Source organism: Platalea leucorodia, assembly GCF_965183815.1.
Source record: "Platalea leucorodia genome assembly, chromosome: 2".
Taxonomy (NCBI): Eukaryota; Metazoa; Chordata; class Aves; order Pelecaniformes; family Threskiornithidae; genus Platalea; species Platalea leucorodia.
Window position 1 is genome coordinate 120170387 of NC_138824.1, and position 60948 is coordinate 120231334.

The window sequence follows — 60948 nt, forward strand, 5'->3', positions numbered from 1 at the left end:
GGGGGCCCCCCGGGCCCCCCGCAGCCACGCCACCCCCCCCCACGGGGGCTGCACGCGGGGCCCTTGCAGTTTGTAACTGAAGAGTTTCTGCACTGCATTTTCTTTCTCTTTGTCCTTATTACGGCGACAGAGCATGTTTGGGGGTTTTTGCCTATATTTTAAGTGGTGTCCTATAAAAAGTTTTTTCTTCGCAGGTAAGAAATAAGGTCCTTGTGAACTCATATCCAAACATGTGTCTTCTCTACACCACAGAAGTGAGGCAGTGAGCTGCAAGTAGGACGGACTCAACAAAACAAAACAGCGAGCGCTTGCCATGCTTTTAGTACCAGCCTGTCAGGTTGCAGAGCTAAGAGCTGAGACACTGGGAAAACTGCATAGTAAGGTTTGTTTTGCTGCTTTTTAATGGATCGTATCTGTATACACAGATTATAACAGTCTTTATGTGATCACATATTCTTATCCTTCTCTGATCTACAGGAGTTAAGTGAGCTTTGTTGATAAACTCCCAGATTGCCAAAGAAAAATGGAAGTGTTCACGCCGCTAATTTTCATTGCTGCTTCCTTCTTCATGATTAATTTAACCAGTGCAGTGGAGTTATTTTCAGAGACACCAAGTCAGAGAATCATTTCACACAGCTTTCATGCTGTGAGATGGAGCATTTGGGTTTGAATATGAATTTGACAGTAGCAACAGTAGCAGCAGGAAGCTTTATCTGCCAAAGGGAGTCAAAATGAAACAGAACTAACTCCATCAGCAAGAGTTAGTGAGTTATAGCTGTGCTGCCATAGTTCAAGTCCTTTCCTTCTCCCCACTTAATCAAGTGACAGAAAAAGTGCTCCTGCCTGGCTCAGCCGTTCACATCCAAGCATGCTGTAAAAACCTAAAGCCCTTGAAAAATGTTGGCCTCTACTAATTTGTGTCAAAAAGAACAGAGGCTCACTAACTGGCCTGGGGATCTAGAAGAGCTAGTTTTGGCTGGAAAGCAAAACTATAATCTAGTTTCTTAATCTAATTCTTTGCAAAATAATGAAAACTAGTAGAAGACCAGTTAGGGGTTAGGGAGAATGTTTCTCACTGAGACACGGAGGTGCCTTCGCAGGTAGATAGTACGCTGCCAACATGACGCTCTTAGGCTCTGGAATCCACAGAACTGGTGGGAAATCTTCACATGGCCTCCACTCAGGTCACTTTTAGAAACGGTCCTTGAAAAAGAGAAAAGTTCCCCTGCTCAAATACAGCTCTGCTGAAGATCAAAACTAGCCACGTGAATTTGATCAGAGAAGCTGAAACAGTGCAGGAAAACCATATTGCGGTGCAGTTCACGGGTTATGTTTACATGAAAGTCATAGTTCTAATACTCGCTGCTCTAATGAATCGCTTTTTGTATGATCAATGTTTGCTCACGTCTTTAAACAAAATAAGGTTAAATGGTCTTTAGATATTTTCCCCTTTATATTATTCTCTTCAGCCTTTGATTGTTTTAAGGAAAATCAGATTTTGTCTCACTCACCCACCTTTTTTTTCCCCTAGTTCCCCTCCTTTCCTTCCTCTGGTGGCTTGCCTCCACCTTTCCCTTCACCTGTGGCTTACCTCATCCACTGACCTGTTGCGTGGTTGTAACTGCCTTTGAGGCGTCTGTCGCTCTTCCCGTGGTTTTGGTGTCCCACGCTTTAAGGACTCCTCCCAGGATCTCGCTTATGCTTCCTATTGCATCCTGCTCATTCTGTGCCCCTTTTGTCTCTCTCTGTCCCTTCTATCCTGTGATTTGCTCTCTTGTGATTTGCACTCTCCTCAAGGGATTCCCTTTGCCTCTTTCTGGCTTTGCTTTGAGGAATCCCAGCAGATTCTGACCGAGATCTTTCTCCTGCTTCTTTTTCTTGCAGTCACAAATGCATCCACAAGTTGTTAACAACTTGCTGACAGACCCTCACAGGTTAAACCCCGCCGTCTAAGTTAACTGATGCATTCTCTGGAATCTCTGGCTACCAACACCATCTCTGGTTCCTTACAACCGTTCCTCCCCTTATCTTCTCCGCCACAGAGCACAACAAAATGGACACAAAGCTGAATGTCACCTTCAGTGGGGCATCTCTAGGCTCCCATATTCAGTCTTCATCTGAACTTTGCAGATTCTGTCTACCAGCCCCAGAACATGTCCTTTCCTACTCACCTCCACAGATAAGGTTCTTATCCTAGCTGTCCTTCCACAGTTTTTATCCTCTCTTGCACAAAAACTGTATTCACTTTTGTACAAAAGAAGTGTATTTCTGACACTTTCTTTTTCTACATACCTGCTAGTGACCATTGTTGGAGGTGGGATATAAAAATGGCTTTTGGTTCAAGCCAGGTGGGCAGTTTTAATGCTTCCTTTGGTTTGGATATGCTCCACAAATTCTGCTTTAAACAGTTCTCCTAGCCTATTCTTTTGACCCCATTATTTCTATGTCTACGACTTAAACTCCCATTTGAGTTTTAGCCTGGTTGATTCTCTGAAGTATAAGCCTCTGTATGGGGATTCATGTCTGCCTGCCTTGCTTGAAGACATGGATTCAAGCCCAGGCTTTATGAGAACTTGTCTTGTAAACTCTTGAGAGTTTGGACCATCATTTTGTCCTGTGCATGCACTGCATCGTGTACTTGGAGAGCCTAGTTCTCTGATCACCTCTCTGCAGTGGTGCCCAGACAATCAGTGAAGGAATAGGAATATGTGAAGGAAGTTTGGTAGTTGAAGGATAATGATTAAATGCTGGCATCAGAGTGGTTCAGAAAATTATGCAAGAGCCCACTGAGGTTTGCATGTTGTCATCCTGTTTGTTTTTCTTCACAATACGCAGTGCCTAATTACTACAGGAAAAAGTGGTATTTTCAAGATTATGCAAAGATGAGAAACGAGCAGCACTATGACAAGCCACTCTTCCAAAGTGTAAGTGGGTTTTGTCATCTCCCACAGCTTTATTTGCACATTTCTTAACAGGAAGGCAGTACTTTGGGGACATTGTGATGTGAACTGACTTCTTACTGCATTTCACGAATTGTTTTATGTGATATTTGAGACCAATGATGTCTTAGGAGCTGAATTTTCAGGGTATATAACAGTTAACTTGAATCGAGACTGTCAAACTGGAGGAGGGAGCTGCTTTTCTGAAAACAAAGCTGAAGAACATGCTTTCTAGGTCTTGAAGACCGTGTTATCGTAGTAGTGTAGATTTGTTACAAGAAGGTCTAAGTGTACTTCTTACAAAGATCTGTGCCGTTTAGGATGGATTGAATGAACTTCAAATAAATAATTTTCTTGGTGGAACTGGTGTTTCACTACAGAGGAATTTTGGTAGCATCTAGCACCTGGAATGTGTTTCCAGTCAGGCCGAATTGTTCCTCTGCATTTGCGCAGCAGCTGAAGTACTTCAGTGCCAGTGGGGTTCCGCATCCCTCGAGCATCTGTTCCCCCCGGCTCGCCAAAGTCTTCCGGGAGGCACCAAGGTCTCTTTGAGGGGCCACTCTATGGCAACAGTTTCTTCAGTTTAAAGACACTGAAAACTCTTATGTCAATGGAAACCTTTTTATTTTGATCTCTCAGTTCTGATTTTTCTTTTCTTTTTTTTTTTTTTTTTTGCAAGAAGTGTATTAACTTAAATACAAAAATTGGAAATATTATTAGCTCAGGGAGTAATTGAATATGGATCACAACAGGGTTGCCAGTGAGAAGGAAAATGTTATTTTGTGATTCTATCTTGCGAGTAAATTTATAAGCAAAATTCTAGATAATTTCAAGACCAAAACCCACTACTTACACATACTCATGTATTTTATAGATATATAACCTTTTTAATTGTTTGGTTCTATGACTTTTTAATTCTAATTTTAGCACAGAGAAGTTTGCATTTTGAAGGATCATTTTCAATTTACTTTTATTTTAAAAAACAGACAATATGTTAAGAGGGTTATAAATCAGGCTTTCCCTCCTAAGATTACATTTGATTAGAAAGCTAATGGCAGAGTTCTGGAGCCTTGGGGAATTATTCTGGCACTGCACAGACAGCTCTAGCAGCAATTCGTAAGTAATAGACACACTAGTTAAATTTTCTTTTTGAATATACATCATAATGATTTTTCTTTCAGTCTAAAGTAAATCTTGCCATCAACAAATATCACAAAAAAACTTTGTACCCAGGCACACTACATTGCAAAAGTACAGACTGGTGTAGATATCATGCTACAGTTGTGAATTTTGCAAAATTAAATGTAATTTGTTACTATAACACTACTTCTTGCAAAAACCTTTATTGGTTCAGTTTGTACTGTAAGCCACAGTATTGTGACTGCCTAGCGACACAGCTCAACGAGAACTCAAATTTTCAGGAGACTTAGCTAGAACGCAGCTTTCTTTCTGTTTTCTTACCTTGTGTTTTTTGCTATCATCTGGTCAAACAACAACTGACTCTTCAGCTTCCTGCTTTATTCACACCAGTTGTCAAGCACACTGGCTTTGCTTTTAGCTGCTTTTGACCACAGCTTTCAGTCTAACCCTGATCTCCCACACCCGCCCCAATTATTCACTGAACACTTAACTCTCAATGTTGTCAAGCAATCTAGCTCTTCCTCAGACTTTCTACTCTTACAAGGGGCATTATCAAGAGCTTTGCTGTGTTGGAGCTGCAGCCAGGAGAGGTGGTAGAACCAGAGCTCCAAATGTGTTCGATAATATGAGATGTCACTATGAAAAGGCCCCCCTAAGTTTTACACTAACAGGAGGAAAAACTGAAAATGGGTAAAGGCAGCAATATGGCAGAAAACAAATTAGAGTTACGGTCACCCAGGACTTGGCACTGCTGCAAAAAACATTGCAGGTCTTGCTTCTGTAACAGCTGTACTGCCTAAGGAAGAGTACCTAACTATCCTGCTCTGCTAATCAAAAGATTTCTTCACTTAAAGGCATCAAATTTTATAGAAGTACTAGCCAAAGTGGTGTCAGAGAAAACCAAAGAGAACAATTGCAAGAAAATGTGACCTGTGGGGAAAGACTGAAGGAAATGGTTGCATTTAGATAAGAAAACACAAGACTGACTAAAGGATGTAAGTGTTCTGATGTATAGAAGATCTATTTTATTCCATGTAGGGGTAGAAGCAGACCAAGAGGCAGTCTCTCAGGAAAAAGAGCTTTGCTTTTTTCCCCCTTCTCTAACATCTGAAAGGCTAGTTAGTCACTGCGGGAGGCTATCCTAGGGACTGTGAAATCTCCTTCAGTGGACGAGGAGAAAAAAACAATCATCTAATCCTATTTTGGAGCAGAGTAAAATGATTTTAAGAGCAGATTCACAATGGCCACAGCTTGGTTTGGTGTAGCTAAGATCTGAGTGATAATACCCAGAGGCTCAGCCTGGCGTGACTGTCTCAACCACTCAAGCCCCACTGCTTTGGGGCATCGCTGTCATTTCACCTTCCCAGGCCCCTCATCACAAACTACACAGAACTTGGAGCAGTTCTCTGTCTTTTTTTTTCCTCTGAAAGGAAAAGCCTCTGTTGTCACAAACTGTCCACGGCATGAATTAGAGCGGTTTCAAACTCTGTGACCGCTACGAGCACAGCCAGCATGAGAACAAGCTGCAGGTGAGAAACGAGACCAGGCTCGCCTGCTATGGTTTTCACCAGGCAGGGTCACAGCAGCTTCCAGGAAAGCACTCCTCCGCACTGACCAGAAGCCCTGGCTCCACTCTGGATGCACAAAAATTATGATGCCATACAGGATCCTGAATTCACTGAGAAAGACTCTGCTCCTAACTGTCACATAGGCAACACCCCTTCCAGTTCTCTTCTATTCAAACGAGAGCCTCTCAGACATCGAGAAGCCTAGAAATTTCTACCAGTGAACAGTGGCGAAGAAACACACGTGTTGCTCTCTCTCTGCATCCCTCTAGCCCATAAACTGAAATACAGACAGATTTCATCACAGTTATTACCATCAGCTCGTATTCCTGACCACTCCTCAGACTCAGCTGGGACGGCGGCCTGGGTATGCAGGTTTGTGTACGCCAAAAACACTTGCTAAATTTGTTAAGCCAGAAATACGTGTTAGGAAATGCTTGCTCAGAGTTTACAGCTAAATTTGGCCCACGGAGATATATTGTTACGTGATCCCAACATACATGGTAAAGATTCAATGCTGTGTGGCACAAGTCGTGGTGAGGCTCATGGCGCAGCTCTGTGTTGGCTGACAAGGACATCTCCCCCTGCCTTCCAGGTATTTACACAGCGTCCATCACCACGTATCCCAGGCTGCAATCTGCAAGTCCTGTTTTGTCTTTGCCAGAGCCTTGCATTTTTGCCCTGGACTAGCCCACCAGTGCCAAAGCAAAGCATATCTATGTATCTGTATGCATACAAGACGTGGAGTTCCTGCGTCTGGCCACTGAATCGTGTTTGTGGTTTAGTGACAGACCAGACCGTATTCACAGCCTCTCTCTTCTTTCCTCCTCCCAGACCTCTTTCTCTGGTATATTTCTATGATTTCTGCTTTTAAACCAAGCTCCTATTCTCAGCTCCACTTGAATACTACGGATAGGTAAGGTAAGGTAAGGTAAGGTAAGAGGATCATAGTAATTCCTGGGTGTCCTCTTCTATTGAACACTGTCAGGGAGCTGTGGAAACTGTATTGCCTTGACGTATTCTTTAAATTCTCAGCTCTGCCAGAGCTGTGTTTACGTTATGCATGGTGCAGGGTGAGCCACAGGAAGGTTTCCTGCGTCTGAAGTTTCTGTTCTACAGTTAGAACTTCTGCCTGGGAATATCACTTCTTTGTTTGAATAAAGAACTGGAAACCTTAAAAGTAACAAAAAATCCACCCCTGCACAACTCCTCCCTCTTCATCTCATGATGTTTTCCAAGGGGAGAGATTTTTAAAAATAATGATCTTAGATTAACCAGAGCAAAGCTCTAATCTTGCCACATCAAACACGTCATTGTCCCTGTCTCTAGCTGACAGAAATACATTGGATACAGGACCATGCTTGTGAACAAATGGGAGTGCAATGCACAACGCAGACCACCTGACTGGTGACACGGGAAATTTCTTCCCTTCTGAACAGGAACTTACCATGACAGCTGGAAAATTTGAGTTGTTGCTGAAGGTTAACAAAGCTGGCTATGCAGTTGCATACCACTAAGAAAATCCGTGTTCCCAGGTTCTGACTCAGTGCTGTGGTTGATGGGACAGAAGCAGAAGCAGCCTGAGTTTCTTTTTCTCCTGGAAAGCACAGCAGAAGTGTTTCTGAAGAGGAATGGAGACAATACTTGTTTTTGTAGTAGGGAATTGCTGGATAGGTGCACAAATATGGTGAAGAAAGCAAACCTTCCTCAGAAGAGAAAGCTATTGAGCCTGTTGTGCTTTCTCTTGAAAAGAAGTTGGTGGCTTCACCTTCATTTTTCTGTGTCCAGAGCAGAAACTAATTCTTTAAGAAGCAGGTAAAGGAGCTGGCTTCCTTAGACACAACAGGAGCAATTCATCATCATCTAGCACTGCTAGAGATGCTGTAGTTATTCTGACTGATCCCCATCTGCCACTCCAGAAGGTCACGGGCCTGCCCACGCCAGTCCAATGTCGCATCTGCCAGCCCTGTGTGGCTATCTCAGATGTCCCAGCATGTTTACTACAGCACTCTTTTAGGCATCCAAATCCACACTCTCAGAAAATTTTAGAGATGATTCAGTTCCGTGGTTTTCAGACTTAGAAACTAAGACGACTGAGCAGAATATCATCGATAGTATCCAGAGCTGAGTACCAAGCTCAAAATTTGTCATTTTCACCAGTGCAAGCATCATTGCTCTGATACTTATGTGAGCTCAGTAACTGCCCAGACCTTGAAATAAGGAAGGTTACATGTACTAGTGATCATGGCTGATAGTTAGTATTTTTCACTACATTCAGTTATTTATTACCAAATCTACTAATCTTTGGTGTCTATTCCAGCCCTTTCACTTATGCTAAGGCCTTCTCCCAATTCTAACCCTTTTGCTGTTCTTATTTCATTTTTTTTAAAAGCTTTTTCTTTTTGGAGTACTGAATTATTTTATCACAGGCTAAATCCTTTCTCCCTTCAACCTGAGTTTTTCCTTCTCAAATCTTCTTTCTCAGTATTCTCAAGATCCTGTCCACTTGTCCCCTTCTTTTTTTTTAGTCCTACAAATAATGCACAAATGAATTTTTTTCATTAATTTTCTGATAATCCTTAGCTGTTATACCACTACAATATTAGCTCTTCCCTCAACTGTAACTTCCGATTGCTATTCCAGAATTTCCCATCCCATTAAGCCTCTTGAAATTGTTGCAAGGCCTCTGATAAATTCACTATCATTCAAGTCCCTTGATTTAAACTCTCCTTTATGTTCCAAATCCACTTAAGCATTTTTTTCACCCTTTTTTTTTTTTCGGTCCATTGCTTCTTCCCTTTCAATGTTTTTTCAGTATCTTCCTTGTCACTCTGTTGTCTTGCTCCTTGTTCCATTTCTCCCAGTCCCCCCAGTTGCTGCTGCTGCTGCTCCACGCAGAAACCCCTCTCCACGCTTTCTCTCCCTGCCACTGGCGCGTTTTCTCCCTCCAAACCCTGCTCTCTGGTTCCCCTTGCCTGACACCCTTTGCCTGGGCCTCAGCATCATCTCAGACCTCACCAGCTCTTCCCAGAGCTCGTTCAAGGCTCCTGAAGAGCATCGATGAAACAGAAATGTGCCAACTTGAGGACCGGTGCCAACACTGCATCTGCCATTGGCGGGAAAAGGAAAAGGCTGGGCAAGAATGAACCTGCTGGTCCTGGTGTTGCCTGAGGAGAAAGGTGGTCCAGGCTGTGGATGGTGACTGCTGCTGAAAGGAGTCCCCAGGCCCCATTTCTCCTAAAGCACTTTCTCCTTCTCACGGCTTTTCTTTGTTGTCAAACCACTCTACTAAGCGGTTGGTGGGTAATGTGTGGCTGCCATTTCTGTTAAAGTAACTTCTAGATTCAGATCTTCAAGATCAACTGAAATTACTGTCTTCTGTTTCCGCACCTAGCTAATAAGGTCTCTAGGGAAATCGTGAGGAACATGTAGTCGTTACGTTCCTGAAGGAGGAATTTGCAGTTGTTTCCTATCTGCTTTCCTTTCAATGCAGACGAGAAAGAACCTGCCTGAAGCAGGGCAGCGCTGAGCAGCTGCTGCTCTCCCTTTTCAGAGCTGGGGTTCTGAAAGAGCCATTCACCTCAAAATACCTCATGGAAATATTTTATTTATAAGATGTGTAGACAAAAGCCCCAAACAGTTTTAATCATCGGAAAATACAGGTGTATTTGACAGCAAGAAGAACCTTTGTGACATGCTCCTGAGGACACTTACAAGGTGAGGGGGGGGTATTTCCCCCCGGCTCTCACTGTCCCCTTGGGGATGGGGACTTGGTTTATTGGTAATCAGTGGTCACTGCAGTACAGACCTCAGCTTTAGCTTCACCTTGGACTTGCCATTTCTATGTTTCTCTCTTAGGGGAATCTTTTTTCCTAACTCCCTAAATTTCTTTGACACAAAGCTGTACCTTTTTGGTTTATTCCTGGACTAACTAAGATGCTATCTGGAAATGCTCTTAGTGTCATGCATGATTAACTCGCAGTTAAACACATTGATGTTAATATAAGATTTTTGTGTGTATAAAGTTGTCAGAGGAAGAAACATGAAAGTAACAGTTGCATGTGCAAAATAGCTGTCCTTGCTCACTACTGTTCAGTCAGTATTTACCTTGTTTTTTCTACAGGATGTTCTTCCCACTCTGTGGTCAAGACGGTAGTGGTCACTGTATCTCACGGTTTGTTTCTCTATTAAAATCCTTGTGTAGTTCTACAGCTTATTTTGATGAACTCTGTTTAAAACTCTGCATGAACAGAGAATTGCCAAGTCTTTTCTGGAGCTTTCCATGACTTCACGATTGAAGCTGATCAGGACATCATAAACACTCATTTTCTTTCCTCAAACTCAGCTATTAATTTTGAACAAAAAAGACAAGAGTTCCTATAGATAATTTCCTCCTCCCCTATACAGTCCTGACTTATTCCTGTAATATAGCCCAATCTACGTAACTCTGGCACATCCTAACTGTGGAGTACTTGCCATCACAAGTTTCTTGGAGTTTCGTGAAATGGGGGAGGATTTGTGGAAAAGAAGGGGGAAATATCCAAATGTCATCTTTCGCATTCCCTTGTCTTCTGTGTGGATCATCAGCAAGGTGGGTCCTGGAATTGAACCAGACAGGTCCAGTGTCACCGCTACTATGGGGTAAGCGGCAGTAGTGGTGCCAGATGTTACCGCCTTGAACTGAAATTGCAGGGGGTCATTGCCTTGGGGCGAGGGGGTCACTGGCATAGCTTGGCAAATGGGAAATCATGACACATCACAAGGACTTCATAGTTCAGAAAGAGTTGGCCCTGCGTGTCAGAGCTGGGAGTGCAAGGTGCAAAGGTGCAAAGGTGCAAAGAAGGTGCAAAGAGCACGTTTTGAAATCAGGAAGACCCTTGCCAGTGCCAACACTCGTGTATCTGGACTCCATTTTGACCCCGAGAGCGGGCTGTATTGCAGGGGTCCCAGATCCTTATCCCCTCCATTGAGGACTCTGTCTCTCCTGCCATTCTCACCATCTGAATCACTGCTTCCCCCACGTCTTTAGGTCCTCCCTCAATTTGCTCTCCCTCACAAACACTGCCCAGCCTGGTTCTTATCTTCTGCTTCTCCAGGACTCTTTGCTCCTCCCCAAGCCCTTGGCTTCCAGCCTGGAAAGTACGAAATGCCTGGGAGAGCATCTCCTGTGGAATTTCCTCCATCAGGGAGCAGCAGTTCTACATGTGGCTGTGTCCTGTCCTTGTTGAATTGACAGCAGCTTCCCAGAGGTAACAAAAGGCACTGTCTGACCCCCTTCTCTTTCCTGCCGTGTCTCCTAAATCATGGCACAGAGACAGCAGAACTTCTTGATAAAATAGCTATACTTTGAAAATCAGAAGAGGGCAGGGGGGAGAATGCTCTGTTTTGAAAAATCTCATTCTCAAATATTGCTGACCAACTTTCACCAAAACTTGAAAAATCAAGTAAATCCCCTCCAAAAAAAAGAAAAAGGAAAAAAACCCACCACAAAACCCAAGTAACTGTGTTAGAAGGCAAGTCCGGCAAGGAAAGGAATCAAACCAAGCAGCATTTTTCAAAACTATGAGCAAGAACCCTATTTGCAGGGCTTTGAGCAACTTTAAACATTGTCGTGGTTTAACCCCAGCCAGCAACTAAGCCCCACGCAGCCGCTCGCTCACTCCCCACCAGTGGGATGGGGGAGAGAATCGGAAGGGTAAAAGGGAGGAAACTCGTGGGTTGAGATAAGAACAGTTTAATAATTGAAGTAAAATAAATTAGAACAGTTAAATAGGCAAAGCAAAAACCGTGCACGCAAACAAAACAGAACAAGGAATTCATTCACTACTTCCCAGCGGCAGGCAGGTGTTCAGCCATCCCCGGGAAAGCAGGGCTCCATCACGCATAACGGTTACTTGGGAAGACAAACGCTATCGTGCCCAATGTCCCCCCCCCCCCTTCCTTCTTCTTCCCTCAGCTTATATATACTGAGCATGACATCATATGGTATGGAATAGCCCTTGGGCCAGTCTGGGCCAGCTGTCCTGGCTGTGCCCCCTCCCAGCTTCTTGTGCACCCGGCAGAGCAGGGGAAGCTGAAAAGTCCTTGACCAGTGTGAGCACCACTTAGCACCTATTTAGAGACAGCTTAGCACTACTTAGCAAGAACCAAAGCATCAGTGTATCATCGACATTGTTCTCATCCTAAACCCAAAACACAGCCCCATACCGGCTACCAAGAAGAAAATTAACTCTATCCCAGCTGAAACCAGGACAGTATAAAAGTCAACTTAAAAAATATAACTATACTTAGATGTCAACTTAGCTATTGTATAACTTAGAAGTGAGATACACAACTCAAATGTCTGCTGATATAATGTGACAAAAGACTCTTCCCTTCTGATGTAGACTGTGATGAGGGTAGACAAACCATTTCCTGCCTTCACTGCATTGATGAGCTGTAAGCACAAGCTGGTCGCCGACTTCACTACGGACAGGTCAGTGATAACAACACAGATGAACTCGTGTATGTACTTAGCACCTCCAACTTCAGTTATCTGCAGACAGCTGCATTTGGAATAAGTCTTCTTTTCATGCCAGGCTTCTGACGTTCTCTGGAATTGGATTGAAAGGCGAGAGACCTTCTTTTCTTTTGCCCATGGAGCTCCCATTTTTTCATGGAAAGATAACAAGAAGAACCTGTGAAGAACGGCTGAGCAAGAACAAAAAGAATGGTAGCTATTTAATACGAGAGAGTGAAAGCATGGAAGGAGCCTTGTGTCTCTGTGTTTTGTAAGTATTCTAATACTAAATTTTTATGAGTTTTCAAATAGAATCATAATCATAGAATCGTTTAGGTTGGAGAAGACCCTTAAGATCATCAAGTCCCACCGTTAACTTAGCACTGCCAAGTCCACCACTAAACCATGTCCTCAAGCACCACATCTACCCATCTTTTAAATACCTCCAGGGATGGGGACTCCACCACTTCCCTGGGCAGCCTGTGCCAGTGCCTGACTGCCCTTTTGGTTAAGAAATTTTTCCGAATATCCAACCTAAACCTCCCCTGGCTCAACCTGAGGCCATTTCCTCTTGTCCTATCACTTGTTACTTGGGAGAAGAGACTGACTCCTACCTCGCTACAGCCTCCTTTCAGGTAGTTGTAGAGAGCGATAAGGTCTCCCTCAGCCTCCTTTTCTGCAGACTAAACAACCCCAGCTCCCTCAGTCGCTCCTCATAAGACTTGTGCTCCAGACCCTTCACCAGACAAGCATTCATCTTTTCTAACATTAATAGTTCTTCCTTAATATTAACAGACTCCAAGGGGGTGCGTATATGTATTTAAGTAATGCTGGTTGCCTTAGGCTACCTTTATAGTGAGTGGTGAGAGGGTGGCATTTGCAAAAGACATTTTAAACAACAGAGGATAGAAGAACTGTAATCTGCTGATGCTGGCCTCTCTCTGCAGACAATAAGAGGAGCCCAGACAAAATAGTTTAGCCTGCCAAAACATGGTAAGAACCTTACTCAAAGTTACTGCCTCTGTAATGATGAGTAAATAGCATTTTAGCACTGTTGAGACACTGAAAAGTCTCACAGTAGGTTACAAAACAGTTCCTTCTTCATAGGCTTTCTGTCTGATGAAAGCTTAGCCTTGTGCTTCAAAGGAATTTTATCTGATTTAAGAACATAAGCTGAGACAGAAAACTATAATGTCCTGTTCAAATTCATATGACAGGTCCATGAAGATGCGCATAGAAAATTGCTACTTCTAGTCCTTAACTTTAATTACCACAATTAAAATTTTATTATTTTCTTTTCCTGTAGGGAATAGCACTTTTATTTCGCTTTCAAGAAGGTAACTGATCCATTCCTAATGCATTCAAAGTTTATAAATTCGTAACTCTGAGTCTTTCTTTGTTTGACCCTATGAGATTTTACACTCTCCTTGAGGATGTGTTTCAGTGCGACATGAAATTTTTTTAACACTAAGTCTAATTAATTAAAAAATATCAGATTTTTTTTTATCAATAATCAAAATTGTATTTCTTTTGAAACAAATCAAAGGAGAAGGAGAAAAAGGGAGAGGGAAATGGAGTACTATGGGGTTGGTGGGTAGAAGAAAGGAGGTCCGTGAAGTGACAGAGTAAGGAGAACAGAAATGGCAAGTGCGGGACAAACAGAGACCTCGGGGAGGGAGCTGCAGGAACCTGCCTTCAGTATGGTGTGGAAGGAGACAACGGAGGGGGTGCGGGAAGAGCAGGGAGCGTGGGAGAGAAAGGGCACGCATACCCTGTCAGAAGGGACAAATGGGGATCCTGGCGCAGAGGCAGAACAATACTGGTCCCTGACATGGGAAGATGGCTGTTGCGATCTCATGCAATAGAGGGAGATGAGAAAATGAAGCGCTGCTTAGGTGTGCGCAATGAGTTCGAACTGCTGATGCAACAGAGGGCACGTCGACAGGGCACACTGTGGGCAGATGCAAGCTGACATAAAGGTTAAGCTTGGTGCCACACTGACACGGTTGCTTTCTTTTTTTTTTTTTTTTAAGGGCCAGGCAGATGCAGCTTGTGATAGCTTACAGACATGCTTTTGTCTGTTGACAGTGTTCTGGGCAGGCATATGAAAAAGCATGTGACTTCCAGCTAGCCTCTGTGGCTTTTTAGTGTTAAAAACTGTTAAAAACTTTAGTGTTTAGTGTATTTGCCTTTAACTCGTGCATTAACAAATTTAATAGTTAAACTGCAGGGGTGGCAGCAATGGTACAACATACTGGCTTGCAGAGGTAAAAGCAAGGGTTGTCTTCAGATAGCAAATGGGATGGATGGTCATAGAATATTGGCTCCGAATGGCCCCAGAGACTGGGCTGTCTGTCAGTGGTTGACTAGGCAGAGGAAAGCTGTCCTAAAACTAGAGGCAATCAACACTGAAACTCTCAGTGCTGTTTCAAGACAACTTTTGGATTAGAATTGCATCTTAAAGCATTGCTTAGCACCTAACACGGTTGAGGCACAAACTGATGCACACCTCTCAAATTAGTTGATCCACAGGCAGAGATACTGATCCACTTGCTACAGAAAACAACTTTTTTTTATCCTCTACTGATTGGGGGGTAAGGAGAGGGCACTCCCATGGAGGATCTGGAAGTCAGAATGATGGGACCAGTTCAAAAGCATCTCTTCTCTAAGTGGGCATGGGGCACAGCTCTGTTGGTACATCTTCCTCGACAGCACACTGCTGCTTTCATCCAAAGCTGTGCCAGGTCTCTGCCTCAGTCCAGACCTACTGCTCTTGCTGCTCTTCTCCTTATGGGTCAACATGTCATTCTACCAAAAAAAGCTCCTCTCACCCTGCTTTTCTGCCACTGGATCTCCCCTGTGCCCAGACCAGGCACTTTATTAATTTGTACCATATGCAGCTGTTGGTAAGCATTTAGTAGTTAATGTGGAAACAGAAGTTTCCATTTTAATGGTAGTTTCATGTTTATTCAGTAAAAATTACCGCAGCCAAATAATAACCAGGCAGTAACCTTTCAAAATTTGGGTGATAGATAAAGAACAAGTTTCAAAAATGATCAGTTTCTGATAGTTCGGGGTTTTTTTTTTCTCACTTCTATGTCTATGTTTAAAGAATGTATATCCATATTTATAAACTACTCTTAAGCCAGGAACATGTGAATTTCCACAGGTATCTCAAGGAGGAAAAAAACAGAGGATGCATCCCTGTGATGCAACTCTTTGAATCAAAGTAAATCTATTCTGACTGGAAGTCTTATCCTGATCGCAGTCCATAGTAACTTTTTTTGCGGAACAAAGTAGCTTATTTCCAGAGTAACTATTCATTTATGCGCAAGCCCCCTGAGCTAGGTTTTCACCCTAAGATTCTTCCTCTCATGACAGCTCAATTCATGTAGCTACAGCTGAAATCCTTCTGATGAATATGTGTACCAGTTAAAAGACATTGTTTTCAAATACTACTCCACCTCCCACCTCACATTATTTGTCATTTACATATCTTTGCAACTTTACTGCCTTTTTTGACCATGGTCGTGATCTCCAGTTCATCTTCTGAATAGCTGCCATTGCGGTATTTGATAAAGCTTTTATTTCTGTTGACAAAGTATATCCAAAGCCATCAGTAGCCTGACTGTTCAAACACCTGCATATTATTAAAAATAATAATAATTAAAACCCTGGGAGATGCAAAGAAAGAATAATTTTCTTAGAAGTAGGACCTGTGCAGTCATTTTCTGGGTGCTGGTGACTGGAGGCCATTTTCTGCTAACATCTCTCCAAGAATTCAACAGCCTTCTTGTGATACAACTGCAAAATGAAGTTTAGGGAGGTATCACACGTGAGGAGGATAAGAAGATAGATGAGAGAATGGGATGTCTGTGGAATCAAATTTCTCTTATGTAAAAGGCCTGTGTTAGGTTTAGTTCATAAGTTCTTTGAAACTCCTCATTAGAGTAATCTTATATTTCAGGATATCAAATGTTCTCTCATTTTGCAAACTCTAGGCTTTTCTACCTCTATCTCATTCAATTTTACTGCACAGCCTCTCATGTCTTTAATACTACCTGCTGTTTGCAGACATTTCCAGGCTTGCACTTTGTTAAAAATGTGGTGTCTCTTCCTTCCACCACAGTGTCTGCTTTCAGCAGCAGGGGTCAGAGACTCAGCCCACTGTTAAGTCCCTAATATCATACATGCTCTTGAGTATATGTCCAATATCATATACATCTCTAGCTACGTCAAACACATTCTAGGTTGAAGCAGCCTGGTACATGATCACATCTGGAATACATGAAGGTACAGACAGCTCAAGGGGTCACTGTGTGGGGCAGCATGGGGGGAATAAGAGCATGAATTTGTGGTGCCGCAATTACTCGAGGGGTCTCACAAGGAAAGCAGCTTACATGAAAAACATTCTGCAACTTCACACTCCTGTGTATGCCACGGCAACCTCCTCACCTGTTCTCTTCTTCAGAGGAGTGCCAGTAGGTCTCATGTGAAAGGTGAATTGCAAGTTTTCCACAGAATCATTTTTACCATTACTTAGATGAATACGGTTTTCTTTCTCTCCCCTCACATCCTTCCCAACTTCTACCAATATGACAGAAGACATTCGCAAAGACAATCTTTCAGAGCATCACTCCATGCCAATGTGCTTGTTTCCATGCAGCATTGCAGTCTTCTGTCATATCCCAGGTGAATCTCCCGTCCTTGTTCTCAGCTGTAGCTCAGTCTTTTGAAAGGTGACTTCTTGTCTTAGGGATGTGGTAATTAGTTGGAAGCCAGCCCATTTTCCACTAGAGTATGACATCAGGGAAAGATGGGCACCTCACTTTTGTCTTTGTAGCTATTTAGGTCTTCCTTATAGCTCAATTTTTGAAGGAGGGGTACATGTTAGCTCTGTCTTTCCATTGTGAAAAGGTTGTCTGATGGTTAGTCCAACCCAGTGCAAAATCTGAGTCAGCCCAGCCACAGCTCCCCTTCTCCTCACTGCTGGTGGAGACACTGCAGTTCTCGATGACATGCATGCCAGCCCTTTGCTTGCAGTTTATTTCCATGTTGACATTTGCACAAAGTGGCTTCCAGTGCCATGAAGCAATTCTGCTGGTGGGGAGTAAGGACTTAAGCATCCTATGGAAGCAAGGACTCTTCTCTTACATGGCACCTGTAGTGGAGTTCCAGGCTCTATTTTGTGTTTTACTTCCTCAGAACAAGTAATGCAAATTCTCAGTGACATCCAGCCCTTTCTGGATGTATAAACTTGAAGCATTTTCATTGCTTTGACTTACCAGATCTATTTTATTGGGGATGTAGTAGTGCAAAACTCAGCAGAGGAAATGCACCTAGGAAGATGGAGGAAAGCTCGGGCAGTCAGTTGATGTGGAGGTGAGCCAGCTGGACATGCTTTATCAAGATTAAGCAAAGTGCAGTGACTGCAGATTGAACAGAGCACTCTTAGCTACATTTACTGTACCTGGCCTAACTCTGCAGGGCAAAAAAGAGCACCATAAATTTGGTCCAAAATCAAATGGATCTGCATAGCGATGCAGAGGGCTTTAGATATGAATTAGAAAGGTATGATAAAGTAATATCTGGGTTTCTGAGGCTTAAGGAAACAACATGCATGACTAATTTTGGCTAACAGAAGATTAAACATATGACTTAGAGAATCTCAAGTATTTTGAAGACTCCAATATACGAATCAAATGAAAAAATGAAGGCTCCAATATATGAATCAAATGGAAAAGTGAATGCATATATGTAAAATTGATGTTATTTAGCATCAGGCATTCCTTTAGATTTGTTTCTTTGTTTTTAGTCTTTCATTGTATTGTAGTTTACTTTAAGATACAAGCAGACAAACAAAAACAAAACCTGGCTGTCAAGATCAGCTGTAGCAGTCTAAGCAAGTTGCGGTGGTCTTGACATTTGATGAAAAGCATAATGTATACAACAATGTTTTTCACAGCTTCGAAGAATTAATCTACACTTACCGTATCTTCAGGGAACACCAAGGATATTTTAGAATACAGGTGAGTAACTCTCATTTCATCTGTAAAGATTGCACTAGATACCACTGTCCTGATTAAAAAAATTAATATACGTGAACACATTACCTTAGAAAATATTTCCAAGTTTGCTTTCTTCTCTACTCAATTCTTGGCTTTTTAGTGTTATACTTATTATTACATATGAGCTCAGAAGTAGCTATTATCTTTGTAGAAATCCCTTATAACCTAAGTGGATCTGTTACTTGTTGACCAGCTGCTTTCTGATCTGACCATTTCTTTTTCATAGCATTGAAGAAAAATTTATCACTTTCATAACACGTTCCTGTTCCTAATCAGCTTTTTTTTTTTTTTATTTGAAAGCTCTGCCATTGCACCCACCATCTTGTAGGGGTTTTGAATATTGGAATGATCTTTTTGATTTAAAGAGACCTATCTATAATTCTGTGCGATTCTGGGGCACTTGGAGTGATGACCCCAGATAATGCTGCTCATTGCTTGAATAAGCTAAGAGCAGACTGCATCAATCAAATCCCTAGGCAAGGTGAGAGGACACTTAAAAAGCTGGCTCACTCCTCTGCTTGTAGTAGAACAGTCAACAGGACTGCCAACGATTAAGTAGCCTTTAAGTGGAATGAGGAACTCAGTCCATAAAGGACACACCAAGCAATCATATGCTGGTAATTTCTTGCTTATTAGTGGTTTGGACTGAGTACAAAAGACACAATTTCCCATGAAGAACTGAATGGTTTGTTGACAAAAAATAATCTATTTTGGACTATAGCCACTCTTCTGGGTTTTGCTCTCATTGTCAATTTTCAATTTTTCAATTCTACTAGTAATAGAATTTCATTGTCATTTGCCAATTTTCCTTACAAGATTTTGCCAAGAATTTGAAAGAAGAGTTCTGTTCTTCAAATTTTTAAGTTAGGTTGTTTTGGCTTACTAAAATAATACACTGAAATAATATATTGATGGTGGAGGGGAGATTGTTTGGGTTTTTTTTAAGGGCCAGATTCATCCATGAACTTTCTAGAGGGTAGCAGGCTGACCCCGACCAGCAGCTAAGCAGCCACACAGCTGCTTGCTCCCTCCCCACCTTAGTGGGACAGGGTGGGGGGAAGAGAACAGCAAGAGCAAAAATGAGGAAACTCCTGGATCAAGATAAAAGACAGTTTAATAGATGAAGCAAAATTGTGCATGCAAGCAAAGCAAAGAAGGAGTTTAGTCACTACTTTCCATCGGGAGGCAGATGTTTAGCCACCTCCTGAAAGCAGGGCCTCAGCACAAGTAATGGTTACTTGGGAAGACAAATGCCATAACCATGAACATCCCCACTTTCCTCCGCTTTTATTGCTGAGCATAATGTCATATGGGATGCGATATCCCTTTGGTCAATTCGGGTCCGCTGTCCTGGCCACATCCCCTCCCAGTGTCTTGCACACCCCCAGCCTACTTGCTGGGGGAGCAGAGCAGGAAAAAGAGATAACCTCACGGCTGTGCGAGCATTGTTCAGCAACAGCCTAAGCACAGGGGTGTTATCAACACTGGTTCAGTCACAAATTCAAAACACAGCACTACACTGGCTGCTACCAAGAAAGTTAACTCCATCCCAGCCAGACCCAGTACATAGAGGCCGTGGCACCCAGTCCATACAGGACTAAAGTGAAGATAAAAAATGCAGAAAAACAAAGAAAATAAAGACATGTTTCTTTGTTAGACAGCAAATGAAGCGAAATCAAAGCCCCATTCACTTGTAATGAGTAAATGCAAAGTCTCTGTGCAGATCACTGAGGGGCTGAGCAGATCAGTCCAGCTGTATGAACCCACACATTAAAAAGCAGTTCGTGAGAACGCTGTTCCCCCACTTAGGAGAGCCATCCTCCGTGCTTGGCCTCAGGAGTCTTCAATGCAAGTCACAAATCTGAGACAAATAATAAACTCCTGCCGAAAAGTGAAAGCTGGTGCCAGGGACTTTCATACACGTCCTCAGACACATCCGCTGCCTCTGCAAATGTCCTTTGCTTGACTGATATTTTTGCTTGACTGATATTTGCTTTGCTGTTATTTTGTAAAACGGCTGGCTTCTGCTTGTCACATAGTTGTTTAAATCCAATATTTTAAGAGGGAACTAAATATGTTGCCCCTAAATTTGTGCTCTAACACCAGAGGGAAGTCTGTAATGCTGTCACGCTTTGACACTTTGCTGTAATGGATTGCTGCAGCGCACACCTGAGACAATATTTTAAACTGATGTTCTTTTTTCAAAAAAAGTGTGGTGAGGGAGGTTACACTTAGTGCTGTAACCATGTCACCAAACATGTAACCCTAGTGTTTTAAGGACAGTACAATATTCTGTCACCAAATCTGTTTACAAAACAGCTCCTTGGTAAACAAGAAACAACCTGTCATTTCTTTCATTTAGGAGCCTCTATGTGAAGGGCAATTGCAAATGAACTTTATTTTCCTTTCCTTGCAGACTTCTGAAGGTGTTCCAGAGAGGCTCTTCAGAACATTAAAGGACCTAGTATACACTTTTGAAAAGCCAAATCAAGGACTAGTAACAAACCTCCGCTACCCAGTAAAGAAACCAAAGGCCTCGCAAAGAAGCCAGAGGTTCAAGTCAGGAAAGGATGACATTTATGATGGTGAGAAATGGAGCTCTACCTTTCTGGTTTGTTTTTTTTTTAAGATGACTGCATTGACAGGTCTGTGGTGAACAGTTGCTACATGTCCTCTGAGGCCAGCTGGCATGGACAGAAGTTCAGCATCCTTCCCCCTCTCTTATGTTCACTGAAAAATGGTTATTCCCAGCTCACAGGTTACGTAGCCTCATCCACTACAAATTAACAAGTTAAGAGGCAAGAGATGATACAGAAGGCAAAGCACGATGTTGCCCACAGCTCACTCCTTCATAGGTGTTGATGCTGCTGGGCTAGGGAAGGCCGAGGGCCACTTTTACTCCACGTGGTTCTGCCAAGCTGCCAGGCCCCTGCACTTCACTGGGAGTTGAGGCTGTCCTTAACCTTAATTGTCCAGGTTGAAAGCTATTTTTATACCAAAATCTAATGCAGTTATTTTTGAGATGCTAGGGGAAAAAAAAAAAAAAGCCAACCAGCTTGTGGTTTGTTGCGATTTGTATTAAAACATGACTAATTTTTTAAGTTCCCGTGTTGAAAATAAGAAGCATATAGCCTTGTGCTCAGGATCACAGTTTGGAACCAGAGAGTTCCGTCTCTGGTTTATCTTCTGCTAAATTATGTTCACAAATCCCAGGTGTAAGATAAGGAGACACTGTTTCTACCTGACAGAAATATGCAAATGGATATGATAAAGGCAGAGGTTTTCACAAAGTGGTAGACCATGTTTTATAGTCCCCTGTCATCTTTATGTCCTTGGTTTGGGGAGGATGAATAGAGATACTATTGGTAACTTGCCAGCATCCCTCACACACTTTTGACAGCCACTTTTCATACTACTGTTGCACGATGCTCAGCTGCAGTATCCATCAGGTCACACGCTGCAAAATAACCTTGAAACTCTTCTAGGTCCTCTGACTAGAAGACTAAGTGTAACGAGCAAGGGAAATCCTTTCATTAAGTACAGTTATCGTAAAGGAAAAAACTCTTGGGAGTATCCAGTCTTCTGTGTGATTTATATCTCATGAGTTAACGATAGCTAAAATGCGGTCGTGCGGGCCAGCCTCTCTGTGCTGGTGTCATACCTCCTCCTGTCTGTATGACAGACGCTGTTTTTTTGCACACAACAACGGTGCAACGGCTCCCCGTGTCAAGCAGACAGGATAGGAAGGGGTGAGCTCTCCCCACCGCTTCATGCACTAAGCTGGATTTTGAGGGGCCAGTGCAGCGATAACCTTGCTGAGAGAAAGAGTAGCAAAGAGACATTTCCAGTGTCCCCAACATTACATCATCACTTGTATCACTAAGGCAGATATGCCATGTTTGCGCTAAAAAAGGTTTTTCTGGTATCTTGTCATTGCCAATCCAGGGAGATGGAAAATACTGCAGTAGCATGGATATAATTTTAGGAAAAATCAGGTGTAATACGTATTTTATTGTCTCATCCTGCAACATGGGCTTTTCTAGAAGATGCACAATGTCTTGGTCTGGACTCGCAGGGAGGAAAACAAAACCTCTATCAATTTGATAAAATTGATAACCTCTATCTATTTGATATTCACTATCAAAATGTCTGTGGTTGTCATAAAAATGGAGGCTTTTAGAAATAATCAAATCAGTTTGGAATTGTTGCTGTTCAATTTTAATTTATATTTCACTTACACAGCAGTCCAAACTTCCCCCTCAGACTGCTTTGTTACATGCTCACAGAGGGAGTTTAGGTTAACGCCATGATGGGTCTCTCTCCGAAATGCAGGCACCACCCAAAACACCCCAGTGCTTCCCAAAGCAAGCGCCACACTTTCCTGGCCCAGTCCCTCGTGCTGCACCGGCAGCTGGCGTTGCGGCACGTGCAGGACTCAGTGCTCCAGCGCGACCAGTGGGACAACTCACAGGACTGGAATCATGGCACTGGTTGTTGGACAGTTCTGAAGGTTGTTTTCCAGCCCAGGAACAGCTTGTCTGAGGGTGGCTGCTTGAAGAGACAGTAGGTTTCCACAGGGGAGATGGAGTCCTAAGCATTCAATTTCTGCCCTTCTGCTGTCCTCTCAAAAACCATAATAAATCTGACAAGGTCTAAGAGAGAAAGGTTTTTTTCAGGCTCTGCTCCCTTAGCTGGGAGGAGAGCTTTTCTGTTGGGTATTTACTTAGAGAAGAAAGGGTGTGTTACGCTATAGTCGTAGCTATCTCAGCTATTGATCTGATTTGCTAAGTATGGATGATTTCCAACATTTGCCTGTTCCTCAGGAAGACGGGGTCTCACGTGGATACAACTGTTCAATAACAGAGCTTGCTGGCTGAGAAAAGACAATGCGGGCTTTGCCTCCACACGGGCTCCTGGAGGACCCAGTCCACAGGACACGGGGCCTAAACGCTGGCCTATTGCAAATAGCAGGGAGAATACCGAGAAACCAAATTGAGTTATTGATACCTGCCCAGCAACGTGGCCACAGGCCATCCTGCTTACCGTGGGCTTTCAGAGGAGCCATTTGCAATGATAACATCTTTTTTTTTTAATCTATTTCTTTACAGAAATTGATGACAGCGAATACGTCACTGTCTTACCCTGAATGATCTGCAACCTGACGATTTGGGAAGCTGCCATTTCAGGCTGTGCCATAGCACAACGGATCAGCTGGGGATAGCTGCCAGCTGCGGGCATTCACCACTGTGGATCTGTACCTCTGGAATTAGTCTCCTCCTTTTGCAGACTGTCAGAGCAGCTGTATTTTCTCCCAGTAGATCCAGTGCAAGCTACTATATATTTTTGTTCAGCAATAGAAGAATTAATTTTTATAAGACACATGAATACATATACATATAAATGGGAGGGGGAAGGGTATCTGTGTGCACGTATGTGTATTTTGGTTTTTCAGTCAGCAAACTGTCCAAGATGTCTACTGCTAAAATGAATAATCTGTTAGAAAGCAGCAATATAAACACAATAAATGAATGTGCATAAAGCAGTAGTTTATGGTAGAACTGATATATGTTGATAAAAACGATACATGATAAAAATTCTATTGGTATCATATGATGCTTAAAAACCTCTAAACTCTGGCATTTTGTGCACAATTCATGTTACCTCCTTGTTGGGTAAGTGGATAGTATTTCAGCTATGTCAAGGAATACTAGTAGTATCCTGCAGTTTGGAAAAATTCAAATTAAAACAAAAAGGCTGTGTTACATCCATGCCACAAAGAATTATTCAGAAACATGAAAATGGTTTGAAATACTTTTAATATCAATGAATGGTTCTGGTACGTTACAAGAGGAGTGCACTTCTAAATGCATATTGGTATGAACACATTCTTTTTGTTAATAGATAGTGTACAAGTGAGAATGCTTACTGCATTTCATTTGCTACTGCCATTAGCTCTGTATTGTAATGTGTGTGGGTTTTGTTAATTTTTTAATGTAAGAATTTGCTTTAATCTTACCCCTCATTTTAAATATTTAATATATACTTTTGTTCTGAAGGTGGCCTGCAACTAGCAGCCCAAGCCAGAACTGGAACGTATGTCCTGATTCTCCCAGTCGCTAGTACCAACACCCTCTCCATTTGTGATCTCGAAGACGACATTTATATTGGTTCTGTGTTTGTTTAAGATCTTTCTCAAATTATTTATGTATTTTTATGGGTAATACTAGCTAGATTTCTTTCTTATTATGTTTCTTTCACACCAGTATTTGTTAAAGGACTTCTAGATCTTTCCGTGCTTTGGACTTCATTATGAATTTAACAGTGCTAACAGTTTTTGGTGCCAGGCTCAAATGGTACTTGTAGCATGAAGGAGACAAATAAGAATATTAATTATCTCTGGCGTTGCCAAAAATACTAACATATGTGTCCAAAAATCATGAGTTGAAAATAAAGTAGTTGTCCATGAAAAATGGTACTATCGGAGAGAAAAAAAGTGACCCTTGCTCTGTAGAAGCACATACACTGGTGGCCTCTTTATTTGCAGAATTCAGCAGCCTGCCTGAGAGTTGGTTCTCACATGCATCAGACTGAGCAGCTGCCGTGCTGAGACATCCCAACTCCAGCAGCCTGGTCTTTAACAGCATGAAACACATTCTGGAATGAGTCTCAGCAGTCCTCCACGTCCTAAGCCAGTCACACTGACACTCAACCTTGGGAAAAGGCTGAGAGACAAGGGATCCTAAGGCCGTGCTTCATGACCCCGACTGTGTGATTCCTGATGGCTGAACAGCCGATTACTCACAGCTGACCAGGACAAGGGGCTGAGTTGCTCTGGTTAACATGTTGCACTGCAGGCAGCCCTGCTCGGACTGGGATTTACAAGGCCACAGTGGCTGCAGCTCCAGATGCTGCATCCAGACCCGAGGGTGCATCCAAGCCCATGCTCCTGTGACTTTTCAGGCATTACCTCTGAGGCTGTCACCCGAAGTACAGAGTGTGAAAAGGATCAAGGATTTAACGGAGGAAGCTAGGACCCAGGATGAAAAGAAACTCATTTACAATATTCAGCTGTGCTTGACAGGAATATATTTGTTCTGTTAACAGTATAAGAAAATGAGGTTAATATACACATTCCACCACTTATTCACAGGCCTCATACATTAGAAAACAATCTGTGCATGAGTTTCCAAAAAGTATGTTCAAAAGTAGGTTCAAAACGCACCACTATCTACTTTCCGACATCCCCAACAGCAGTATGTGTGTGTGTGCGTGTCCGTGTGTAGGCTGAGCAGCGAGGGCTCAAATCACGTTGTACCTGACGGCTCAAGAGGGGCAAGAAGCGACTGGAAAGCCGCATTCAGGCTGCCCCAGCTGGAACGGGCCACCTCGTGCCCATGAAGAAAGAACGCCTCTTGTCATGCTCTCCTTTGCATCCCAGCCTCTCTCCTGGGTGGGCACAGGCCAGCTGCGAAATTTCAGTGACCCTCCGAGGCCCCGAGCAGGTAGCTGACAGCAGAGGCCAAGTTCGGTGGAGGGGAAGCAGGGAGGAAGGTGAGGGGCCGCGGTGGTCCTGCCTGGCTGCAGCTGGAGGCTGGGGGCAGGCGGGGTTGGTGCGGGGCTTTGGGTCCTGTGCAGAGCGGGAGAAGCGGAGGCGGGGGGCAAGAGGCTGGGGTGCGTGTGGCAGAGAAGCAGAGCGGGGTGCGAGGCAGGCAGCATCGGCGTGCCCTGGTCCGCAGGGCACCTGGTTCGATCCCCACCCTTCGTCCGTGGCCAGCCTGCCAAGGTGCAGCCTTTTTGCCCTCTCCCCTCCCCTTCCCATGGGAGAGGGCAGGGAGCCACAGGCAGGAGGGGCTCAGCCCCACACCAAAGGGATTGGAAAGGCTGACATGGAAAAGAAAGGCAGCAGGAAGGCAAAGCGGGGCTGTGGGGGCAGCTGGAAACCTGCAGCAGCTCCAGTCCTCAGGCTGCCTTCCAGAGGGGGGCGGCTGGAAGACTCAGCACGCCCCAAACACATACACCTCCTCTTAGCGAAAGTCTCCTTCCCTAAACATTGTGCCAATTACTCTTTAGCTGTTGTGCCAGTTAATCTTTAACCTAGGGACTGTTGCAGCCGACACCAAGCTGGGCGGGAGCGTTGGTCTGCTGGAGGGTAGGAAGGCCCTGCAGAGGGACCTGGACAGGCTGGATCGATGGGCTGGGGCCAACTGTATGAGGTTCAACAAGGCTCAGTGCCAGGTCCTGCACTTTGGTCACAACAACCCCATGCAACGCTGCAGGCTGGGGGAGGAGTGGCTGGAGAGCTAGCTGGAGGAAATGGACCTGGGGGTGTTGGTCAACAGCCGGCTGAACATGAGCCAGCAGTGTGCCCAGGTGGCCAAGAAGGCCAATAGCATCCTGGCTTGTATCAGGAATAGTGTGGCCAGCAGGACCAGGGAGGTGATAGTGCCCCTGTACTCAGCACTGGTGAGGCCGCACCTCGAATCCTGTGTTCAGTTTTGGGCCCCTCACTACAGGAAGGTCATCGAGGTGCTGGAGCGTGTCCAGAGAAGAGCATCACCAACGAAGCTGGTGAAGGGTCTAGAGCACAAGTCTTATGAGAAGACAGCTGAGGGAGCTGGGGTTGTTCAGTTTGGAGAAGAGGAGGCTGAGGGGAGACCTTATTGCTCTCTACAACTACCTGAAAGGAGGTTGTAGCGAGGTGGGGGTCGGTCTCTTCTCCCAAGTGACAAGTGATAGGACAAGAGGAAACGGCCTCAAGTTGTGCAGGGGAGGTTTAGGTTGGATATTAGGAAAAACTTCTTCACTGAAAGGGCAGTCAGGCACTGGCACAGGCTGCTCAGGGAAGTGGTGGAGTCCCCATCCCTGGAGGTATTTAAAGAACGGATAGATGTGGTGCCTAGGGACATGGTTTAGTGGTGGACTTGGCAGTGACAGGTTAACAGTGGGACTTAGTGATCTTAAAGGTCTTTTCCAACCTAAATGTTTCTATGATTTTATGATTCTATGATTGAGAGTTTACGTTTCTACTGCATCGTCATGGTTAAGTAAGCATGACTAAAGGACCCCAGCTCATTGCGAGGAAGAGGACAGCCCCCGCCCTGAGGAATCATGGACAGCCCTGGACTACTGAGAGAAGGCGAGCACCCCAGCCCCTCCAACACCTCTGCAAAACCCTCCTGCTATCTGGCATCACAGAGAAGTAACTGGAGCTAGACTGACGCCAGGGACATTTCCATCAAGAAAGAAGGAGATGAATGATGACGCCACCGATTTAAGAGTTGTTTTGCAAAACAACAGTATGGCCGTGTGTGTGAAGTTTCTGCATCGCCTCGGCGCTAAAGCCGGAGGTACCAAGGGGCTGCATGCCCTGGATTTCCCCCACTTTTCTCTCAGCGGGTGAAGCAGCAGCTCCCCCTGCTCCCCCAGCCCCGACACAAGGCCGCCGATGGCGGCGGCGCGCCCCGCCGGGGCTCCTCCCCGCTTCCGTCCCCCTTAAAGAAGATGGCGGAGGCGGTGCTTCCCGTCATGCCCCGCGGGGTAGGCGGCCGCTCCCTTTCAGTGGACGCTGCCATCAAAATGGCGGCGGCGGCGGGAAATACGAGTGGTGTCTGTCGCTCGCGCGTCTGAGCAGCTAGCTGAGGCGCCATGGATGCCTCGGGCTGCATGAAGTCCCTGCTCCTGGCGGCCACGCAGTACCGGGCCGCCAAGACACCGCCCAACGCCGCGCTCCTGCAGCGCAGCCTGGAGGTGAGAGCGGCGCCCGTCCTGCCCGCCCCCCACCCCGGCCGCGGTGGGAGCGGGGCGGCGCGGCCGGGAATGCGGGGGTGGCCGTGGTGTCCCCTCGGGCTTGGGGGCACGGGTGGCTCTCCTCGGGGCCCGGCCTCGGCCGGCTCCGCCCCGCCGCTGCCTGCAGGGGCCCGCTGGCGCTGGCCGGGCCGGGCCCGCGGCCTCCCCCGCGGCTCAGCGGCCGGAGATGGGGAAGCTCCCCCGGTGACCGATTGCCTGGGGAGCTGGTGGCCCAGGGAGGCCGTCGGACCGAAAAAACGTTTCAGTTTTTAGCAAGATCACCGGACTATTACTATGTCCTTTATTATAATGTTTTATGGTGTTCGTGTGTATTTACAGGTGTGCGGTATGTATATATGCACATAGGCTAAGCATATATGTGCCTTATGAGGGGCTTCTCTTTTTTTTTTTTTAATATTCCCTAAATTCTGAGCCACGAGGATCATTTATTTTCACAACTTAAAAACAGACGTTGAATGATGAACTGGTCTTGTATCTGGAGTTTGCCAAGTTCATGCAACAGGTAGTCATCAAAGGTGTTTGCTGCGAAGGGGTTGGTGGGCCTGTCCGTTCCCCTGACCTCCGGGTAGAGCCGCGTGTACAGCCCTGGCGGTGGGCACGCTTGGTATGGCCAGAGATTGACACATTGACTGAATTGCTTAATCTGCAAGGTACCTTTTTCAAATACAGATTTATTTTTTTAATTGCCAAAACATTAATATAAGAGTTAGTATTTAGCTTAGCGTTCTTCTCTGTATCCATTGTAAAGAGGTACACAGAGGATATGCAAAAATAGCATTATGTTGCTCTATTACGCAAGTATAACTTGTCTCTACCTGTATTGATGTGCAAGTGTAGCATTTTCAACATCTTCTTATATAGGCTTCCCTGAACTCAGGTTCTGTGTTTTCATCTCAAGCCCGCAGTGCTCCCAAAGCAGCACTACCTGTTACTACTTATCCTTCCTGCAGAGTGGCACCTTGGGGTTCCTGTCCGTGTCCTTAGAAAGGAGGCTGTTGGGTTGAGCTGAAGGCTGATTGCTAAATGTTTGTGTTGAGCAATCTGTTTGGTTGTTTTTTCAAAATAAATAAACATTGTCTTTTATCTATGCTAAAACATATGTAGGAAGAGCAACCTGGTATTAACTCTGTTCAATGTGTGAAGAAATACAAAGTGTTGCTCTGCTACGGCTATAAGATTAAAATGAATGCTGTTACTATGAATGCTGTCAGCAAGCAAAGAAAAGAAGCCCCAATATGTTCTAAATGCTCACAATGTAACCTTGGTACTTTTCAAGAGTAAAGGGAACACATCCACAGGAATGAAAATCAGATTTTTTCAAAACGGGTTTTTTTTTTTTTTTTTTGGCAGCAAATGTGAATACAAATGTCCTGTTAGAGTGGCACTTGCATTCTCCTTTTGTCAAATGGGGCAAAATCTATTTAATACAACTTCTGGGTTAAATACTTTGTTGCAGTTGAGTAATTAAAGTTGTTTTTCTCCCTTTATCTCCAGGTTATCTCTGGGCTGAAGCTTACACGATTATTTGCTTCAAACCAGATTCTACCAAGTGAATGTCTTAGTTGCCTAGTAGAACTCCTCGAGGACGCTAATATAAACCCATCTCTAACCTTGTCTGTGGTGACTTTGCTATCACAACTAGGTAAGGTTTGCATCTGAACTTTTTATCTTTGGTCTGGGAAAGGAAAGACAAGACAGGTGCTGATTCTGTGGCATGGGTGATGGACTTGTTGGAAAAAACATAAGGTGTGAAAGAATAAGTGTTTTTCATTGTAGGGGAGTGCTTGGCTGAGCCACCTGGCTGTACATACAAGGCCAGATAAGATGTTAAATCACTATGAGAAGCAGATTTGAAGTCATCACTGTGCAATGACAGTGATCATGTTTGTCAGAATTTGTTTCCTCAGTGGGTAGGGTGAGGAATTATTCTCTTGTCCATGATTTTTGGAGCTTGAAAAGACTACCTTTTTTTAAGGAAGTGAAGAAACCTGCCTAAGGGATGCAAAGATAGGAAGAAGCCATGTTACATCAACAACTGTCATCGCCTTAGTTTACCTTTCCCATTGCAGTGTGTGCTGGGTGGCAGTTTGGCCTCTCCAATGGCCTGGGCCTGTGTGCATCAAGTTTCCCAATTACAAATTGTCTCTTGTTTCTTGAGATGCTCCCCCCCCCCCCCCCCCCCCCCCCCGCCATTTCACAGGAGCTCTGTGCTCACCATAACCTACATATGTAGGTTACATACACAGGGAAAAATTATCCCTTCACTGCTTAGTTTCTCATCATGAATGAGTAGTTGTTCAAGATCTGAGTCTTTTATGATGACCCCTTGTTTCTCTTCTCTGGTTCTTGGAGTTTTTAGCCTCTTTGAGCTTCCTTTTATGTTTTTGAAACAGTTACTGTAAAATTATATTTGTTACTGGGGTTCTTAACTATCATTTCCAAACTGTTGAGTCTGGAAAATTTTAAGAATTAGTCCTCCTCCAACTCATCTGTTGCTTTACCTGTCTGTCATCCTTGTTTGCTACATCTTTTCCGGGACTGCCTGAGTGGAACTGCCTTTTTTTATTTAGCTATTGCTAGATAACCCTATCAAGGTATCAGTTTTAGTCTATTTGCCCACCATAGTGCGAAGCAAGAAACTGAGATCATTGATTTTAAGCTTCAAAGGCTTTTAAGTGCGGGTTTCAAGATCTCAAACAGAACTAAAACTTTGTAGGTAGGAAGTAGGCCATTCCTTCGGTGTCCAAGCATCTTAAGGAAAAGTATTAGTGTTTCAATTAACTGTAAGTTCAGAAGTAAAGTAGAGATGGAAGTGCATAGGAGCTGTCATTTATTTGTAGTTATTTGTGAAATACACATGGAAAAACTGGTCAAAGACTTTGGCTTCTGCTTAGATTGGTAGCTAATACAACAGTTGCTTTTGCTATTAGATAGGGTTTTTTGTTAATAATTCTTAAATTCTAGCTTTAGACAATGAGACTAGAGAAGCTCTTCAGGATACCTACAATCTGACCAGCGTGCTGGCAGGAGTGGTTCATCGAAGTTCTACTTGTCTTAGTGACCCAGTGTTATTACAGGTAACAGGAAATAATGCTTAATAATATTTGGCTACTGTTACATAGTATAAATTTTACTGTATGCATATAATAACTCTTTAAAAGCTCTATCTGAAATAACGTGTTGAGAGAAAGTTAATCTTAGCTGTGTATTTTATGTGCTTTATGAGGCTAGTATGACAGGATTTTAATACTGCATGGAGTTCTTTGTATTGTCTCTTTAATCTTGCTTGTGCTTTTCACCTGCTCTAATTTAAAAAAAACAAAAACAAACCACCAAACCACAACAACAAAAAAAAAAACACCAAACAAAAAACCTGTTTTTGAAATTATTTCAAAAAATCACTGCTGAGAGCTTGGAAGGTTATTTTCCAGTTGAGGTATTTAGTTATTTCTCCTAATGTTCATAACAAAAGCTTGGAGTTCATTTCATCTAATCAATAATTTGACAGGCAATTGTGAAGGAGTGAAAGAAAAGCTGTGGCTGCCAGGTCTCATGAAATGTTTGCAGGGCATGTATGCTTCCTTCCCTCTGGTCAGTACTATCTGCCAGTGAATGCAAGGCGGCTGTGCTAATAGAAGCTTGCTTTTTAGGAGCCAAGTGCAGACATTATTGATTTTTTTTCTTTTTGTGAACACATGATATCTCATAGTCTGACTTCACCAATTTTAACTTGTCCTTTTTGTGCATTGAACAGTAAAGTTGGACAAAGTTTTCTTTCTTTTTTTTTAATATGTACAGTTTTTCTCATATATGGCTCTGAGCTTTCAGCAAGTACTTGCTGGCTACCTGTGGTCACATCTCTTTTCTGGAGAGGGAAAACAGAAGATGAATTTGCTGGCAGTTCTGTTGCGCTTGATCTGTGGAAAATGAGTCAAGCACCCAGTAAAGAACACTTTGCTCTCAGTTTGTCTATTTCTTAAAGCACTAGGAGTATTGGAAGGCTTAGGGATCCAGGTGACTTGCCAGTTAATGCGAGAGATTTTGTAGTCACTAAGTAGGTCCAATTATAAGACCTTTTAAGTTCTTAGATATTTATATGGTAAGATTTTGTTTCAGCTGCTATCCTATGCTGTGATTTTTGTCATGTTTGAGTATATTAACTTCATATTAACTCAGTTATGTGCTGAAGATTGCTGTATGAAGCACTTCGCTACCATTAGATCTGCTGGCGGTCTTTACAGCAAACCCGTTTTCCTATAAACATACTTTCCATAAGAGGCTGCAAAGCGCTTTTTGGATTTTCATGAAACTTCTAGAGCTTTCAATAGGACAAAGCCCCTTTCTCGCTGAAAGAATGGAGAACTTGCTGACGAGGCAAAGGGGAGAATTGGATGGGCTAAAAAGGTAACTCGTCTGTCAGAATAGAACCTTTTTCGTCTGTTTGGGCTTTTAATAAGCGCATCAGTGTGGCAGGATGTTACTCAATGTGCTTGCAGCAGCTTGTGTAATTGTTATGTTAGCATTACAGACTCTGAAAATTAATTCAGTTGTGGTGTCTTGTTATTTGTCCTTTCAGTTTCAGCTTTTGTAACTTGTAACATTCTTCAGTGAGATGCTATAGGAAAGACATATGTGAATAGCTTTTTATTTCCTCAGAGTATTCAGTTGCTGCAGAGGCTAACCTACAATGTTCCAGTCTTTTGCGCTGGTGCCAACATCGAGGAATTAATTTCATTTCTAATGCATCATGTGTAAGTCTGTACTCAGTTGTCTTTTCTTATGGGAAATATCTAGCTAAGTTTTGAAACTTTCTGAAGGCTATTAGCATATTGCACTAACCTGGTCTTCAGGGTGAGCGGTGACATTTTTGCTCTGAAGCTAACAATGATTTTTCTTTGAAAACCATGTTGTTACAGATTGTCAAATGCAGTGATTGTGGGATTTTGGGTGATTGACCATTAATTGGCCTCTTAGCCCACACCCACACCCCCCCGGGAGCAGGGAGCTAACAAAGAGAAAAGCTAGGAGAAACTTCATGCTTGCCATTAGGAACAGACTTATATTAGATTAATATGAATTTTGTGCAAGTGTCCTTGTAAGAGATCTAATGACTATTAAAAACACCTGCAGTAAAGGACCTTTGATAGTACTGATCTCTGATACTGTGGTTTTTTTACAGATGTGCTCAGTTAAAAACTGCCCACACTATGGGGATTGCAATCTGAATTTTGCTTTGCTTGGCAGAATGGTGTCTAATTAAAAAACAAAACAAAACCAACCAACCAAACAAAAAAAACACCCAATAAAAACAAAAAGGCTCCCAACCCACAAATTCTCGTAAATAAATTCTGGATGCTTTAATAAAAACATCTTTGTTTAAATTTTTTGACTTTTCTTTTAAGTCAATCCACTGAGGATGAGTTAACGATACCGTGTTTAGGACTCCTGGCAAATCTCTGTCGTCACAACTTATCTATTCAAACTCAGATAAAATCTTTGGTAAGAGTTTTGGTTTTGTGGCATGATTCTCGGGCTTGAGGGCAAGAGAGTTACTTGACTCTGGGGAATCACCTTAGTATTTCTTATGCACTTGTTTGCAGCAATAACAACCCTAACCTGTTTGTTCTCCAGAGTTGGCGGTTGTTTCTCCCATATTGGAGAAAATAACCAGTAGAACAGGAAGTTGGGTATTCTCTTCCCTTCTTTACATTTCTATGTTGTCGCCCTAGCTTGTGTTATGCATTCAGTTTCTGCAACTGTTCCCTGTGAAAGAAAGATGAATTTAAAATTTGAGCATTCTTCCTTAGAAAAACTAAACACATAAAGATTGCAGTTGGGTTTTTGGTAAGCCGCATTAACTTCGGCCAAGAAAGAGCTCTGCCTTTTAGAAGATAAATCAGTAAAATAACCACTGGTCTTGATGTCAGGGCTCTTGAATGCTCAAAAACACATCCATGTCTGAGCTATTCGGTTCCCGTCTTTTCATAAATCAGTGCTAATATAGCTTATTTTTCAATTCAGAAATACAAATTCATCTACATGGTAGTGAATGTTGTACTGTTTACCTTGGAAGAAAGGTGGTGGGAGGGGAAGGAAGAACTATTGTCAGATCTGATCACTGAGCAGAGAAGGGTTGGGGGTCAATTTTCAGTGGCTATTTTTTATTAGAGACTTTAGCAAAATGACTTTCTCATCTTTCTTTAAAATACTGATTCCTTGGGTTTTCTGGTGTTGGGTTTTTTTCCCTTATACAAGTTCAACAGAGAATTTAGTCATTGACATCAACACCAGTATTGTGCAGTAGAACACTAGAATAGATTTCCTAGAGAACAGTTATCATTCTAATATTTTTTGTATTATTGTTCATGATTTGTATGGCTTATTTATAAATATGTATAATCTGTAAGTTTGGTGTTTTTACAGAACAGAATGAAAGGTATAATGCCTATGTTTCTCCTCTTTGCTTTAGAATAATGTGAAGAGTTTCTATCGTACCTTAATAAGTTTCCTGGCCCATAGTAGTTTGACTATGGTTGTGTTTGCACTTTCAGTATTATCAAGCCTTACTTTAAATGAAGAAGTAGGAGAAAAAGTAAGTGATTCTTTGAAGTCTGTTCTGTTCTTAAGTTGTAGATAAAACTAATAGTCACACTGGCAAAATAAAATTCCAATGCCAGCTAATTTCAATAAGCAAGAGACCCAGCAAAGGAAGTATGTGCCGATACCTAACTTTTGTTTTTCTTTTTAGCTCTTTCACGCTCGAAATATCCATCAGACATTTCAGTTAATATTCAATATTGTTGTAAATGGAGATGGTACTCTAACAAGAAAATACTCAGTTGATCTACTCATGGATCTTCTGAAGAACCCCAAAGTTGCAGATTATCTTACCAGGTATAGCTTCACTTCCTAAAAGTACAGGATATTTTTCCCAAGCTCTTGTTCAGTGTCTTTGCTGTATGCTATTTGCATTCTGAACCAAACATTGGAAAAAATTCCCTAGATGCTTTTTGAATGTTACTAGTTGATTATAACTGCTGTACTCAAAACTAAAGGATTCTTGTGTTACTAGTTTCACACAGAAGTGTGAATCCAAATCTGTTTTTTCATTGACACTTAAGTAATATTTAATAGTTGTGTTCAGTAATTATTTGTCTGGACAGTATCAGTGGTCAGACAACTTGATGAATAGCTATCTTGCCTTTTACAGGCCTGTATTATCTTGAAGTGGAACAGTATGGTTGAAGTTGTAATAATTTTACTGGAAGGCATTACAGAGTAGTTCTGTGGAGGGCTTGACTAGTCGTTCTGCAAATTCAGCTAGCAGAATTCGTTTGCTGAATTTGAATCTAAATCTAACAAAAATAGCTGGAAAATCTTGGCTTATTTTAAGGAATTTGCTTTCATTCTTAGAATATTTTTAAAGCTTAGTCTATGTTAAATAGAAATTACATTATCAAAACTATCATTGCACTTGAAGTGTTTGGAGGTAAGGGGGAGAATAGGGCACTTGCATTCATCACTTGGTATAAATGTCTGATTGTTGAAATTCCATTTTTTTAATTTTTCTTTTCTCATCTATGTATGCTGTAGATATGAGCACTTTACCTCATGCCTTGGTCAAGTATTAGACCTTCTTCATGGAAGGGATCCTGATTCATCATCTAAGGTATTTATACTTTTTCAGTTTAAGCCTAAGAGGGTACAATTCCTAATCTAGTTCTAGTTCTTCTGTAATCATAAGTAGGTTCCTCATGTACAAGGGTTGATAACGAAGTACGTTGACTTCAGGACTCTTAAGTGACCTATGGTATTCACCAAGTTTATATTTTCTAGTTGTTAGAAGGGCTGTCAGATTGAATTTGTAATGGTTGGGGTTTTTTGCCAGGTTATGTGTGTCTGCCTTCAGGCAGCAGACATAAAGGCAAAAAGCCAACATAAACACTTCTTGTGCTTTGGCTAATAAGAAATTTTGGGATCTACCGGAAATGCAGTGTGTACCCCACTTCATTGGCTAAAACTTGAATTAATACTACTCAGACTTTGAACTGGTGATCAGGGAACCATGATGCTACTTTCAAAGGCTTAGGAATAAGCTCTTTCATATTTGTTAATCAAATTGATGCTGTGTTTGGTTAAGCAGTTAACTGTTGCATTCAACTTTGTCTCACTGCCACCTTACATAAATGAAACATTAGCCAGCTGTTGCTAAAGGCTAAAATATGAAATGTTGTGAAAATATTTGGGCTAAATACATCTGTGAAATGAATCTTAAGCTTTTTTTTTAGGAATGTGTTTGGCATCATAGTAAATGATAAATGCTAATGTTTCTGTGTATGTGATGTTTGTTGTTGTTTATTGGTTTTATTTAGAAAGACATATTGACAAGGAGCTTTCCAGGTGCTTTCCTTTTCGTCTCTTGAGTATGCACATGCTCATCCATTCATATCTCTGAATGTTTTCCCTTCCATAGCTTTCTTCATTGTGAGCGTATACGTGTTTCTACTGCTTATTAGGTCGCTAGCCAGCAGTCGTGCTTTTTAAAAAAGGGAAGGCGATACAATGAATACTAACTGTCACAAGCTTTCATCAGTCTAATGAACTGTATTTCTGCTGCTGACTTGGCTTTAAGGAAAGAAAACTATTCTTCAGAGAACTTTAAAGTGCTAAAAGGAGTTGCATAGAACTTGCCTATCTCTTTAAACTTGTGCTATGGGAGTTACAATTTCTGTGTAAGTACTTGATTTAAAAGCATTTGAACTCTTATTCACTTCACACAGATCTTAGAACTGCTGCTTGCCTTCTGTTCTGTGGTAGAACTGCGTCATACCCTGCGGCAGGCAATACTGGAACCATCTGGCTTACCAGTCTCTGGAAATACCAGATTTGTGACTCGCTCAAAGACTTTGGAACCATCTGTTGCATTGGTGCACTTGTCAAACCAACCATTGGAAGGCTCTGAAGACTGTTCAGTTCTAGCATTGCAACTATTCAAAGAGATTTTTGAGGTACCAAGACTGATAGAGTTTAAAGAGCTTCTTAGCAGCTATGTTTTTAATTGATTTTTAAACAACTATTAGCATTTTCTTGAAAAATAGCATGTAAAAATATACCTGAAATAAATTTCCTCCTGTTCTAGAATTCCATACTTTGTAAACCAACTTTTCTTTTAAAGACATCCTATATTTTAGAAATATGTCTGCATTGAAAGTTAAGTGGAAGATACGGCAGCTCCTGAAGTCATGAGGTAGATAAAAAGCTATCAAACAATTGCTTTCTAGGACTTGCGAGGAAGTTTCTGCTGTTTCTGTGCTCTTTGTTAAAGTTTTTTCCAGTGTGATACTGATCAGCAGCCTTAAACCTGAAATAGGGAGAGGCTGGGAAAGCTAGAAGACGGGCTAGTGGAGGAAGGGGTATAGAGTAGGCTTGGCTTCCTTGTTCTGTAGTTTTAAATATTGACATAAAATGTGTTTATTACAGGATGTTATTAATAGTGGGAACAGCACCTCAGCTGAACACTTTGTGGATCTTTTGCTGCCTGTTCTTCTTGATCATCTTCAGATGCCAGAAGAGATTGTGGATGAGCCATTAGTGAAGAAAAAGTGTGAAAGAATGGTCAAGGCTATTAACGTCCTGACAAATATCCTTTTTATGTGCCTATTGGCAGTTCATTTATTATTCCTCCACCATGATCTGCTCTAAGATGTTAGAAGAAATGTCCATCTTGGGTCACTTTAATAGCTTTTAATGACAATGACTGCCCTAATTTTACTTAGGACTGTCATCTTGAAAGACCTTAAGTAGCTTTCTAATTGCTGTGAAATTGTGTAATACAGCGGTGCAGGATAAAATGCGGTGGCTATTCAACAGTATAGAAGCACTTTGCAGATCAAAAATGAAGATGACTGTTTTCTGTTGAAATCGCAAGGGGAGTTTGGGTCATCTTGATCAATGTAGTATTTTCACTTCTCTAAGTCAAGTGCAGCTCCCTGCCAAGTATGATATATATTTAGATCAGTGAAACAAGGAAAAATAACGAGGAATGATAGTTTTACACGCCTCCTGGAGTCCTTAGTGTTCACGGTGTCATGCAGTAAGGAGGACGTGACTGCAGGACATAGTCCTGCATCTGAGATGAGTTCTGTGAAAAAGTCTCTTTGCTAAGTTACTCCTAGAGAACTAGTTCTTGTATTAGGGACTGATTTTTCTCTGCCTTTTGTTCAACATCTTTCTTTATGCCACTTATTTTATTGTGGTTTCCCTTGGCTGTTTTTTTTCCAAGTAAGTGTGTGTTTTAATTGAGAACTGAAGCTTACTTGGCTTGTGAGTTAAGCATGACTTAAGTGGTTTATGTAGTTGGGTTTTAAAAGCATTTTTGGAGGCTCTTGTGCTTTGATACACTAACTTTTGTGTCCTTTAGTAGTAGAAAATGTTGCCTTTTGGTGCCAATACCTAAGCACAGGTGTACTAAGTTTATTCTTAACTCAGTCTACTGCTCTGTAGAGATGGCGTACTGAAAATGCATGCGTCGAAGGTACTGACTGCCAGCCAATGCATGTCTCTAATAGAACACCAGTTTACCTATAGTGGGATTGATACTGGTTTTGGGACAAAAGTAGTGGACTCTAAAATGTGGTGAGCACACAATTTTATGTAAAATGTAATTTAGCAAGACTTGTATGACAGTTGTGATATTGTTCCAATGGAAAGTATGTTGTAGTTGAAAGTACCATTTAAATGAATGTAAATCAATGCTATTTTTAAAATCAAACTTAATGTTTTTGTGGCAATAGAAAGTAATGTTTCTGGTTGGTTGAATAAGTAAACCCTAGCTTAAACATTCAGGTATTGTTTTCGGCATAAAGTGTTTCCACTTTAAGTGGAACAATGACCTTAAACCTCATGCAGTAGCTTGAGCTTATCCAAGTTGAAGCTTACTAGAACTGCTCATGGCACCTAATTTTTCATTTTGATTTTATGCAACCAGAATTCAAAAATATTCCCTCCCCCTCCCAATATGTTGTTATTGCACTGAAAATGGAATATACATTCCTTCAGCTCCGTGTCATTAACCTGAATGTCGATATGACTAAGAGTTACATGGCCAAAAAATAGTGAAATATAATTGGATCTATGATTAAACCCTCCTCACTTTCAACTTGAAAGTGTTTTTTTTGGTCTTCACTGTTGCCATCCTTGGCATGCTGGAGAAGCTCGGCAGCATGTCCGAGGAACTCTGTGATCTCTGGTGTTGGCATTGTTGCCTTGCTAGACAAATCTAATTTCTTTGTGAAGGTATTTATTAATTTTTTTTAAATTGACTGAACTTATCAGTGCTGATTTGACAAATCTTGTTCTGCCTTTTTTTCCCCACTTTGCTTTTCTATTTGTATGTTTAAAAGCAAACTTGCTGCTGATATTATTTTGAAAACACTTGATCTTATGAGCAGACTGAAGCAGGATGTACCTGGTATGGAGGTCAGCTTCTACAAAATTTTACAGGTATGATTTTAAAATGTCGTATGAAGCATATCTTAAGGAAAGTGTTATTGCACTACAGTAGTTTTAGTTATGAATGTTTTCCATGCTTATCTCTGAAGTGGTAAAACTTCCAGGAAAATACAGTCCCCCAGGCACAATTCTTAAAGGTTGTTTCATTGTTAGTTCTTCTAAAAGAAAAGCAGTTTGCTTTTACTCTAATCATTTATTTCAGTAATGCATGTGAAATCATACTTCAGCTGCCTGGTAAGAATTATCCTTTTAAGACTGCATTAAGCCTGCAGTTTAAAGGTAGCAAACTGGAAAAAAGTTATCACAACCATATAATTATTTGTGGGGTTGGTTACTATTAAATATATACAGCTAATTTGTGATTTTTGCGTAGTCAAAACAGCTTCTGGTAACTATTGGTCAGATGGTACCTTAACAATTTACTTTGTAGGTGGAAAAGTAATTCAGATAGTCAAACACTTGATGCTGTTTTGGAGGGTTTTCTTCCAAGAATGGGAATTGTGTAATTTAATGGGTAGCAATGAGAGTTTTACAGTCCTCAGGAAATCCTTATAAAACTTAAGCTTGTGACGCTTGATGATGGAAATCAAGCACTTGAAAACTTGAAGGAATTAAGTAGTCTCTATATGTGTTGCATTGGCTTTAATGAGAAAACACATTTCTAAATACTCCAAAGTGTAAACTATTTTTAAAATCACATCTCTTCCATTGACTTCAGGCTCAGAAACTTAGAAGGGCAAACTTGAAGAAGGTAGATGAAGTTTTTGAATAAAACATTTCTGTTCTCATAGGCCTTGATATTGTGCTGTCTGGGTGGGTTTTTTTGTCATTGACTGTTATATCTTGTTTGACCAAAGTAGTTTCTTTTTTAGGATCAACGCTTGATTACGCCTTTGACATTTGCTTTAACATCAGACCATAGAGAGCAAGTCCAAGTGGGACTTGGAATACTGTTTGAGGCTGCACCCTTACCAGATTTTCCTGCCGTACTGTAAGTTTATTTTTGTGGTAGTCTGGTAGGATTTGAGATTTTTATGGGCTTAGTGATATTCATGTTTCTTGGCATATTACCTTCAGTGCATCAGAGACAGAAACTTTAGAAAAAATGTCATGTGTGTTCTTTATCCGCAATTAAGAGACAGTGGTGATCTTGGAGGCCAGAGGAACTAGTTCAAATGCTGATGGTATTCAATTAATATCAGATGTGACTGACTTATGTCCCTCAGGGTTCATTTGTCTGAAGTCTGTTCTTGAAACTTTCTACTTGGAGTGCATCTTACTAGACTTCAGGGGAGAAATACGGGGCAGGGAGGTGTGGTGTTTAAGTAGAGGAATGTCTGTAAAACCATCAAAACTGGTACAAAATAAATTTTGAAAGTTGAAGCGCCAACCCAAATAGAGTTTCAGAAGAGGTATGCAACTCCAGAGGTCTTGGGCTGCCGGGAGTGTTTGGGACCCCTTACTAAGGCTGGGGCAGTAGGAGGTCATCTTCTAGCCTGCGGGAGGTGTGCAGTTGGTGAGGATCTGTGGTGCCAAATAAAGGAGCTGTGGGACGTCAGCAGCCTGTGAATATCGGAGATGATGACGAAGAGATTGACTGACCAGATCCTTCTTCAAGACCTTGCAGTTTCAAGTGCCCGAGACCCCAGATGTACCAAAGGAGGGGCAGACAGAGTCTATGCCTATCAGGTTGGGAAATGGAGGCTCCTATGATGGCAATGGCTGGAAGCCATGGGGGCACAGGTGATGTTTCCCTCGATTCTGCCAGGGAGAGGGGAAGGGCTTGAGGAGGAGTGGACAGGTTCTCTAGGCCAACAATTGGTTGTGCAGCCAGTGTTGGAAACAGTTTTGATTTAGTTTCCATGACCATGAGACTGAGGATTAAGGACTTTAAACTAAAAGTGACAAGGGAGGGGAAAAGAAAACCTTTTCCTGTAAAGGGAATCAAACACTGGAAAAGGCTGCCCAGAGAAGCTGTGGAGTCTTCATCCTTTGAGATAGTCAAAACTATTGGACTTAGTCCTGGGCAACCTGCTTAGAGCAGGAGAGTTGAACTAGATGATCTTTAGAGGTCCCTTTCAACCTCAACTATTCAATGATCACATGATTTTTGTGGATATAGGAAACATTTTTATAATGGCCAGTGACAAATACTCTGGCTGGAAGAATGAAGGATCTGTATGATCCAATATGCCTGGAGTTGTACAATGGAGTAGCCAAATAAAATGTCTATAAATGCAAGTTAAAAATAGGCTCTGTTCACTTAGGAAGCAATCGAGACAGCACTTCAGTGAAGTGGTTGGGATAACTTAGTAATTAAGGAATTTATTGACAGGAAAAAACTTTTTGACTGGTGCCTCAAAAATCAGCTCTTTTGACTTCTCACTCTCTCTGATTTGGAACATGTCATTAGTAGCTGCCTTGAAAATACCAACCACAAGTTACATACAGATGCTGGAATATAGGTACTGTAGTTACTTATGTCTAAGCTTTTGTGTTCTCTTCCTGGTACAAATTTTAATGGATTGCACTTTTATCTGCATATTTAAATTTTGATTAAAACTTACAAAATGAAATGTGCTGTACTCAATACAGTATTGTAAAATAGCATCGCAGACAAGGAAAAACTAAGGTTTATTGGTAGCACTCTGCCTTTTCATGATTCAATCTTCTTACTTTTATGCCTAATAAAATCCTTACTAAATACCTTCTCAATATTCCTACTTAGAAACAGTGGCCTAGTTAAGTTGAATAATGACATGTGAAATAACCTGTTTCTCAAATTAATAAGAGACAGACAATCTGATCTGTTCTGCTCAAGAAGAGCTGAGTACCATGCTCTTTCTGGTGAGATACTGCATTTGTTTCTAAAGGCTAGCCATGACAGGCTGGCGCTTTTTTTTTTTTTTCTTCCAAACTTTCCGTATCTCTCGACAGTTTGGGCATGTGTCTGATACTACATCTTAATGTCGTGTGATAATGCAAATGTGACTGCTCCCAGTAGTTTGTTTTCAATGAAAGAGAAGTCAATTATAATATAAAATTGTTCTCATCTTCAATCCTTGCAATGATATTTGTAGCAGGTTGTTTCATTAATAGCCTTTATGTTTATATAGGCTTGGTGAAAGCATTGCAGCAAATAACGCTTATAGACAACAAGAAATGGAGCACACGTCAAAAAGAATCCAAATGCAGTCACTCGTGAACAGTGTTACTTCAGTGAGGTGTTCTTCATCCTGTCCTTCAGGTGATGAATCCACATCTTCAAATATACAGGAATTAATACAAAAACTTCATTCAGGGCTAGAGGTTAGTAGAATTTATATACCATTGTTAAATATTTGATACTTTTACTGGGGAGGGTGACACGAAAGACAGAAATTAAAATCCAAGTGTCAGGCTATAGCGCATGTATCAATTGAGTTCAGTTTAGACTCCTGCCTGTTTAGAATGTGCCCCTTTTACTAATCTCCTTAGCAGAATTCAGTGATGATTCTTCATGCTACATCAGAAGCTGGGCTCCTTATCGAGATTCTTTTCTCCAGTGGGGTTGCCCACACTCTTCTAGCTGTCAGATGTGGAGGCAGGTGTCAGATACAGTTCCAACTGGCTAGACTTGCTGGGATGTGTACAAGGAGCCTCCTCCCCTCCTTCCTAAGAAATAGCCCGTGATAAAATAGAGATGATATGCTGCTATGTAAGAGTATGGTGAGTCTCTTGTATGCCTAAACAGGCATGTGAACATTTTCCTTTTCTTGCCTGTAGCTGACTCTTTAGCGTTTGCAGTTCAATTTTTGTGGCCTTCTTGAAAAGGCACTATTATTACTTCAGAAGAAAGTTTTTGCTACCTTCTGCAGCATCATGCATTGTGAATAAGACACTCAAACAGGTACCACATACAGTGCGCTTCTTCGCAAGCCATACTGTCAGATTCTGAATATATTTCCTTTCTCTCTCCTGTTCAAAGCAAGTTAGTTGCTTTGTAGCTGCTTTAGACTGAATGATGGATTATTGCTTCTATTTTCTTTTGGCTTAAAAGAACAGTATGCAAATAGGGAAAATTAACAGAAAGTGCCTGTTAACGGCTTGATATCTGTATTAGTGGCATTGCCTCCAGCCTTAGCTTTGTAACTCTCCTCTCTTTGCTGTAACTGATAAGAAAGAAACTCAGCAAGCCACCAGTTCGTCAGTTGCTAGAATAATAGTGAAAAAGGTCAAGTGAGTCTTCACTGCCACTGGATGCTCCCATTGATCATCCTTTTCAGGACTGCATGTGACAGCCTGTAGGTGCACTGCTGTGTATATATTAACATAAGTCAAAGCAGCCACAGGTGCCTAACAGCATTAATGCAGCAGCTTCCAGTAATATGACAGGTTGTAAAGCTGCTTTGATTTTTGAGGGGAGAAAGTTGTTGATGAATTGTTAAGTGAATCTTTTCTTAGACTTTCTAATTGGTAGAACTTTTTCCTTTAAAAATCAATATACACATTCACTTAAAATATCCAGTACTTCATCTCTGTGTGCGTTCCGTATGTTGTGTGAAGCTCAAATGTGTGTAAAAACATAATCAAGAAAACACTTTTAATAGTATTACTATACAGAGAGTGTGAAGGGAACTTACAGAAGCTTTTCTTATAGTAGTAACATCTGAAAGGACATAGAGATGACAAGCTTGCAACCAGGAAAAGAAACTACTTGTTTCCTACTTCAGAGACAAGAAAATGAGCTGAGAATTGGAGCTATCTATGTAGGGGCTACTGTTAATATGCAAAAAATTCTTACATAATGGTTCAAAATGGTGCAGACATGATAGCTTTTTCAGTAGGTGTTCACTGTATGAACAGCTGGGATAGATTGCACTTGGTCATGCATCAGCATATATGAACAGCTGCTCAAAACTGGTGTTATAGGAGCACTGCCTAAGAAAAAATGTCCTGAAATCACCAAGTAGCATTCTCACTTGACTTGGGCATATATTTTAAAAAACACTTGTTGTGGCATATGTGGTAAATAAATTTCCTTTAGTTAAGTCAATGGGTTAACATAGTTAAGTTCTATTCTGCATAGTATCCTTTCAGGATAACTTTCCTGGGCATTTTCTGGTAATCTGTATGTTGAGAAGGCCACGGAGTATGAACATGGATTTTTAGCCATGTGCATTTTGTGCTGTTACTATTAGGGCAAATTACTTTAGGTGTCTTGTGAGGGAACTGCTAATTCTCCAGCCAAGATTAGACCAAGGGGAACTATTTTAGAGTGATGATGTTAACTTTTCATAGTGCTGGACTGATATCTTCTGCAGATGAATCCTATTCGGCCTGAATAGTTCAATTATTCACAGCCTTTCCACAAAAGTCAGGTGGATGCATTTGAGCAGACAGTCTCAGGTATAAGAATAAGAACTTAAAAAGCTAGTGGACAGGTGGAGTTCACAGAACTGCTGAGCTCTTTAGGCCTATGTTACGTATCAAAGTAAATACAAATTTACAGTAGCATTAATTGGAAAACGTTTCCACAGATGAAGGAGCAGATCACTCATACGAGGATATCTGACATAATGGATGTCTACGAGCAGAAGCTGTCGGCAGTAGCAGTGAGTACAACCTAATGTTCATGGGTACATTGCTGTCTGTACGTTCAGAAAATGTTAATGAAAAATGCTCTTCCCACATACAGTCTAAAGAAACTAGGCTGCAAGACCTTCTGGAAGCAAAGGCACTAGCCCTGGCTCAGGCTGATAGGCTGATGGCTCAGTACCGGTGTCAGAGAGCCCAGGCTGAGTCCGAGGTAAGTAGCAGGAGCTTCCTTCTGGGACTCTGGGGTGGGGCTGAGTAATGATTGTCTGGGCAGCTTTAACTGTGACTGCATGTGTGGAAACTCTATACTGCTTAGCTGTAAGCTATGCTTGCAAGTTATGGCAGTCTTAATTTTCATCATAAACATCCTGTTTTCCTCTGGATTGTTCTTTGGAACAGTTTCTTTTAATGTCCTTTCCCTTGTAGGAAGTCAACAAAACTAACCTACTGTACTGATTATTGTTTGTTAACTATTAGTGTTAATTTAATGGTAGTAATCTTGAAAGTGAATAAAGCCACTTACTAGAATTCTATATAGAATTTGCTGCTATATGAAGAACTCTTTCCTGTTTGAGCCTTTTAATCACTTGTCAAAGATGAACTTTCAAATAAAGCTTGCTTGCTTCTGTGGGGTATGTATTTGAGGTGTGCATTGAAAACTCAGAATTGTTTCTATTCTTTAAAGGTTATAATAAAGATTGGGCTGCAGATTACTAAATCCATAGCTAAAATGTATCATCTTCTACTTTCTTCTCCCCTCTCCCCTCACACTGTCTATAGAGGGAGCTGAAGGAATTTAGTGAACAAATTAATTTGTAGTTAATATTAGGTGAGAGAAATCCTTTTTTTCACGTAGCTGATGGCGTTTTAATGTTAGATCTATGGCCTCAAATATGCCTATTACAAAGTGACTTGTGAAACAGAATTACTTGTAATGTGGGTTGTTTTTTGTTTTTTTTTTTTTGATGGGGGGGTGTCTTTCCACTCAAAGGCAAGAACTCTTGCTGCAATGTTGAAGGATGCAGAACGAAAAAATGAAGAACTTAATGATCTGCTGAAAGCTCAGCAGGTAGAATCTGAAAGAGCACAGAGTGATATTGAACAGCTCTTTCAACACAACAAGAAATTACAAACAGTTGCTGAAGAACATGAAATACTGAAAAAATCCTCTGTGGATCTTCTTCAGAGGTAAGGCACATAAGATCTCTGAACAAATACTTTGTATTCCAAGAATGATGAAGCCCTTTACTGGGCTAAGCATATTAGAAAGGCAACATTACATGCTACTTCATGTTTTTAAGTGAAAAATTAATTTTTTCTTTCATCTATATGCTTGTCATTGAGGTTGACTTAAGTAATTCAAAAAGTTAATATATTAAATGGAGTGAGAACTGAAGCTGTAGATGCTGAAGGTCCAGTTCAGGAAATAGCATGAACTTTGTATAAAAGGGAGCATTGTTCTCTAAGAAACAGAATTAACAATGCTTAGTTTCTATTAGTATTATACCATATTCTCGGCTTCTTTCCTTGATCTTGTATTCTGTCTTGATGACATGCTATAAATAGTCTGGAGAAGCAGCCAATACAGTATGTATACATAAGGTAGGAGCTCGCATCTTTGATCAATTCTGTAGCAAACTTGACTGAAATTAGGTAAAAGTGAGGTAGGGAGGAAGGAGGCACCTTGTATGTCCTGAATTACTTAGAAGCATTATTTCTTTAGGATCTTAAGCTAAAAAATGATATGTGAGACACAAAAAGTACATAAAGATAGAAACCATTTATGAAAATAGAATATGCTTTTGGAGAATAAAGGCTTAAAAGAGCTTTGGCTTTTCAACTCACACAAGCTGGTCTTGTCACTAGGTGTCAGCAAGTCAAAGCAGCTGATAAAATTGAGAGCAAGTTTCTTGCTTAATGATGGGAGCAGGCATTATATTAGACAATTTTGAAGGCATATTGCTGCCAATAAGGGAGTCATTGGGGGAGGAAAAATGTATAAAACTTGTCCAATATGGGGTTTCTTGAATAAGTATCTAGTATGGTCACTGTGGAAGTGCCTCCTTTTTTTTGCTTGAACTGTATGCAGCCATACACTCTGTGAACATGTATTTCGCTAATTTATGTGACATAAACCAGCCTCAATCTAGTATCTAACAGTTGTAAATTCTCCAAAGTAGGAATAAAATAGCTTTCTGATCCTTACAATATGTTTATAGAGCAAAAACTTGCTTTCTAAACAATCTGCACATGTTAAATATACTGTTGCTTGAAAACAGTTGGATAACTGACATCAGGGGAGAGAATTTTCCTTTTGGTAGGGAAGTAGGAAAATATTTGCTTAGAGCATGAGATCTGCCTCAAACTTGTATTAAATGCATGTTGCGTTTTCTTCAGTATGTTCGGTTTTCGGTATCGCCAGACAACTAGAGGTCATAGACTGACTCAGAGTCCCTTAAAAGATGACTGCAAATAGCTAATTTATAACAGTTTGTGCATGTCAAATTTCTAAAGGTATCTGTATGTTTTCTCAGTTCCTAAGAGTTTCTTACTGGAGGAAGGTTGCTTCCTGATCATTAATAATTAAGGATATGTAAGGGATCCACTGAAGCTTGGCTAGGCTTTTTTTCCCTTCCTCCATATATGTTCGTTTAAAAAACAAAACAAAAAAACCCAACACTCAAACAAATAACAAACTACCACCAAAAAATTCTCAACCAAACTCCACCCCCCCCCAGACACCTTGCTTTTAGCTTGAGTGGGATGATTGCACAGATGATGTCAAGTATTTTTACTTGACAAACTATTAAAGTAAAAGCTCTTCAAAAGCACTTATACTCTTCAACCGTAACCCCCTAATTCATTTGTAGGTATGAAACAACTGAAAGACAATTTAAAGATCTACAGATTACATGCAATTCACTAAATAAACAAATGGAAGCAATGAAGAAACTAAATGAATCACTCAAGCAACAGCATGACAGGTAAGTTCAATTCAGTCTTTTTAAAGCAAATTAAAGATAAACAGTAAAACTAAATAGCACTTTAGTCTCAATTTTTCAATTGTGCTTTAAGTAACATCTGAGAAGTGGAGTTAGAGGAAGCAAAAGATGCTTCAGTGTTGCTTTATATGTGTACGTTAGATGAAAATCCGTAATAGCGACTCTATTTTGTTTGTTCCTGTATTGATTGGGGTGGGGAGGAATACCCACAGACTTCAGCAACAATAGGAATTAAAAAGAGCAACGAAGACAACCCAATTCTTGGGTGCATTCGGGGGGGGGGGGTGTGTCTTTTTGGTTGTTGTTGAATTCTTAAATGCTGTTATCACCCAAAGATTTTCACCTATTCCCTTTTAGCCTGCAAGGTTTCTCTGTAATATTATCAGATTAGAAAAAAAAAAAAAAAAAAAAAAAAAACCAAAAAAAAACTACTAAACTAATATGTTTAAAAATTATATTAGAAATAGTGATGGTTGGTAATCTGTCTGTGGTATAAAACATCGTTCCTCAACCATAAAACTAGTATTACTTATGTCTTCTTGAGGACTAATTATAAATTTTTCTTTCTTGACAAGCTTAAAATAAAGGTCTGATGTACCTTTCACCAACGTAACTAAGGGAATAGGGTTCCTATTTGAGATATTGTATTCAATACTTAATTTTGCAGAAGATATCTTTAAAATAGGTTCATAGTCAGGCCTTGTATTCAGTTGAGAACTAAAATGCTATTCTTGGTTTTACTTGCAAAGTTCACTTTATCCTTCCAGGCTCTTGCCTTGTCAGTAATCAGAGCGGTCCAAATCACTGCCTTGAGTTCCGATTCAAACGGAAAAATTTTCATACCGATCCATTAGTTTGCTACTGAGTAAATTTGGATACTTACTTTCCCTGGTGCAGTAGGCAGCTCAGTGTAATTGGGGAAGTATTATGGCGAAAGCTGCCTCTATTTAAAGACAGGTCGGGGGAGCAGTTATTATCTAGATATTTTTGAACTGCCACAAATAAAATGGAGATGGTGGAAATACACTCGGCCCCTCTCTTGCTAGAGGCTGCAGCTTAGAAACTGGTAGATGGCAAGTGGCTAAAGAAGTAATTAAGAGTGACAGCAGGTGCCATCTAGGCAAGGCAAGTGGCAGTTAGAGTATGCCTTAGAGATTAGTCTAGCTAGTAATGGAAAAAGTAGATTAGCTCCAGAGTATAAAGTGCTCAGGTTACAGCTGGTAGATAGCAGTACCTATATATTAAATGATGGTGGAAACTAAATATCCAAACTAGTGAGGACTGCAGCAGACCTACATATGGGCTACAGCATTATCTTATGAAATGGTGGTTTTTGCTGAGTGTTATGGGACAATCTGGAAGATGTTCAGAGTGGTACTGGAAAATGTTTATGCACAGATGTGCTTGCATGGATAATACCTGAAACAGGTTATACTAATGGTATTGTCGATTCAGGACAATACTAAGGGCTAAAACCCCAGCATACTCTGTCACTAATGGCCGTGAATTTTGACTCAGGCTGAATGACAATTTCAGTTCTATCATGGTATTTTGAATGCTTTGTGGCTGTAATCAAAGGCAGTAGTTTCTGGTGTTTAAGCCCCAGGTATGAACCTTTTCGGTAGTTTCTAACATGCGTCCATGATCAGAGGAGTAGAATGACTGTTTCATGGGGAAAAAAAAGAAATAAAATTTGTCTGTACTCAAACCCTGCAAATTCATAGGTTTGTTGATTCGAAGCTCCTGACAGCAATTGGAAATGATTCAAAAATCATTCTATCTTCTTAGGACAAAGAAATGGTGGCATATCTCATTTTGACCATTAAAATTTATTTCTCTGCAATTTTAGGACTGCTGCACAGTTGGTAGAAACTGAAGATCACAGAAAAGAATTACAGCAACAGCTACAGGAGAGAGATGGCAAAATAGAGAGTAAGTAACTTACCTAAAGGTCACTGAACATAGAGAACTAACTGGATTAACTAGATGTTGTTAAGTGCTCTAGATAAGCAGCTGTATGTTACGAAGTAACTAGTAAATCTTAAAGTTAGCCAGGGATACATAATTTAACAGTTGAATGAAACAAATACAGATTTTTATTTTTTTTTAAAGATACATAAACGTGATTTCCCAGACTATATGGACTTCACCAAATCTCTGCACAGCATCATATGTCCCTTCTGGATCTCTTTACAGCATGTCCATTAGAACTATTTTGTGTAGGAACTGCAAATTACAAGAGCTTAATTGTACTCTTCTGCAAATGACTGGAAGCAACCACTAAAACTTAGCAGTAGGTGGCACTACTCAGTAATTCAATTATTAGCAGCCATGTTGAGTCTTTAAAAAAAAAAAAGAAAAAGAAAAAAAAAAGAAAAACACCTTGTTTCCCAGGCAATGCAGTATCTCTTTTCTAAGTTTGGGAACCCATCTTTTAATGTGTTTGTTTTCTTAAGCCTTACAACAGAAAATAAAAGTTCTGGAAGAAAAACTGAAAGCTCAGCAGAAAGAAAAAACAGATATGGAACAAACTATAGACATTCTTAGAAAGGAATTAAGTAAAACGGAACAAGCAAGGAAAGAACTCAGTATCAAGGTAAGGAATTATTTGCACCTGCATTCTAGAGACCAGAATTTTAGATATCTATATAACTGATAGAGTTGGTAAATATTTCAGTGGTAAAGTGGCTAAAGAAACTAGAGCACTCTATGTAGTGGACAAGAGCAAATTATCTCAGCTTTGATTGTATACCTTTTGAGTTTGAGTAGCTGAGCTCGAATTTAAGAGAAAAGAAGCTAGGGTCAGGTTCTAATGAGGCTATATGAGACATGGTGTGTGAGTACGTAACATTTGGAAGAAAAAAAAAACTGTATTGCACCTGTAGTGCAATATTAAATAAGAGAATGTAGCACATTCCTCTTCAGTAGTTTTGACTACTGTAAAGTGTGGATTGGCTTACTTTCTCCCCTTTCTTGTGTCCTGAATTAAGGTACATGTGCTACATATGCTTGCACCAAAATGCATCTGTTTTTTCTTTTTGATCTTTGAAATTGTAATAAAATATCTGTTTTTATTTCTAAGAAAAATAATATCTTTTTTTCAAAACAGAGACCAGTTTGGCTATACCAAGTTAACTGGGTAATGTTTAAAAAAACAAACGAAAATCCCCAAAACTTCAGTACAGCCTATATGTGCTTGCCTGTAAACTCACAAGGCAAAGATTCATTTTACATGCAAACTGATCAGCAATCACAAAGTGCACAGTCTAGCAAAGCATTTGCTGTATTCCCATTCCCTGGAAGCGAAGTCTAATCTCTCCAGGCAGTATTATCCAGTACATAGCAAATATTTCCCTTGCTCCCAGTAAATATTTACTGGTGTGGGGCTTGAAATGAAAAGTGGATGGCTTAACTGTGAACACTTCTGCTTAAATAGGACAATGATGACATGGGGGTTGGTGCTTTCCCATGGTATCTAACGTTTTGAAGTGTGGCAGTAGCTGTAATCATTCATGTGCACCAAATGTATAGCTGAGAAAGATTTCTGAAACAAGCTTGTAATTTTAAAACTGTGCTTTTTAATTACTTGCTTAAATTCACCATCAGGCCACTCAGCTTTCTCTGTATTGTGTATGTTTTTCAGTTGATAATGGAGGAAGTAACATTCTGTTTTTCTGCAGGCATCTTCTCTGGAAGTTCAAAAATCCCAGTTGGAAGGACGCTTGGAAGAAAAAGAAGCGCTTGTAAAACTACAGAAGGAAGAATTGAACAAACACTCCAATATGATTGCAATGATTCACAGTCTAAGTGGTGGCAAGTTAAGTGCAGAAACAGTGAACCTCACTTTATAGGGCTCTGTTGTTAAGGTTTTAGTATTTTATACATATGTAAAAATATATGTAAAGATTTTTAAACTTGAGGCTAGCTACTATCTGGCTTAAAAAAAAATCTAAAATTAAAGTAGCTTAACTATAAATTGAGAAGAAAAAGTAGTAGTTGTGGAAGCTTTGGTCTAAAAACCTGAGCTACTATATAGCAAGTAGGTCTTCTGATGGTCTTGGTATAACTGTTATCATCTGTATTGGGAGCTGAATGCAACTTTTGTTGGTGGCTAACCTTCCTAAATATATACAGGGAAACAGAAAGAAAACAGAAGTCACTGTCAACTTTTTTGTCTGTATTCTGTTGGATGTCTGGCAAGCAGCGTGCTTCATAGGTTAAGCACTTTTAATCTTGTTAATTTTGACTCTTCTGACCACCATTGTTATTTGTGCAGTGTTGCTTCCTGATGTCTAATGTACAAACGTAAAAATAAAATGGATTATATCAATTAGAACATGTTACATTGAAAGCTGTGTTTATCAGCATATTGGTGCAAGTGCTTCATGTAGTAAAGATGTGGAGGCATTTCTAATTATGAGGAGATATGAATTTGAGCAAGTAGAACACCACATCTGAGTGACTTTTCAACAAACAGCATCAATTAGAGAATGCATGCTAAAATGAACCAATGAATGTACAAATGTTTCTTAAATACTAGATAATACTTTCCTAATCCTACACCACTTCCTTTCATTCTTTAAAAAGATCTGCACTTTTTTGACTGTCCTACCTGGTGCATGCTAGCTATTGTCAGCGTTGTCGCTTTCTGCTGTGTACCAACAGGATTTCATATATTGTTCATAGTATAACTATTCAGATAATTTTGTTTTTTAAAAAAATGTGCTTTCATATGAAAGACTAGTACTAGAATTTGATGCACGTTTTTGAGTGGCAGAACACTGTCCTTAGTTTACATGTGACTTGAGTAACATGTCTTTTAGCAGTTGGCAGAATTATTTCATTAGTTTCTGTGTTTTGATAGAACTACTGGAGTTTTGGGCGATTTAATATATGTCTCTTTCTGTAGCATTACTGCCTTTATTTGTATCGAATTTGTAATGGCTAGATTTTAAAATACTGATATTCTTTGGTTTTTTTCAGTTATGTCATAGATGTGTCTTACTGAATCTGTTCAACTCATGTCTAAGTACAGCCTTATACATTCTGTTGCAATTATACAACATTGGATGAATTGTATCTATTTTAACCTGTTCCTGAAATATATTTTTTTATAACTTAACCACAGGTAAGATTTATAGACATTGTTCAGGTCTTTGTGAAGATCAGGGGAATAAAAAAAATAATTGCTCTATTTTCTGTGTTTTATGTATTCTCTTAAGTGAGGTAAATTATAGGGATGACTGCCAACTTTGTGCACAATACATGCCGTTTGGTTGCCTTTTTGCATAAAATGCAGTTATTGCTTAGGAAGGGGAAAAAAGTGTTATCAGAGTTGCTGAGGTGAGGGGTTTTGGTAGAGTTTTGCAAACTCAATTGGGAAAGAAAGCTTCATTAACCATAATTTTTAACTTCATTCTAATGGGTTAAGAATTTGAGTGTCAGAGTAAATTTGCAGACATGGGTTCATTTCTAGTTAAGTCTCTTGGTCATGGGGAAAGGGTAAGTAAATGGATTTTTTCTTTTTTTTTTTTTGGTCCCTTTCTGCCAGAAACTGCTTGTGTAAAGCAATTCAGCTGGGAAATGTCAAGTGTGTTACTAATTAAACTGATAAATGCTAGTCTGATTTTGTTTTCAAATGGTGAAATGGGAGGGCAAAAATGTCAAGCTGCTCACCAGAGTAAGGTTATGCAGTAATACGGTTCACGTCCCCAGAAAATGCTAAACGAATCTTTGGAGTTTACATGATAGAATCCACAGTAATAAGCACGGTGTATAAGCAGTGGTTGTTTTTTCTTTCCCTGGAAAAATGTGCTGCTTCAGTATGCTGTTCTAAGCCCAGTGTTGTTGAACTCTCTTGGGTTGCATAGCAAATAAATGCATGGACACATCAAGCTACTTTGACAGCATTTCTGTGTTCTTTGCTGGCAGTGCTTTTCCAATTGGTAATGAATAGTGGCTAATGGAACTAGAAAATAAATTGATGTCTGTTTAAAATCTTGTTCAAAACATATAGCGCTCTTCACTGTAGAAAACCCTGTAGATTTTTACACTTAATTCATGCAGAGAAATAGCTGTGTTCTGCGGTTTTGCTTTTAGGTGTCTTGTTACTATCAGTGTTGAAAATAGTTCAGTAATACGGTTCCCTGTGCAGTTTTAATATTCTTGCTATATGCTGTATCCAATATGCTATTGGAATTTTTTTCTTTCTTTCCCCACAGGCTCCCTCATTTAGTGCAGAGAGTAGCTGGCACCAGCACAAAAAATAGCTCTTCAACAGAGTCGATTTTTAATTATCTGTGTATTATGTCAGGTTGTCAATTGCCTGTTTTACAAGTGCAGAGAAGCTTGAGCTATGTTAGTTCAGAACAACCTCACATCTCTATATTGGGCACTCCAGTACTTCTTATCTGAAAGTAGCTGCCTTTCATTCTACATAATCTGGAGAAATTTTTCCATTCAGCATGTGGTTCTATATAGCTTTGTACATTATCTCAATCCTGCTGTAAAAACAGTATTTCTTTTTCTGTAGTGTGTGTTTTCTGCGCTCTCTAGTTCATTTTTGGTGTACTTTTTGGGGGATAACGAAATGGTAAACAGTTTGGAGTTGATGCTCTTCAATTCATCTGTTGTATGTTGTCTTCATCTTAGCACTCCCCTTCAGTCTCTATTCTGTGTTCTTTGATCTTTTTCTACTTCCCTGCTAGTGGTTTATTTTAGGCTTTCACTTTCCCCTACTTCTGCATCTCTCCACCTCTTTCACCACTGATTCCAAGTGACAGTGCCTACCACTTGCTCTTGCCTGGTGAAGTCTCTGTCTTGTATTCAAATTAGGAAGGTTTTCTTGTGCGCTGTTTGGATCTAGTAGTCGAGTCTTTCCCACTTCTGGGATAAAACAGGCTGTGGAATTGAACTCTGACTTTTGAATTAAGTGCATTTGATCATCCTTGTCTGCACAGAAGATGGAACATGAAGCTTTTCCTGAACCATTTCCCATGCAGTCATTGACCTTCCCCTATGCTTATCCCTGTTATAAACAAGACAGAACATTTTTCTTATTGGTGTGGTCAAAATATCTATGCCGTGGTATTTGCGCTAGCACGTGCAACTTAATGTAGGCAAAAACCACTTTCCTCCCAGGCTTGTGAAACTTTGGCTGGCGTTTTCTTAACTTCAGGATGAAGCTGACATCCTGCACGAATGGGAGGACTTTTGAGCTTCACAAACTGAAAGCAGGGCCTTGTTGTAAGAAGTGATCATAAATGTAAGGGCTGGTAAGTAAACCTGTTTAAAACAAGCAATATAATGAACAGCTGAAATGATCTTTGATAGATTTTTCAGGAAGTATTTAGTACTGATTGTGAGTAGTAGGATTTATTTAGAGATGGTGTAAACAAAACATAAAATTCTGAGTAAAGAAGGCCAAAAACCACTTATGCTACAGATTCAGCAGTGCCAAAAGTGTTAACTGCTGGCCAGGATTTACGTCTTGTTTATGCTTACAATTTTCTTGATTCAGAGGTACATGTCTAGTTCTCCAGGAATTCTCTAGCAGTACACTTCTCTGGAATAAGTGCATGTCAAAAATGGGACAAGCTCCACTGAAACTGTGACACCCAGATCTATAGGTTTAGTTTAAGTGTTCTTGTGAAGATGTAAGGAGAAGTGCTCTGCTTCTTTTTCTTAGAGTTTATTGTTAGCAGCCAAAGATCAAGTATTTTTAGGCAAGTACTTATTTCACAAAAAAATGCTTTCAACCTTGCAAGGTTGGTTTATATATAAATAAACTCCTCCATGCATTCCCATCTGGTTACTTTTGAAATCTTCAGATTTGTTCACTGTCTGAAACAAGCTTCCTTTCCAACTCTTTCTCACCAATTTCCCTTCTGCAGCGTGATGAAATTGGGAACAGTCTGCTAGCTTTATATCCCCAGTGGCACATTCATAGTTCTCTACCCCAGTCCAATCTAAGTTGGCTGCTTTCCTAGGAGTACATAGAAATGAGGGATAACTAGTTAGGCTGAATTATGTCACACCGAAAACTGTATAGCTGTTGATGTAAATATCCTGGTAGTCCCAGACCATGCCTGACAACCAGGGCAAGGCGCTTCCCTACCTCCTGAATGGCAGTCTGGATTGTTCTGGTCACTGCTGGGAAAATTAGATACCTCTATCACAGAGGGCATCCATTTCAGAACAGAAATAACAAGGTAGTATGATCCTCATTTTTATGTCCAGCTTCTGCTTGAGTCTGCTATGCCGGAGGTTCTCAGAGTTGCAATATGTTAAACTCTTCCTAAGGAACAACCTCGTGTCCCTTCTGATATGTTGCCCTTGGACCTGGAATTAATTGATGCTCTTGGCTGAAGAGCTGGTGGTCAGCTGGAATACCTTGTCTTACTGTGAATGATTCTTGTAAAGGGGAATTAGGAAGAAGAGCCAGCTGGATCCATGCATGTGTTTCTTGCTTGGCATTAGTGTCATGTGTATGTGATTAGAAACTCTCCATGTCTCCTCTTATGCCTGCATGGCTTTCTTACTGAACTATAAATGCAAGTCTGAGTCTAGAATGTGGGGTTGGTTTGGGTTGGGGTTTTTTTATGGCCATTACCCTTTGTCTGAAAATGGAAGCTTGGGAATTGTGGGAGCCCCTATATGATATGTTGCTACCATTGATGTGTTTACAGTCTGTTTTCCTAACTCGTTATTGTTGGGCTGTGTTGGGTGTTGAGCAAACCTTGCAGCCACTTTGCTCATAACAATAGATCTTTTTTTACTGAGGATGTCTCTGGAAATGGAAATAGACAAGTCTACTGGTGTAGCTCTATTAAAACTCTTGTGGTGTTTGCCCCACTACCCCATCTTTCCAGGAGGAATGTGCAAGAGCATCACTGCATGCTGCATTCTTCCTTCTGCCAGCATCTTCCCTTCTAAACAGGAGGTTTGTCGAGAAACCACTAAAAAGGGAAAACAATGTAAGAAAGCTAGTGGGGCAGCAACTTTCTCCTTTAGCCTTATGAATTCTCAATGTTGGCTGGGGAAACAAACAGGGAGAAAAAAGATGGCGTTGGGGGTAAGGCACCCGGCTAGGAGGAATGAAATCTGGGTTCATCTGGCACAGAACTTTTCATCTTGCAGTGCAGGCTCTGGCCCAGCTTGAAAAATGGACTGCATGAACAAAACTGGCCACAGTCTAGGCAAGAAGTCTTAATGGCAATAGGAAGCGTTCAGCCTAGTTGTATCAAACACGCATAGTGTTACACTTGTAAAACTGGATCCAAAGCTGTTAGGCTAATAGCTGAGCCTTTGTTCAACCTTGAGGAGAGTAATGAAAAACGTTATTTAGTGTACGGGGGCAGGAAGGAAGAGGGTACAAAGGATCTTGAAGCATATTCGGGAATGATCTGGTGTATCTTTTCAGTCAGTACATAATCCCTCACAGCATACTACGTGTGTGAGTGATACAAAACTCTAGGGCTCTTAAAGGAGAGACAAAACTAAAGACAACATACGTTACTTGGGAGTGGGCATTGTAGCTTTTGTTGCTTAGATGGACTCTGAAAGCACTGCTGGCTTGCAGGGCTTTAAAACATCATCTCCTTCTAAAGCTCTGCATCAGAAATGAACTCTTCGGTGTTTGAGAAATGTGATGAGGGTAGCTTACACATTCCTCATTGCAATGTCGGGAGCCTAGGGAGATGGCCAGTGCAGTTGGTGTGTTTTGGTTGGTTTGTTTTTTTCTGTGGGAAGTTCCCAGCACTGCTTATGCTCTGGGATAAGGAAAGGAGAGTGCAGGGAAAGGGGAGGATTGTGTCACCAGATCCTAAAGAAATTAATAGGAGTGGATAAATCCCAGATTTCCTTGGCTAAGCTACTGTAGTGTAATAGTTGACTGCAGTTTTCTTTTTAATGTGGTTGGCTCGTGATACAGAGTCTCTGTTCTAACTCCAGCCTGTGGGTTGTCACTTAATATGTGCTGCTTGAATTCTGTAGGATCCTGTTCCTTTGGGCCAAAGTACATCTTTGAAAAGGTTATCTCTGCATGGAGAACAAGCACCGCATACTGCTGGGATCTCCCACGTAGCAGGGACAGCTAGCCCTTGATTTCCCCATACATAGCTAAGCCTTTACATGAGAGAGCAAATACTGCATTAGTTAAATTTTTCTTCAGAGTAACTGAGCTATCAATGTGTTTTAGGGGTTTGCACTGTATTAAGTTATTAAAAACTAATTTTGTAAGTAAGCAGCTGTTGTTTTGGCTCAGTTTTACTTCAGAATAATCTATCTGGGTGTATTACTTTCTTATATTGATACTCAAGTGTTGCATTTCAGTTGTGTTTTCCAGTACAGCTAGAATGTCCTATAACCTTTGAGGGAAATATAAGGCTATTGTAATTTAAAAATCCAGAGGCTTACAATAAGCCCCAGGGAAAAAAATATCCAGTGCTGCTCAGTTACCATATATTTTGTTTAATCTTGGTTGGAGGGTGGGGGCCGTTATCAGGAGCCATTTCTGCCTGTTTATGTGTCATAGCAAGTACCTTCATTGTTTTTCTGTTTATCTCTTGAGGATAAAACTTAGAAAAAGATCTTTTGTTTATTTTTATCATGTATCTAGCGATTGGAAGTGAATCTAGGTTTTAAAAGAAGCCTTTAATTTTCTTACTTATATTCAGGATGAGGTGAATCAATACAACTTCTTTGTTGTGGCTTTCTAAGGCAGCAGGAAGTTTCGGAGAGCTATTGTGTTCATTTCGGTATCAGCTTAACAGTTTGCTTCAACACCGAAAAGCTTCTCAGAATATGCTTCAAGGTATTGTGCTGTTGCCTTGCTTGTGTTCTGCAAAGTCCAAGTAAATGTCTTTATGCCTTTCACTGGCAAGAGCAGAAGTCGTTTTTATTGGGGGCCCGGGAGTATTAATACGCTGGGGAACAGCATCCTCTCTGCATAAGGCGGTTGTCACTTCTTCACCTGCTTAATGTCTGTGGCTTGAAGTGCTGTGTATATTTTTAGGCATGGTGTGCTTGAGAGTGCAATCTTTAGGCTGGCTGATGCACGCTGCCCTCCAAGGTGACTGTTTTCCCCCAGAGAGGTAACAGGCTACTCCACTCTATGGAGGTTGCCTCTGTCTCTCCCTGCGTGCGCAGAACATGGTTGCAGCTTGTAACTGCTCAAGCACGTGTTGCTTCTTAGGCTGTGCTCAAACACTTGTGTATGCGTGAAGAGTCTTTGCCAACACGTAGCTATTAAACAGATAAAGACAAAATATCTAACGTGCAGCCCCTTTCTCACTCATTCATTTCTGTATGGTACTTATCATTATAGTATCTACATACGATTACCTTTATGTTACCAACAGAGAATCAAGATGCAAATTGGGGTAAACTGCTAATTTAGGGTTCCTTATGTGAAAAGTTGAAAGGCTCCATTTGTTAGTCCGTAGCACTTTATACACACGTGCACAGATATGCTTTCCGTAGCTCCAAAGAATGGTTCTTGGTGGCTTTGGCTGTGGCCCTGGTGTGCAGTACTTTCATGTGTTTCCACTCAGCATTTCCATGCAAATCAGGGGATTTCAACCCAGTTGCATAGAAAATAAAACCAGTTATGGTGGTTGCCAGTCTAAAGGTTGGTGTAAACGTCTTGCTTGCCATCACACACGTACTTTGTGGTGAAGCCTCCTGGCATTCTAATGCAGCAAGCAATTACTTGAATCCTAAAATCATCTTTCTTTTCCCACTTCTGACTCATACAGAAGGCAGCTTCTGCAACAGAGTGAAAAGGGACATGCAGACAGCAGTGTCTCCTTCACCACCTGACTTTGCCTTCCTCCCCACGCAGGCCTATCTCATATGCAGAACGAGGCAGAGCCCCCAGGGAAAAATAGCATCTAATCACATCACTGGAAGCAGTGTGCTTACGCACGCAGGTGCTGAAGCGAGGTCACACAGCCTCCAATTTTAGTTCTATTTCTGAAGCCTGGAGTACTCAAATGACATTTTTCCTTCCCCCTTTTCCTCCTGCTCCCAAGCCTTGTTTGTTATAAATCTAACTACTCAAGGCCTGATGATAAACTGCCATGTTTATTCATGAGCTGGTGAGAAGAAAGGATAGAAGCTAGACCTAAACTGCAGATACAATTTCATTAGCTTACCAAGTCTGCACATAAGGAGGACTGGAAACGACCGTTGCTGGAGGGTGAAAAGCCTTTTGGCTGAGCCCAAGCAGTGCCAGTCCTGAGGCACAGAAGCTCTCCAGGAGATGACTTCACTGTTTGATAGGAGAGTGATACTCAGTTATGGCTCATTTATCTCTTTTTAATATCCTGTTGAAATAAAACTGGTATTTTACGTCAGTAAGAGGGAAAGTCTAAGTTCTGTAAGAATTTTACTCTCAGGTGTGATTAAAATTTAAAACCTATTACAGTACAGCCATGGATAGGCAGGATATAGGATTGTCTTTTGCCCCACAAGCTAAGAAGCGTAGGATGGCTTGCATTACAGAAACTGGAGTGTCCCCTCCACCATCACCTCCCCCAAATTCTTCTATTTCTCAGAACTTAAGGTAGAAAGTGATTAGAGGTGAGATAGGAGGAGTGGCACTAATGTTTGGGAAGTATTTTCCATTCATTGCAGTACTGAAGTGTGATAAAAATTTTAAATCAGGTAGCTGAAGTCTGGCATTAGTCTCTGTCTGTTGTTCAGTGATAACATTTTCCTGGATTTCTCCCAGACTCATTAAACACCGTCAGTCCCAGGCAAATCTAACAAGGTTGTGTGCTTGGAAGAGAACTCTGCTGGACTGAAATATTAAACAATGACCATTCATACCACTGATAA

The 60948-nt window shown here is 41.0% G+C and overlaps 2 protein-coding genes across 2 annotated transcripts; both read left to right on the forward strand.

The window, feature by feature from the left end:
* Positions 1-12280: 12280 nt before the first annotated feature.
* On the forward strand, positions 12281-23357 carry SH2D1B (SH2 domain containing 1B; the record flags this gene model as incomplete). Its single annotated transcript, XM_082336556.1, has 4 exons — positions 12281-12414; positions 18109-18172; positions 20628-20796; positions 23320-23357. The coding sequence occupies 4 exons, from the start codon at positions 12281-12283 to the stop codon at positions 23355-23357; spliced, it is 405 nt and encodes a 134-aa protein (XP_082192682.1).
* Positions 23358-27856: 4499 nt separating this feature from the next.
* On the forward strand, positions 27857-51959 carry CIP2A (cellular inhibitor of PP2A; the record flags this gene model as incomplete). The annotated part of the gene is made up of 21 exons (XM_082330898.1): positions 27857-27958; positions 29513-29660; positions 30983-31095; positions 32675-32769; positions 33421-33517; positions 34488-34610; positions 34767-34912; positions 35612-35687; positions 36799-37026; positions 37499-37671; positions 38522-38653; positions 39421-39520; positions 40402-40520; positions 42646-42838; positions 45049-45123; positions 45207-45317; positions 46098-46294; positions 47977-48090; positions 49958-50040; positions 50565-50704; positions 51789-51959. 21 exons carry the CDS (start codon positions 27857-27859, stop codon positions 51957-51959), a joined length of 2736 nt encoding a protein of 911 aa, XP_082187024.1.
* Positions 51960-60948: the final 8989 nt, after the last annotated feature.